The 51,570-nt window shown below is 44.8% G+C and overlaps 1 protein-coding gene and 1 long non-coding RNA gene across 2 annotated transcripts; one reads left to right on the top strand and one right to left on the bottom strand.

Moving 5' to 3' along the window:
- Positions 1-12,030: 12,030 nt before the first annotated feature.
- LOC309846302 (procathepsin L-like) lies at positions 12,031-15,499 on the bottom strand (the record flags this gene model as incomplete). The annotated part of the gene is made up of 7 exons (XM_082695178.1): positions 12,031-12,255; positions 12,722-12,904; positions 13,724-13,860; positions 14,305-14,529; positions 14,713-14,859; positions 14,959-15,081; positions 15,374-15,499. The coding sequence occupies 7 exons, from the start codon at positions 15,497-15,499 to the stop codon at positions 12,156-12,158; spliced, it is 1,041 nt and encodes a 346-aa protein (XP_082551304.1). The 3' UTR covers positions 12,031-12,155.
- Positions 15,500-43,461: 27,962 nt separating this feature from the next.
- LOC309846199 lies at positions 43,462-51,227 on the top strand. The gene is made up of 3 exons (XR_014301782.1): positions 43,462-43,886; positions 50,004-50,191; positions 50,822-51,227. It is a non-coding gene; the product is annotated as an uncharacterized lncRNA (long non-coding RNA).
- The last annotated feature ends 343 nt before the right edge of the window (positions 51,228-51,570 follow it).

Here is a 51,570-nt window from a genome sequence, read left to right as displayed (position 1 = left end):
CTAATGTCGCCGCTTTCCTGCGGATTACCTTGTTAGATTCCTTTATTTAGTTCCCGGGTTTCACGCCATTTAGCGTCCCTCGCCCCACAAGGACGACAAGAAGCCTGGCACCGTGTTAATGCTTCATCTCTCCTTTATTTCGCCAACTTCCTTAGCTTATATGCAACAGGGTGACCAGTAAGGGGCCAAGCAAAGGGGAGAGCCAATGAGAGTCCTGTTACTATACTGATTAAATTTGATACAGCCAATGACTATGTCCTACTTTAGGCGGGCTTCAACAGAAAGTTCGTTGTTTACGTGCAGCGGATTTTGCTGGCAGTGAGCCAAGCGCCATCTTGTAATGGCGGGGACTTTCCTGGCCAGAGGCGGTCCCCGACAAACACTCTCTCTGGATGACATTGAACAGAGAGGGTCTCCCTTATTCCCAACCCCTGGGCTCTGTGCTGTAGGGAACCAGGAGGGGAGGACAAAATAAAGGGAGACCCTGTTCTGTTTTTCACATCAGAATGATCTGTTTTCTTTCTTTTCATTTTTATTGTTGGTGCAAATGTCAATACTTATTTAAAGTAGAAAAAGAAATCACAACATACCAGTTTTTAAAAAGCTAATACTATGTTAAACATTATAAAATCCAGATAAAGAATATACAATTTTTAATAATTAACTGCCTGACATAGTTTTTCTCAATAATTTTTTTCATTGCATACTCTCTGTGTTTTCAAATGACAATGCATTTGTCATTTTCTATAAGCAGAATTGGAATGATCTATTTTCAACAACATGTGATCATTGCACATATTCACACAATACAAGGAAAGTGAACAACATTATAACATCAACTTCTAGAAATCACTGTCAATAAGATGACACATTCTTAGAAGACACTTTTTTTTAAAGATTGTATTTATTTATTTGCGAGACAGAGAGAGCATGAGCAGGGGGAAGGGCAGAGGGAGAAGGAGAAGCAGGTTTCCTACTGAGCGTAGAGCCTGACAAGGGGTTCAATCCCAGAACCCTGTGATCATGACTTAAGCCAATGGCAGACACTTAACAACTGAGCCAGCCAGGCACCCCTAGAAAACACTTTATGGATATGTACATACTATGTACATAGTATATGTGTGTATGTGTGTGCATATACACATATTTCATACATATGCATATACATATATATTATATATTTGTATGTATGTTTATATATGTATATATACATATTTGCATGCACACATGTGCATACATCTATACATATATATATATATATGAGAATACATTCAGTCCCGTAACCTGTTTCTTTCACTGCATATTTTGTGAACATGTTTTGTTATCAATATGTAAAGAATGATAACCTTTCTATGCATGAATAGATGTGCAACACAGTATATCTCTGGAATATCGCAGATACCCCAGAAGACATTAACTGGCCCTTATAGATGTACATTTCAGTTGTTCCTTTTGTTGTCATAACTAATTCTGCAGTGGCATATCTTTGTGCATTTATCTTTCTTTTATTTGAACTATTAGTTCCTTGGGATAAATTTCTGGGGAAATTTGAGATAACTTCTGAGTCAAAAGGTATGGATACCTAAAATTTGAAATCATACTGATAGATTGACCTCTGGAAAGCTTGTGACTGTTATGTTTTCATTCACAGTTCATGAGAATGCTTATTTTCCCATGCTACTGAGCACACTCATCTTTTAAATTTTTGCCAATGTCATGTGCATTTTAGTATTTAGTATTTTAATATTTAGTATACATTTAGTATTTTAGCATTTAGTATACATTGCTTTTTATTAACATTTATTATTTTATTAACATTTTCCCATTTGCTGCCAGATATTTGTGGTTCTTTTCTGACTTGTGTGATTATTCTCTTGACTGATTTTCCATTTGGGAACTCATCCTGTGGTAAGATCTTCAAGGGGTCCTCGTGTGGTCAGCCTGTTCACCTGCTATTGGTCATTCATGGGCTGATGCCTTTGTTCTCATTCGAAACCTCTACTCCAACAAGATTTATGGTATTTCTTTTTGTATAGGAGTTTTATTTTTTAGTCATAACATAAAAATCATCTTTCATGGATTCTAGAAGAGACACTCTTTAGCTTAGAGTGGAAGAGACTATGAAACATCTCCAAGACTGAGAGCGTGTAAATAATTTTGATTTTATCAACCTCACAATTCACAACCTGTGACTTTTGCCCTCAATGGGTTTATGTGTGCTGGCAAAATATGACCTTTCGAAGGAGAGGTACAGGAAACTGCACTTTTGAGAACTTCACTTTGAAATGAAAAAAAGAAGAAACTTATCTGAAGTTTCATTTTGGGGGAGCAAAGTTAGGTCCCAGCATCCTGTTGACTGACTGCCACTTGGTTCCATGGGATCGCCAACTATTTTTCACTGGGGTTCAAGAAGGCTTCCAACCCAGCAGACCACACCATTGTCTTTCCACCACAGAGTACATGGCCTCTCTTGCGATATCCCTCAGAATTTGGTGAGGGAATGTATCACTTGTAAATGATTTGTATCCCTCTTCCAATTTAGAACAGACTTTACGCACTTGGTCTGGAAATTTTTTGACTCTTCACCCACACCTGTCTTAGAAGTTCTCTTAGAATGGCAGACATACTGAATGAATTTTTGGGGCTTCATTAATAACCGCATGAAATCCAGAACAGCTCACTGAGAGACAAAGAGCATCCTAAAGCTTGGGGTAAGCATAAAGCCCTGATATTAGGGCATATGCATGGGACTTTCCAATGCAATCATTCCATTTAAAAGCAAATATAAGTGAGCAACCAGAATCTATATATATGTGGTAGCTAAGCAAACAAATGACTTGAGGGATTCTGGCCTAAACTCTGAATTTTTTTTAAAAGGTTTTATTTATTTATTTGTCAGAGAGAGAGAGGGAGAGAGCACACAAGCAGGCAGAGAGGCAGGCAGAGGCAGAGAGAGAAGCAGGCTCCATGCCAAGCAAGGAGCCCGATGCAGGACTTGATCCCAGGACTCTGAGATCACGACCTGAGCCAAAGGCAGCGGATTAACCTACTGAGCCACCCAGGCATCCCAAGAACTCTGAATTTTTTAAAGTTTTTACTTAGATTCCAGTTAGTTAACATACAATGTAATATTAGTGTCAGGCTCAGAGTGTACTCATTCAACACTTACATACAATACCTAGTGCTCATCATGACAAGAGCACTCCCTAATCCCATCACCTATTTAACCATCTCCCTTCTGGTAGCCATCAGTTTGTTCTCTATAGTTAAGAGTCTGTTTCTTGGTTTTCCTTTCTTTTTTTTTTTTTCTCCTTTATAATTTGTTTTGTTTCTTAAATTCCACATATGAGTGAAATTGTGTGGTATTTGTCTTTGCTTGACGATTTATTTGCTTAGTATAATACGCTCCAGCTCCATCCACATCATTGCAAGACACTAGAGAATCTCTTTCTGAAGAAATAACAGAACTAAAATTGAAACAAGTCAAAATCAGAAAGGTTATTAAGGAGATGCAATAAAAAATGAAGGCTCTAACTGCTAGGATAAATAAGGCTGAAGAGAGAATCAGTGATAGAGAAGACAAAACAATGGAGAATAAAGAAGCTGAGAGTAAGAGATAAACAACTACTGGATCATGAAGGGAGAATTCGAGAGATAAGTAATATCATAAAGCAAAACAATATCAGAGTAATTGGGATCCCAGAAGAAGAGGAAAGAGAGAGAGAGAGGCAGAAGGTATACTGGAGCAAATTATAGGAGAGACTTCCCTAATCTGGAGGAAGGAACAGGCGTCCGACTCCAGAAATGGAAGGAAAACTTGCAAACTCAGTGGATGAAGCCAGCATTACCTTGATCCCAAAACCAGACAAAGACCCCATCAAAGAGGAGAATTACAGACCAATATCCCTGATGAACATGAACATGTAAAAATTCTCACCAAAATTCTAGCCAATAGGATCCAACAGTAGATTAAAAGGATTATCCACCATGACCAAGTGGGATTTATTCCTGGGCTGCAAAGTTTGACCCAACATCCAAAAATCAATCAATGTGATACAACACATTAATAAAAGAGAACAAGAACCATATGATACTCTCAATAGATGCAGAAAAAGCATGTGACAAAGAGCAGATCCTTTCTTGACTAAAACACGTCACAGTGTAGGAATAAAGGGAACATACCTCAATCATAAAAGCCATACATGAAAAGCCCACAGTGAGTGTCATGCTCAATGTGGAAAAACTGATACATTTTCCCCTACCATCAGGAACATGGCAGGGCTGTCCACTATCACCCCCGCTATTCAACATAGCACTAGAAGTCCTCGCTTCAGCAATCAGACAACAAAAAAAAAATAAAAGGCATCCGAATTGGCAAAGTAGAAATCAAGCTCTTCGGCTTTGCAGATGACATGATACTCTACCCCCAATTGCTAGAACTCGTACAAGAATTCTGAAAATTGGCAGAATATAAAATCAATGTACGGAAATCAGTTGCATTTCTATACACCAACAATGAGACAGAAGAAAGAGAAATTAAGGAGTCAATCCCATTTGTAATTGCACCAAGAAACACATCCCAAAAGCCTATCCCAAACCTATCCCAAAAGGTTAAGGATCTGTACTCAGAAAACTATAGAACACTCAGAAAGAAATTGAGGAAGACTCAAAGAAATTGAAAAATGTTCCATACTCATGGATTGGAAAAACAAATACTGTTAAAATGTCTATGGTACCATGGACAATCTATACATCCAATGCAATCCTTGTCAAAATACCATTAACTTTTCATAGAGAGTGGAAAAAATAATCTTAAAATGTGTATGGAACCAGAAAAGACCCCGAATAGCCAAGAAATGTTGAAAAAGAAAACAACATCTAAAAAAGAAAAGAACAAAAACCCCCAAATCTGGTGGCAACACAATTCTGGACTTCAAGATCTGTTACAAAGCTGTAATCATCAAGACAGTATGGTACTGGCACAGAAACAGATACATAGATTAATGGAATAGAATAGGAACTCAGAAATGGAATGGTCAACTAATCTTTGACAAGAGCAGGGAAGACTATTCAGTGGGAAAAAGACGGTCTCTTCAAAAAATGGTGCTGGGAAAATTGGATAATCACATGCAGAAGAATGAAACTGGGCCATCTCTTTATACCACACACAAAATAGACTCAAAAACAGATGAAAGACCTAACTGTGAGACAGGAATCCCTCAGATCCTAGAGGACAACACAGGTGGCAATCTCTTTGACCGCAGCCATAAAAACTTCTTGTCAGACACATCTCTCCCTCTTTTATTTTTTTTTAAGATTTTATTTATTTGACAGACAGAGATTACAAGTAGGCAGAGAGAGAGAGAGAGAGAGAGAGAGAGAGAGAGAGAGAAGGAAGCAGGCTCCCTGCTGAGCAGAGAGCCTAATGCGAGGCTCTATCCCAGGACCCTGGGATCATGACCTGAGGCAAAGGCACAGGTTTTAACCCCCTGAGCCACCCAGGCGCCTCTGTCAGACACATTCCAAAGGCCAGGGAAACAGGCAAAAATGAACTATTGGGACGTCATCAAGATAAAAAGCATTTGCACAGCAAAGATATATAGATATATATCTATAGATAGATATATAGATACAGACAGATACAGATACATAGACACAGATATCTAGATATATATCTATATTTCTCTATATATGTCTCTATATATCTATATAATCTCTAAATATCAATGTATCTAGAAATATCTAGATATATATCTATGTCTATATATCTATATCTGTCTGTATCTCTTTATCTATATATATCAGCCATAAAAAAAAAAAGAAAGAAAGAAATCTTGTCATTTGCAACGAGCTGGATGGAACTACAGGGTATTATGCTAAGTAAAATAAGCCAATCAGAAAAAGACAGTTATATGATCTCACTGATATGTGGAATTTAAGATACAAAACAGAGGATCTCAGGGGAAAAGAGGAAAAAATAAATGAAAGTGAAGTCACAGAGGGAGAAAAACCATGAGAGTTTCGTAATCATAAGAAATAAACTGAAGGTTGCTGGGGGTGGTGGGAGGATGGGGTGACTGGGTGATGGCCATGAGGGAAGGCACGCGGTGCACTGAGCTTTGGGTGTTATACAGGACTGGTGAACCACTGACCTCTACCTCTGAAACCAAGAATACATTATATGTTATATGAAAAAATAAAAATAAAATAAAATCCTATGTGTACAAAAAAAACTTGAACAGATAAGGAGCTGCTTCTTAGATGAACAAAAAGATGGTTTCTGGAGATGGAAAAGCATTCTCTTCTCCTGGTGAAGATTCTATGATGATCATTGAACTGACCACAAAAGACTTAGAATATTACATAATCGGAGTTGATGAAGCTGTGATAGGGCATGGGACTCTGTTGGAAAGAAGTTTTACCGTGGGTAAAATGCTAACAAACAGCATTGCATGCCCCAGAGAAGGCGATTGCAGCGAACTTCACTGTTGTCTTATTTTAAGAAACTGCCAGGGCCACCCCGAATTTCAGCATCCACCACCGTGATCAGACAGCAGCCGTCAACATGGGCACAGACCTTCCACCAGCAGAACGATCATGTTTGCTGAAACATGGTTTTGGTTAGCACTTTTTAGCAATGAAGTGTTTTTGATTAATGCCTGTGCATTTTTTAGACATAAAGCCATTGCACACTAAATAGACTACAGTAGAGGGAAAACATGACTTGTGTATGCAATGGGAAACCAAAAAATTTCTTTAAATTTTAATAGCACTTCATTGTGCTATTGCTTTATTGCAGGATTCTGGAATCCTGAGTTGTAAGAAAAATGTCTAAAAATACAGATTATTTTTCCCAGTGCTAGACACATAGTAGATAGCATGCGATCACGAAATACATTTCAATGCACTTCTATGGCCCACTTCCTTCTTGTCTTACCATGACAGCAGTTAACGGGAGTTGGACATCCATTTCCTTACTGAATATGCATAGACTTGTTTTTGTAAGCCAGACCATTGCGAACTCATTGGTCACTTAACTGAATCACTGTTTTTAGTCAAACCAGTTAAGGTAGGGATACAAGTCTACACAATTGTCCAGATGTTTTTGTTCTGTTAAAAACAAGATCTAATCATCAAGAAAACATCAGAATAGAAGTCATCGGCTTGGCCAACAAAAGCAAAACCAACAGGATCACAGTGTGCCCAGGTGTTGTGGGCAAGACCAGCCAGGCCAAACCCCAGGGCTTTCGATGAACCAGCTTAAAGCCACAGCCCAACATCAGAGAACCCCCTAGGAGCCACACCTGCTGTCACACCTGCAGAGCTACAATCAGGTGAGGACCCCCTCCCCCCACTGGTGGGGCCAGTCCCGTCCTTGTGTATATATTGGGAGGCTTAAGTCAAAGTCAATGCTTTTAGTCCATTCTAGGGGCTCTAACAGCTCATAAGAAGAGGATGGCTTTTTACACAGATTGGTCTGTTCAGATGCTCATTTCTTTTCCCTTTCTAGGTTTTGAAATATGCGTCCTTTTCTCTTCCTGCCTCTGCTTTGCTTGGGAATAGTCTCAGCTACTACAAAATTTGGTCGAAGTTTAGATGCTCAATGGATCCAATGGAAGGCAACCTATGGGAAACTCTATGGCATGGTTGGGAACATCTAAGCTGTCGGGAGGGCCCCACAGAGAACATCCACGCTGGTGGGAGTTCACTACAGAGAGTAGCCTCTGGAAGCCGATCTTACCCAGAGAGGAAACGGGGCCCAGTGACTGTGAATGATGGGGACAGATGTCCTGCTGTGTGGTTGCTGGAGAGTAGCTCCTGGAGCATCAGCCCAGCCCTGGTCCAGACCCCTCCTCCTCTCTGTGAGCACATCCACTTCGAGTAGGTGAGTTGGCTTTAAATAGAAATAAAAATTGTAGGTTATATGTTTGTCTCTAGAGTGAAAGACAGAGGAGAGCAGTGTGGGGGAGGAATCGGAAAACGCTCGAATGGCAGTGAATGCGTCGGTGACCTGGTGAGGGCGGCTGGGGTTCCTGAACCTTTTCTTCTCTCTCTCTTTGGTACTTCGCCAAAGAATTCTCATCCTTGTCAACATTCTACTTTCTTTTCCTTGAAGACCAATGAAGAATTCAGACACATGATGAACGACATTAAAATCCAGAAGGACATAGAGGGGAAAGTGTTTGAAATACCCTTCTTTGCTGATTTCATTGTACCTGTGGACAGGAGACAGGCAGCCGGGGTAAGTCCTGTGAGTCTGAAGGATCCCTTCTCACCAAAAAAGGGAAGCCGAAAAGAAAACAGCAGGTCTTCGATGGGTCCCTGCTGGGGAACAACACACCCTCGCTGTGTTTTACAAGAGTTTTAAGATTCATGGGCTGTTGGCAAAGCCTTGCTGTTTGTTGTTTAAGCTGAGAGCTTTCTAATTTGGTTTCAGAGTCCATGTGCTTCTGGCTGGGCTTTTAGGGAAGCCGGTGCCCTCGAAGTACACAGGTTCTGGAAAACAGGCCAAATTGTGTCACTGAGTGTGCGGAACCCGCTGGACTATTCTTGGTCTCAAGGCAGTGAGGGCTGCCCTGTTGGCCTGGTGAATTATGCCTTCCAGTATATTCTGAACAACGGAGGCCTAGACTCAGAGGAATCCTATCCATATCGTCCAGGGGTCAGTGGAGCTTTTCACGTGTCTCCGTCCAGCTCTGCTCCTAGTCACATGCTTTTCAAGAACACAGATACCATGTTTAATATTTGCATTTTATTTTATCTTTTTAAAAAGATTTTATTCATTTATTTGACAGACAGAGATGACAAGTAGGCAGAGAGGCAGGCAGAGGGGAGCGGGGGAAGCAGGTTCCCACCAAGGAGGGAGCCCCATGAGGGGCTCAATCCCAGGTTGCTGACATCATGACCTGGGCCGAGGGAAGAGGCTTAACCCACTGAGCCACCCAGGTGCCCACAATACTCACATTTTAAATGGTGAACCCTTGGGCGCCTGGGTGGCTCAGTGGGTTAAGCCGCTACCTTCGGCTCAGGTCATGATCTCAGGGTCCTGGGATCGAGTCCCGCATGGGGCTCTCTGCTCAGCAGGGAGCCTGCTTCCTCCTCTCTCTCTCTCTGCCTGCCTCTCTCTGCCTACTTGTAATCTCTCTCTGTCAAATAAATAAATAAATCTTTAAAAAAAAAAAAAAATGGTGAACCCTTGACTTGCAAACTGTCAGGACTGTCATTAAACCAGACAAGCCAGGCACAGTGCATGCCTCAGTGGGGACCCCATGACTACTTTTATTTCTGTGTTACAGGGAGACATACATACCATTCTCTACAGGGTACAGATTTCTCTGGAATGAACCAGTTCTTAAGGACACGTAGACCCTGAATAATTCATTGAACACATACAAGGTAGTTTTTCAATTTCAAAACAACCAATAGCATTTCAGCTCCTGGGATGCTTTACGACAAATTTGGCTTGGAAATCACTCACCTGTAAGCTGTCTTGAGTTCATGCTCCCCAGGAGGTGGATGTAGTGATCAAGTCTCTTCCTCTTTCCCTCTGAAAGGACAGACTCTGCACATACAGACCCGGGCATCCTGCTGCCAACGCCACCGGCCCGGTGAGCATGCCTCCGCAGGAGGAGTCCCTTGTGCTGGTGGTGGCAGCTGTGGGGCCCGTCCCTGCTGCTCTCCGTGCAAGCCTGGAATCCTTCCGGTTCTATAAAGAGGGTACGCATCTGTCTATGGAGAAATAGAGGTAGAACAAACAGAAAACCACCCTAAGATACAGCGGGAGTGACACTACGGTATGCAGAATTCAATGTAGAAATTGGGAGGGGGGGCTGTGGATTTCACACAGTTCATCCTGCACCCATACCATTTATGCCTATTGTTTCCACCTGTCATGACCAGATCCAAATCCCCATGATATTAAATACATTATCAATATATTGAAATGGCTACATAATTTGATTGGTATAGCATGCTTTACTTTTTTCCAGTTGTTAGACCTTAAAAAATTTTAAAGAATGTTACTACTGAGATTAACACTGGAAAGGGTCCTTAGGCAAGTCATTTTGTGTTCTGTGTTTCTCCATAAGGAGAATCACAAGAGTTATTTTTTTATGCCTCTTGACTATTGTTTACAAAAAGATTGTGACACTTTGTGTTTCTGCTAATATCAGAGAGGGCCTAAACCCCTAGTTTACCTAAACAAAACTGCCTGACTTTTAATCTTAGCTGGATTTATAGTGCAACTGAATTTTGATACATCTCCCTTACTGTGGCTGATAGGCTGATAAGCTGTCACTACCCCAGGTCACATGGGAAACCTCAGCCCAACATTAGATTTTACTTTCAGGCATTTATAATGCTCTAAACCGCAGCAGTGAAGACCTGAATCACTGTGTTCTGCTGTTTGTTTATGGATCTGAAATAGAAGAATCTGAGAACCAAAACTATTGGATTATCAAGAACAGGTATAGAAAGCCAAGAATACTTATATTGGACATTGAAAAGGGAATCCTTTTTGGAATCGGTGCTTGGAGACAAGTCCCCCAACCCTTGAGCACACTTGTTTTGACAAGTGTGCTCAAGAAGCTTTTACCCCACGTGGCGGGAACACAAGCATATCATGGGACAACCACAGGAAGGTACTGTCTCAAGCTGGGGGGTCCTGCGATAGATTTCCACCACTGCATTTCTAAATAGGATTTTTAAAAACTCCTACACACATCTGGCCAAAGATTTTCCTTTTCCTGCTCATGTTTCAGTTTTGTGAAAGGTCTGGGAAAGAAGGACTGTGTGCTGGGTTAGAACTCGAGCACGAACAGGAATGGCCTCTTCGGGTTCTTCCTGAATCTGTCCTGGCCTCTCGTGCCCTGCTCAGGGTCGGGTGTGATTGTTCATGAAGGGAAATGTGTTTGTTCCTCTGGAATCATTGGCAAACCCTGGCTTCTTTCAACTGGGGCACGGACTGGGGCACACAGGGTTCCATGCTGAAGGCCAAGGCCCTGGACAACCAGTGTGGAATGACCACCATGGCCAGCTTTCCTGCTATGTGGGAGCTTTCAACCAGCAGGAATGCTAAGTGGAATTTGTGCTGAGGTTGTAGATGAGTAAAAAAGCTACAAGGTTTCTTTCTACAGCTTTCCCAGCTTTGAAGTACCAAGTGTACAGGAAAAGGCTGTCTCTGTACTTCGCAGTGCAGGGAGGGCACCTCTGCTATGGCAGACTCGTTTCCTGCTTCTTGGGGACAGAGGACCCCCTGGGCGCCCTCGCACCCGCTGTTTCCCGCTGTTTCCCAAGGAGCTTCGTATCCAGATAATCCATGTACCATTGTGGCGCATTTTGGGGTGTCCTCCCTGGCCCCCACAGTCTCTTCCTCTAAAACTCCCCGATATGTTTACAGACTACTAGCTGAGCTGAGGACTGTGGAGAGAGAAACCCAGTTAGTAAATGAGGGGAGGGAAATCTGCAAAGAGTAAAGAGGACATAGATTAGAATGAGGATGAATAACAGGGGTGAAGGGGAATGGGAGGTCCAGGCTTCCAGCTATGGAATGAGTAAGTCCCGGGAATAGAAGGCACAGCATAGCGAATATCGTCAATGGTGTGGTAATAGCACCGTCAAGGTACAGTGTGAGACTGACAGACACCAACTATCCTTGCGGTGAGCATAGCATACTGTACAGGGTTGGCAAATTATTGGGTTTTGCACCTGAAACTAATGTGACATTGTAACAATGTTACAGATGTAACAATCATTTATACTCAAAACAATGGGACCACCCAGTATTCTCCCAGGGACCACTGGCCTATCCAGGGATATCCTAGAGCCCAGTCACATTTGGACTCTATAAGAGTTAAAGTAGTAACATTTTACCTCCCTTCTACTTTGAAGTTTTTTATTAAAAATTAAACTTCATACATTTTTTTAAAAAATGAAAATCCAAAAGTTATTAGACAAGTCTGTCATACAAAGGCTTTTACATCAGTAACGAGTGAAGTGGTAAAATTCCTCATATAAAATCCACACAGTCAAATCCAAGCTTGGGTCTTCAATGGTTCATGTGTTTTATCCCGTATCATAAGATGTGGTCGGCGTTCAAACAAAATTCATCTTCTCGATATTCGGTTCCCAGTCAAGGCCTTCTGTACGCCCTCATCTCACACGACAGGAAAGCTGGCCATGGAGGCGATTCCACAGTGGTTGTCCCGGTCCTTGGCCAACAGCATGTAGCCCTCCATGCCCCAGTTTGTACCCCAGCTGAAAGAAGACAGGGTTTGCCATTTATTACAAACAATCAACCACATTTCCCGTCATGAACCATCACACCCGACCCTGAACAGGGCACCAGAGGCCAGGACAGATTCAGGAAGAATCCGGAGAGTCCGTTCCTGTTTCTGCTTGAGTTCTAACCCAGCACAGAATTCCGTCCCCAGACCTTTCGCAGACGACGAATGGAAACACAGAAAAAAGAAGCTCTTGGGGCCAGATGCATTTCAGAAATGAGAAAATTTTCAAGTTGAGAAACGCAATGGTAGCAAAACCATGGCAGGACCTAGCAAGCTACTGCCGTCATCACATGAGTATGTCCCTTCCCCCTTAATGGCATAAACACGTCAGGGATTTCAGAAGCGTGCTCAAGGGTTTGAGGATCTGCCTCCAAACACTGATTCTAGAAAGAATTCCCTTTTCAATTTCCAAGGTAGGTGTTCTTGGCTCTTTATACCTGTTCTTGACAATCCAGTATTTTTTGTCCTCCGATTCTTCTCCTTCAAAGCCATAGCCAACCACCAGAACGCCGTGATTCAGGCGTGTATTGCTGCAGCTTGGATCATAGTAAATGCCTGGAGAAGAGAGATTCAGTGCTGAGCGGGAACACACAAGTGACATGATAACATGTGACAACAACCTAGTGACCACAGCAAGGGCGGCATCTCAAAATCCGGTTGTGATAGCAATTGAGATAAGATTTAGATATCAGATCTTTTCGTTTAGCTAGGCTAGGGATTTAGGACATCATCTAGTACTACCAGAAATATAGGTTGTCACAGTCTCTTTTGTAAAGAACAGTGAAGAGGCGTAAAAGAGCACTTGTTGAAACTTGGTCATTCTACCATATGATATCAGCCGAAGAAGCAGCAGAGAACAGAAAATTACTTGAGTCAAGGGTTCTTTCCAGTGTCTATTTCAGTAGTAAAATTGCTTGGAAAATTTCAAGGTCCAAACATTGGAAAAAAGTGAAGTAAACTATACCAGTCAAGTTATGTAGCCCTTTAAATATATTTATAGGGGTGCTTGGGTGGCTCACTGGGTTAAAGCCTCTGCCTTTGGCTCAGGTTATGATCCCAGGGTCCTGAGATCGAGCCCCACGTCAGGATCTCTACTCAGCAGGGACCTGCTCCCCGCCCCCCCGCACGCCGGTCTTCCTGCCTCTCTGCCTGCTTGTGATCTGTCTGCCAAATAAATAAATAAATAAAATATTTTTAGAAATTAAATATATTTATGAAGTGCTTAAAAGCCTGGGGATATGGGTCAAGTCATGTCAAATGGTGACAACAAGCACAAGGACTACATATACAGAATGAGCCACCATGCTAAATCCATACCCTCCTGAGTCCCACATACAAAAAAGCCCATCTTGTTGTATGTCATGCTGGTTACCCGAATTTTCTGGCCAATTTTCTGGGTAGACAAATGCTCACCTGTTTTATAGAACTGGAAGGAATACGGGCTTGAGTCTACAGCAGCAGAGACGGGCCCCACAGTTGCCACTGTGGTCATAAGACTATCCTCCTCGTTATAGACGCGCCAGAAGGTAGTCACATTGGCGGCAGATTTCTCAGGCCTGTATCTGCAGTAGCCATTCTATCAAAGGTAAAGGGGAAGGGACTTGATTAATACCGTCCACCTCCTGGGGAACACGAACTCAAGACAGTTTGCAGCTGAATGATGGCCAAGTCGAGTGTATTATAAAACATCTCAAGAGGCAAAATATGATTGCTTGTTTTGAAATTGAGAAATTAGGCAATATCTATTGAATGAGACACTCTTTTGGTCTACTTGTGCATAGATTTTTCACTCTGGAGATCTGTACTGTATTTAGAACGATATTTGTATTGCTGTGTGGCTGAGAAGTGGGAACACCTGTATGGTAACCCTCTAGGTGGAGAACTGTACCAGGCTAACAGATTTTAATCTGTTCTGACCATGTGCAGATACAGAGTCTACAGTCTAAAATGAGAATTTGAAATATAGGCTTTGTTTTACTGAATATACTCAACTTGATAAAAGATAAGGAAGTCTGTTTACCCTTGCAAGATACGGGTAGGATTCCTCGGATTCCAGGCCTCCGTTGTCCATAACATATTGGAAGGCAAACTCCATCAGGCCACCGCGGCAGCCCGCATTGCCTTGAGACCAAGAGCAGTCCACGAGGTTCTGCTCGCTCAGTGACACAAGTTTGCCCGTTTTCCGAAACATCTGTCCTTCAAGGGCACCAGCTGCACTAAAAGCCCAACAAGATTGACACTGACCCTGAAAACAAAATGATACAGCTCTTAGTCTACAAAGTTAATAGCAAGACTTGACAACAGCCCTGACATCTGAAAACTCTTCCAAAACATAACAAACAGTATATGGTTTCTCAACTTCCATCACGAGGGCACTGGTTCCTCTTAACTTTGCTCTTGGAAAGGGAGCTACCGAGTACTGTCTCACCTGATCCTTCACGGGGGTCACGTAGCCTTTCTCTCTCCAGTCCACGGACGAGGGGATCTCAGCAAAGAGAGGTGCTTGGAACACATTCCGGTCCTCTTGCTTCTGGATTTTAAGGTCACTCAACACCTGTTGGAATTCTTCACTGGTCTTCAAGGAAAAGGAAATAGAATGTTGACAAGCATGAGATGTTTTGGAAAAAACCCTTAGAGGAAGCACAAAACATTCAGCAACTCCAGCTGCACTCACCAGGTCACCAAAGTCATTCATTGCCATCGTGAAGCTGTGTTTCCCTTGGCTGTACTCCTGGTTGTGCTGTTCAATCACTTTCAGATTCATCTCCCACACTGTTCTCCTCCGTCCTTCTTCATCCTGGAGACAAACATGGAACCCATCCTGTTGATTTCTATCTAAGCCCAGCTCACCTGCACCAAGTGGATGTGCTCACAGAGGGGAGGAGGGACCTGGACCAGGGCTGGGCTGATGCTCCAGGAGCTGCTCTCCAGCAACCACACAGCAGGACATCTGTCCCCATCATGCACAGTCACAGTGCCCTGCTACCTGCCTGGGTACTAGAGGCCTCCAAAAACTACTCTCCACTGTGGACTCCCACCAGCATGGAACATTCCCTGGGGTCTCAGTGGACAGCTCAGATGTTACCAACCTTGTTGTATAGTCTCTTGTGGGCCGCCTTCCACTGGGACCAGCGTGCATCTAAGCTCTGATTGGGTTGTGGAGCAGCTGAGGCTATTCCCAGGCAAAGGGCAGCCAAGAAGAGAGAAGGATGCATGTTCCAAAATCTAGGAAGGGAAATGAAATGAGTTTTGGATTAGACCAACCATCTAAAGAGCCATCCTTTATTCTGAGGTGTTAGAACCACTCTGGTACAGTAAAGACATTGCGTTAATCCTCCCAAGTGTTTCCACGGGGCTGTGGAGAGGTGGCACGTGCAGGGGGCCTGCTGGCCTGTTCCCTGCCCTGCAACCCGCAACCCACCTGCTGCTTTCAGATCATGTAGATGGCAATACAGGGAGTGACAAGCCCTGAGTCTGGGGTGTAGGGGTCAAGCTGCCATGCCTGGAGGGACCAGGCCCTGGAAGAGTGCCTCCCCGGAGCCCTAAAACCCTGGCCCCCAAGGGTGGTACCCCCCTCCCCATGTTTTAAGGGGTAGCCCTTCCCTTCGGGTCCAGGCTGGGATCCCACCTGAGGCAGGTGCAGTCAGAGGTGCAGGTCCGAGGTGTCCAGTACGCCTGCTGATGGGTAGGAGACTGTCCATTTAAGCCTGGGATTTGGCCCTTCTGGTCCTGCCCCTGGCACCTGCCTGCACAGCAATTGGCTGAGCCTGCCTGTGGGCGGGGGCTCTGTGCCCTGGAGCTGGGGGAGCCTTGGGGCATGTGATAGCTGGGTCCCTACTTGTCCCAGGGGAGATTGTGCCTGCCTCAGGGCACCCGGGAAAGTCAAGTGAGAGGACTCGGGAAAGCCCTGTAGAAGGGGATTCAGCACCTTCCTAGGGACCCCGATCAACTAAATAACAGGAATTTATGTGTTGGCAGGTGGTTCACAAAAGGAGGCTCACAGGGAGCCCCAAGTGGGTTTTCAGCATCACCCTGCCTATCCTCTAGTCTTTGCTTAAAATCTCCCTGAGGGCTGAGAACAGGATAATCTAGTCTTACTGTTCCTGTTAATGCCAAGCAAAGGGGCAGCTGGAGGAAGTAGAGCCCTCGGGGGATAGTTGTTATCACTGTTTCAGGAGGGGCTGCCTCTGGTTTTTGGAAGAATCTGGAGACAATGGGCTATTGTCCAAACAGGGGATGCCCTGGGCAAGGCTCAAGTGCTTTCCAGCAAAGGGACTGATGGGAAGAGTGTCCAGGGAAGGTGTGGTGTTTTGGAATGTTCCTGTCCTGACTGCCCCCACGGGGATTCTTCCTCCCTCCCAAGCCTTTCTCAAAACCAACAGAAATGATTTACTTCCAGAAAAATATGGTTTAACAAAGGGAAGAAAGACGGAAGGTAGAAACTGCTTTTTCCTCCCCACTCTCTGCCTCATGGATGATTGTGTTTCTCAGTGTCCAATGTGCTTTTCTCGAGATTTAAATTTAAATGTTTTAGAAAAACAGCTCTTCTAAACTGGGAAAAAAAAAAGCGTTCATCAGCAGAGCATGAATTTTCCCTCTGATGACCAGTTTGCTCTTCTTAGGAACACGATTCCACGCGTCTAGACAGTGGGTCACAGCCTCCTTCTCTGGACCTCCGTCCGTGAGGCTCCCTAGTGAGCCTCCACACATCTCCAGCCCTTCTCTGCTCTGCTCGGGGAGGGCAGGGGAGAAAGGGGTCCCATACAGGGGCCGGGAGTCAGGGCGGGGCCGGCATGAGAATTCTGCCCCTCTTGGCTAGCCCCCCACCGAGGCAGGCTTTGCAGCACCCCTAGACTCACTTTCCATGTGCAGAATGTGGGGCAGTGATTTGATTTTCCTCAGAGGACGCTTGTGAGACTGAATGAGCTAACACAGGTCATGCATTAGCATAGAGTAGGGCTCATTCCATATTGCTTTCTTGTGAGGTCCAAGGGAAAATCCTTCCAAAGGTCTCGCTTAATTTAGAAAATATTTATTCAAGGATTTGTTACATAGGCCATCCCTACTTACTTCTTTACTTCCGGGAAGCAGGTTACCACATAATGAAATGAACCCTAAAGTATAGGTAAATAAGCTTATATGTTAAAAAGCCAAGCTACATCTAGTTAATATTCTTTTTTTTTTAACATTTTATTTATTTATGACAGAGAGAGAGATCACAAGTAGGCAGAGAGGCAGGCAGAGAGAGAGGGGGAGGCAGGCTCCCCGCTTATCAGAGAGCCCGATGTGGGACTCAATCCCAGGACCCTGAGATCATGACCTGAGCCAAAGGCAGAGGCTTAATCCACTGAGCCACCCAGGTGCCCCGTCTAGTTAACATTCTTAAATCATGCTCCCAAACTGATATACAAGGGACACACATATCCTAGGACTATGTCCACAGTCCCTAAAATATTGTCTCACGTTTGACCCGTTAAGCTAGAGCTAATATCACATTTTCAACTACAGATAGCTTATTTTGCCTATTACAAATTAGGAGGTCATCGAGGGTGTTTCTCTAAGAGTGGTCAGAGTAACAGCCAGATGATGTTTCATATCCAGCAGCATGGACGAAAGTGACGAGGGGCAACACCTGTGTGCGTGAGCACGTGGAGTCGTGGGAACTCTCGGCCGCTCTCGGTGCGGGTGCAAACAGTAAGCCACTCTGGCAGGGGCTCTGCGGCTTCTTATAACAGGAACTGCACACCCGACACTAACTCAGCATTTCTAGGGTCCGGTTTCTACCCACATGAGCATGTTCTTTTACACATTGTAACTTCCAGCGTGAAAACACAGGAGAATGAACAAGCACCCTGTAGTACATTCACACTCGACAATTGAAAGGAATAAGCTTTCTCTGTGTGCACCAACACAGATGATCCTTTTAAGATTTATTTGAGAGAGACAGAGAGGGAGAGGAAGAAGCAGGCTCCCTGCTCAGCGGAGAGCCTGACTCAGGGCTCGGTCCCAGAACCCCGTGATCATGACCCGACCCGAAAGAAACACTTAACTGACTGAACCACCCAGGCAACCCAACAGAGATGATTCTGAAAAACACTACGTCAGGAGTTGCCTGGGTGGCTCAGTCAGTTAAGTGTTCAACTCATGATTTCGGCTCCTGTCACGATCTCAGGCTGTGAGATCAAGCCCCACGTCGGACTGCACACTGGGTGTGGAGCCCTCTCTCTCCCTCTCCCTCTGCTCCAACATCATTAAAAACACCATGTCAAGCAAAAGAAGGTACATGTTAAAAAGTACATATAATTAATTGTATTATATAAAGTTCAAAAGGCAGATCTAATCTGCGGTGACAGATATCAGAACAGTGGTCTTGCAGGGGAATTATGAGCTGGAAGGAGGCATAAGAAAATGTATTAGAAAGTTGGGAAATTCTGTATCTTGATCTGGGGGCTAGTTCCGCAGGTGCCTACATTCATCAAAACTTACCCACCTATATACATAAGACCTATCCATTTTACCCTATGCAAAATTCTACATCAACAGAAACTTTGTCAGGATAAAATTTGAGATCAAGGCAAAAAAGTTACATAATAAAAAAAAAAACACCCAGAAATCTGTATCAGGATATTGAGCAGATTCCTGCCTTTTCTCTCAAAAGACAAATCTGTAGCAAGTAGCCAAGAATCTTTCTACTGGCCCTAGAGCTGTGCCCCCAGGAAGACTATTAACATCTGCGCTCCTTGACTCAGTGGGAAAAAGGAGCGACCCTCTGACGTGCAGCTGGGAAAGGAAAACCTGGCCTCCGGCTTCTCCGTGTCCCGGCACCTGCAGACTGGGTTCATCCAAAGCCACAGGGACAGCAGTCCAGCAGACAGAGCAGCCCCAACTCAGGATGAGCTGCTGGGAAGCCTGTTCACCTGCCCGGAACTTGGTTTCTTCTTCTGTACATTATCCTAAAGCACTCAGCTGACACAGGATTTAATACCATTCTTCCATCTTTAAAGCCGAGGGAGAACCATTAGTCACTGATCTCACGTTTTATTTGTAAAACAATAAATTTTTTATTAGATCCTTAGAGATAATATCACATTCTACTTAGTCGGTGTTTCTAAAGAAGTATTAGAACATCTCCCAGGGAGGCTTCTGCTGGGAAGGAGCAAGAGAGGGGGAGACAAAAGAACTGACTTTCCTTTGGGGGAAAAGCAGGTTTTTTTCTTCTGTATTTGACTTTTGTGTTTGGAAAGCCTGTGTCTCCATGTGAGGGATCTCGCTTCTACTAAACTATGTCAGTCATTTCATACAACGTGCTTGCTTTTACGGATTTAAAATGTGTTTATGCATCTAGGGGAAATCTATCTTTAAAAATTCATTACTTCAGTGAGCCACTTATTGAGGGCAGCCATCTGGTTCAGTTTCCAAATTATGGGGACTACGAGTCATCTAAAATTCAGACTTTTGGGGCACCTTGGAGGCTCAATTGGTGAAGTGTCTGCCTTCAGCTCAGGTCATGATCTCTGGGTCCTGGGATCGAGTCCCGCAACAGGCTCTCTGCTCAGCACAAAGTCTGCTTCTCCCTCTGCTGCTCCCACTGCTTGTTCTCTCCCTCTCTGTCAAATAAATGAATACAATCTTTTAAAAAATTTTTTCATACTTTTAAATTTTCTATCACATTCATTATAATTTCCAAATATTTCACATCGTTTTTTTTGCATTTGAATAAAAGATTTATTATTTTCTTCTCAGGAAAAACAGGAAGTTAGGGAAACACACTACATTTTACAGCCCACATTAATTTATAGTTGGTCCTAACCCTTCCTGGCACAGCTGTCAACAGCATTAGCTGTTTTAACCAGAACCAAGGTGTTCACCCCCAACAGAGTGTACATGGATACTAGAGGATTGCATGTTTTTCCCTGAGAGAAGCATAAGACAAGTTGCTGAGAGCCAGCTTTCCAAGCAGCCCCTCCCTTTCCATTCTGGAGGATTTGCTTGAACTATGCAGCTCGTCAGCACTTAGAACACGTGCCTCCTCCTCTCCCTAGAAAACCACCCACCCTTCCCTAAATCACCAGAATGATCCATTAATAGAAGAAAAAAATCACTTCCAGGCCATTTAACAGGAAGTCTAAGAGATGTTCACAGTGACGTTACACGAGCAGGCAACGTCCTGCCACCCTCACGCAATATAGGCAGGAAGTGTTTTATTTTGTGTGGTGTGAAGCCCTAACAATTGTTTCCTGGTTAATTGTTCGTGAGTGTTTGCTACTTAGTCCTTCACAGGGTTAGCGCTGAGCTTGTTGTCCTTTTCTCCCACTCTTTTTTTTTGTTTGTTTTTTAAAGATTTTATTTATTTGGCAGAGGGAGAGAGAGAGAGAGCAAGAGAGGGAACACAGGCAGGGGAAGAGGGAGAAGCAGACTCCCCACTGAGCAGGGAGCCCGATGACGGGCTCGATCCCAGGATCCTGGGATCACAACCTGAGCTGCAGGTAGACGCTTAATGATTGAGCCACACTTACACTCCTTAGTGTCCCATTCTGAAGGAGCACCATCACTACCATCAGAATCTTTTTGTCCTAACATTCTCACTACAGGTCCTGAAGAGCATTTCCAGCCTTGCCTCTCACTCCCGGCCAGGAGCAGTGCACCCCAGACAAGCCATGACCTGCTGTTGCCCTGAGCAGCAATCCTGTGCCTCAGTGCCTTGACCAAGCAGTGCCTCCCACCTGCAATGTCCTTCCTTCCCATTCCACCTCTTGAAATGCCTGGTGAGATCGTGCTCTTGCCTCCAGTCCCCTATGAAAAGCCAGTAAATGGGTTTCCTCAGTTTCCTTGTTTCCACAGCTTCTGGACCTTCAAGCTATCAGGGTGCCTGTTTTATATTGTAATTTCTTGTGATTTATAATTTTTTGTTAACCTTGCCGGGCTGAGCTCCTCAAACTCATGTTCATGTCTACGACACCACAGAACCCATTATCTCAATGACGGGGTCACGGGTGTTTGATTAATGAATAAGGTCACGTTGATGAAGTCCCAGAACCTAAGTCAGGTTCGGTGGGGTGAGGAGGTTTTGAGCCGACGACTAAAGAAAGAATTCTTAAGAAGTCGTTGGTGCAAAAGGTGATTTATTAAAGCACAGGGACAGGGCCCGTGGGCAGGCAGAGATGCGGCTGCCCCGGGTTGTTAGGAGTGGTTGGTTATATACACAGGAGTTGGGTAGGTGAGGACAAAGGGGTGTTCAGAAGGGCTATTGGGGCAAAGAATACTATCAGGATATTGAAGGCTTAGTTGCTATCAAGTAAAGACAATTGGAAGTCTGGTGGAATGTTACATTCCTGCTATCAAGCATCCTTGTTAATGAGATTTAGGTTTAGAAGAAATTTAACTTTATTTACTTTTCCTTCTACCTCCACCTCCTTCGGTTTTTTATGGAGGGGAGGGTGACATTAGGCTTGAGGAACTGAGTTCTGTGTCTTTGGAAATTGGGCTATTGATAAGGTAACTTCTTTGTTGTAATCTCAAGGACATTTGCAAACCAAGGGAGACTCCTGTCTTGCAGGATTGTGATCTCAGCAAGTTAACTATTTATCATTTTATGGCAGTCAGGGGTGCCTGAGGAATGCTACACATATGGAGGGGAGCGGATGAAGGGGGGGTGCAAGGCGCCAGCTTTTGCTTTGTCCTCAGCCAGCCTCCTGCTCCCTCATCATTCCCCCCTGAACAATTTTGACCCTTAAATCTTTTTTTTTATTTTTTAATTTTTTTTATATTTATTTATTTATTTATTTATTTATTTATTTATTTATTTTTTGACCCTTAAATCTTTAAGGTGGTTGAAGGTGGAAGGCGTCATCTTCTGTAACTTCTTCGTGCTGAATAGGGGCGTAGAGCTGTCCCTACCTGCTCCGGTCAATATTGATCAGGGTAGGAACGTATAGGGGAGTTACGAAAGGTGGAGGCAGCTGAATCCAGCGCTGACAGTGAAGAGGGGTCGTCGCGTGCGACAAGGATCGTCTGTCGTGGTGTAGTCATTGTAGCAATGGAGTCTCAGCACCAAGTAGAGAAAAATGGAACAAAGCAACATATTAAGGTTAATAAGGCGATAAGAATGAGAAGCCCGAAAAGGAGATTAGGCCATAGTCCTCCTTCAAACCAGGAACTTAACCATTCACTGAGAGAGAGAGAAGGATCTTGTAGGGCCTTAATTTGGGTATTCATATCTTTTATTAGTCCTGTGACATTTTTGTGATAGTCTGGGATGTACACACAACATTCTGTTTTGATGATTGCACATGTGCCACCCTGGGCTGCTGTCAGGACATCTAAGGCCATCCTATTTTGTAGGACTGCCCTGCGTATCTGTGACACTTCAGTATTAAGCAGGGAGATGCTATTTAGTGAATCATTGAGTGCCTTTGTAGTATATTTATTAAGGGCTTCTACATGCCACATGACATCCTCTAGTCCCGCAGATGGAACAAAGATGGATGCTAAGTGATCATACCATTTAAAAACAGATCGCTTCCATCTTTGTTTCAAGTTGGGGAGATTAGCTGGAGTTGTAATGGTTTTAGTAATACGCTCATGGGGGCACCTGGGTGGCTCAGTGGGTTAAAGCCTCTGCCTTCGGCTCAGGTCATGATTCCAGGGTCATGGGATCGAGCCCCGCATCGGGCTCTCTGCTCAGCGGGTAGCCTGCTTCCTCCTCTCTCTCTGCCTGCTTCTCTGCCTACCTGTGATCTCTGTCTATCAAATAAATAAATAAAATCTTTAAAAAAAAAAAAAAAAAAAAAAAAAAAGAAAAGTAATACGCTCATGAATCCAGGAAAATCCTAAAGTACAGCGACCTATCCACCCTGGAGGAAGCCAGGGCCACAGGTTGGTTCCACATATCCAGTGGGTTCCATTTGGAGCTGGCCATCTGATGCCAGGTCGCCTTACCCAGTCAGTAGCAAACCAGTCAGTAGCCTGGAGTACTATTACTTGGGAACACATTTCTAGTGATAGCCATCCCAGATATCGTGCGTTCTTTGCTCAAGTATCACTCATATGATTTCTTTGTTCCCAGCATAAAACTGCCTTTTGACTGAGCCGTCCAATCGTGGGTGTGAGCCACAGATATGTATCCCAGATTTGATATATACCATCCTTAGTATAGCGATAAGGAGGGTTTTGTAACTTAGGCCCTAGCCAGTGAGTATTATCTTGTGGGCTTGTTAGGTCAGTTAGGATTTTAATAGTTTGAGAATATGAAAAAGTTCGATTATGTCCTGGTGTATCCCATGTTTTACTGATCATGGGCCAGGAAGAAACATTTTGGTTAGTAATAGATTTATCCCTGTACGTACTGTCTCCCTCTACCATATCTGAAATATACTTTTTCAGAGCATGCCAATCAGTGCCCTGTAAAGGGGAGACCCACCACGGTAACCCAGACGTACTTGAAGTAGGCAAAATTCCACATATCCAACAATTTGTCTGATTTTGTAGTTCAGCATAATGCTGTGCCCACTGTAGAAAGGAGTTGTCAGCTAAGACAGACGAAAGGAAGATAAAGAGAATACATATAACCTTCATTTTCGTTTGAAGAGAAGCTTGAGGTCTTCTATGGGCTCACAGGAGTAAGAAGACACGTTGGTTTGTTTGCTCGGTTCCTGTGGAGGAGGTACAGGTTTTATTCTAGATATATGGACCCATGAAGAGTGTCCTTCTAGTTTTACCGCAGTGGGAGTACATAGTATGACCCGATATGGACCTTTCCATTTTGGATGTAGGTTTTCGGCTGTATCTGACTTCCAATTTTTTAAATAAACCATATCTCCGGGATTTACATGGGGTGGGTTTTCAGTTATAGTTAAATCAGGTTTGGGGAGAATACGATCTGTATACTCATTGAGTAACTTATGGATTAACCCAGCTTCCAGCGAATAATTTAGTAATGCATTATAATCTCCATTTAATAGCAGATCTACAGAAAGAAATGGTCTTCCATATATTAACTCAAAAGGGCTGAGTCCTATAGGTTGTTTTGAAGCAGTTCTCATCCTAAGAAGTCCTATTGGTAGGAGAGTAACCCAATTTTCCTGGGTTTCTAGACTAAGTTTAGTAAGATGACGTTTTACAGTATGATTAGCTTTCTCCACCTTCCCGGAGGACTGTGGATGCCAGGCTGAATGTAAGAAATATTTAATTTTTAAGGCTTGAGCTATCTGCTGAGTTATCTGAGCAGTAAAAGAAGGACCATTATCACTTTGAAGAGATTGAGGAAGGCCAAATCTAGGGATAATTTCTCGCAACAAAACCTTAGTTACTTCTACGGCCCTTTTAGTTTTACATGGAAAGGCTTCAACCCATCCGGTGAAGGTATCAACAAATACTAATAGATATTTATAGCCTTTGCAAGGTGGCATTTGTGTGAAATCAAGTTGCCAGTCCTCTCCTGGATAGGATCCACGCCTCTGGACTGGTTTTAAGAGAGGTGGGGGGCGAGCTGCACCCTCCGGATTTACTTGGGCACAGATGCTACAGGATTGACACACTTGTTTTATTGTGGTTGTTAAATTCACTCCATCAAATATATTTTTGATTAAATGTTTTAAGGCGTCTTTGCCCAAATGAGTAGCCTGGTGCAAGCCCTGTATTATTTTCCATTGACTAATCTTAGGCATAAAGAATTTTCCCTCATCGTTAACAAGCCAGTCTTGTGCATTTTTAGTATACCCTCGCTACTGAGCAATATGAATTTCTTGCTCTGAATAGACTGAAGTCATGGACTCCATTGGAGTCAAGACTGCTATAAGGCTTAATATCTGTTTACCCTTTGCTGCCTCTTTGGCTGCATGGTCTGCTAGATTGTTTCCTTTAGATTCCAAGGCCATATCCTTCTGATATCCTTTGATGTGAATCACCGCTACCTCCTTAGGCAAGTGTACAGCCTCAAGAAGGGCTATGATCTCAGGCCCATATTTGACTGGGGACTAAAGAAAGAATTCTTAAGACGTCGTTGGTGCAAAAGGTGATTTATTAAAGCACAGGGACAGGGCCCGTGGGCAGGCAGAGATGCGGCTGCCCCGGGTTGTTAGGAGTGGTTGGTTATATACACAGGAGTTGGGTAGGTGAGGACAAAGGGGTGTTCAGAAGGGCTATTGGGGCAAAGAATACTATCAGGATATTGAAGGCTTAGTTGCTATCAAGTAAAGACAATTGGAAGTCTGGTGGAATGTTACATTCCTGCTATCAAGCATCCTTGTTAATGAGATTTAGGTTTAGAAGAAATGTAACTTTATTTACTTTTCCTTCTACCTCCACCTCCTTCGGTTTTTTATGGAGGGGAGGGTGACATTAGGCTTGAGGAACTGAGTTCTGTGTCTTTGGAAATTGGGCTATTGATAAGGTAACTTCTTTGTCGTAAATCTCAAGGACATTTGCAAACCAAGGGAGACTCCTGTCTTGCAGGATTGTGATCTCAACAAGTTAACCATTTATCATTTTATGGCAGTCAGGGGTGCCTGAGGAATGCTACACATATGGAGGGGAGCGGGTGAAGGGGGGGTGCAAGGCGCCAGCCTTTGCTTTGTCCTCAGCCAGCTCCTGCTCCCTCATCAACGTGATGCACGAAAAGTACAGGCAGCAGAGCCAGATGACTTCCAACTGCTTTCGATTTTGAAATTTCTCCTATTATGCAAAGTACATCCATGCATAAAGTGGCTCTGATTTTGGTCACATTAAAAGTGAGTAAATGGAGCTGAAATAGCCACATTAATGTTTACATCTCTTCCGGTGTCTTTTTCTAACTAATACACTGTGATGATCCATCCAAGGCAGATGAATTTTCCTTCCACGCTGTATTGAACAAAGAATTTCATAATAAATAAATGTTCAAGCAAGTGCAGTGAATGTTTTGAATTTTTTAGTAGAAAAAATGCTTATAACATGGTTAGTATCGTTGTCATCTGCATTCAAATGACCAGAAAATTACAAATATATCAGCTACTATTAACCATTCCACTTTCTCAGCAACAAGAGCAAGTTACTTGCAACATTTGATTCAGATATTCTAGAAGTCAGGAAACCATCATCACCATCATCATCGTCACCATGGTCGTCTTTGTCAACATCTTGCAGTACGTTAGGGACTGCTAAAAGCTTTCAATATATCACTGCATTTCCTTTCACAGTAACTTCTACCTGAGAGAATCTTGAACACTTGCTGCCCTTCCCAAAGATGAAATTTGGAGTTGTGGAATTCCAATTTAGTCGATGCAAAGATTAAGAAAACTGACTCGATGTAAAACCTGAGTAATTAACGGCTCAAGTAGTCGGTTGTAAGATCTCCTCGAAGAGCAAGTGATAGGTAGCCCAAAGCAATTGAAATCATTTTCTTAAAAATAGAATTTTGGCAAAGACATCGGGATGTAGACAGAGTTGATAGCAATGTTGAAGAAAGAAACAGAAATCAGGACCGAAACAACTGGAATCTTGGGCAAATCTGGGATCTCAGCAGCAGGAACTATTAGGCAATATTGTCAGGGCTCTGTTGCTGGAAGGAAGAATTCACACTGTTTCTTTCATCCTTGCATCATTCTGCTTCCAAAAACCTGGGAGACACTGTCTATCGATATCTCATCTCATGTCTAGGGGAGGGAAGGCATCTTAATTACAGCCCCATTAAGACTCCATGCAATGGGGAAGAAACAAGTTTCCCAAAAGAACCCACAGTGCTCCTACCAAGACCAGAGGAAGTAGATGCTGGTGGCTGAGAAAAGCTTTGGTTCAACACAGCAGCTCCCGTTTAGCTTCTCAACACACAGATAAATGCTTGCTTTTCATTAAACTTTTTCTATTGAGAAAATTATAGAATCACATGCAATTGTAAGAAATAATACAGAGAAATCCAATGTCCCTTTTACTGGTATAAAAACAGACACACAGGTCGATGCTACAGAATAGAAAGCCCAGAAATAAACTCACGTGTATATGGACACATCACTTACAACAAAAGGGGTAAGAATATACGAAAGGGGAAGAACGGACTCTTAAGTAAATGGTGCTGGGAAAACTGGGCAGCTACGTGAAAAGAATGAAACCGGACCACCGTCTCACACCGTACGCAAAAATTAACTCAAAATGAGTTAGAGATTCCACTGTTATTTCTGAAAGCATAAAGTGCCTTGAAAAAATAGAGGCAATAAGCTCCTTGACATAGGTCTTGGCAGTGGTGTTTTTTAATCTGACACCAAAAGGAAAAGCAAAAAAAGCAAAAACAAGCAAGTGGGGTTCCACCAAACTAAAAAGCTTCTGCAAAACAAAGAAACCCATTAACAAAATGAAAAAGCAGCCTACGAAATGGGAGAAAGTATTTGCAAATCATGCATCTGATAAGGGTTTAAAATCCAAAATATTAAAGACCTGAGAGAATTTAGTAACAAAAGATGCCTGGGTGGATCAGTCGGTTAAGCCTCTGCCTCTGCCTCTGGCTCAGGTCAGGATCCCAGGGTCCTAGGATCAAGTACTGCTTTGGGCTCCTTGCTCAGGGTGGAGCCTGCTTCTCCCTCTGCCTGTTGCTCCTCCACTTCCCCTGCTGTGTTTTCTCTCTCTCTTTCTGATGAATAAATAAATAAGTAAAATCTTTAATAAAAAATAAAATATTAATAAAGAATGCAATAGCAAAAAAAAAAAAAGATTAAAAAATGGTCAGAAGATCTGAATAGACATTTTTCCAAAGAAGACGCACAGGTGGCTGACAAGTACAAGAAAAGATGCTCATCATCATTAATCATCAGGAAAGGAAAGTAAAAATCGCCATGAGATGTGACCTTGCACCAAGTAGGATGTTACCATCAAAAGACAAGGAATGAACAGCTCGGTGAGGATGTGAGGGAAGGACAGCGCTGTGCACTGGTGGCGGGAAGGCAAACTGGTACAGCCCCAACGGAAAAGAGTACAGAGTTTCCAGCTCATTAAATGTAGAACAACCATAACATCCAGAAATCCTGCTTCTGGGTATTTACTCACAGAAAGTAGAAACAAAACTCAAAAGGATGATCTATGTGCCACATATTCATCGCAGCATTACTTAAACAAGCCGAGACACAGCAACAACCTAAGTGTCCATCAGTGAATGAATGCATAGCGACATAACATATACACACAATGGAATATTACTCAGCCATAAAAAAGAACGGAATTTTGCCATTTGTGACAACATGGATGGACCTTGAGGGCACCATCCCAAGTGAAATAAGTCAGACAGAGAAAGACAAATACCATACGATCTCTCCTCTGTGTGGAAGCAAAACAAAAACAAAAATCGAGCAAACAGACAAACACTAAACTAAGCACACAGACACAGAAAGCACAGGATGATTACCAGATACGAGGGCTGTGGGTGGGAGAAAAGGGTAGCAGGGCCAAAAGGTAAAGAATATTACGAAGAGAAAGAAAAGGGAGCCTGACAGAAAAAGCTGTTGATTCCTCCTGCGATCTCAACTTCTGTTCCATCCTTAGCTGCCATTCCAGCAGGGTAAGGGGATGAGCAGAAGCTGAGACACCTTCAATTACTGTGTGCAGAAAGGGTCTCTCTTAACAAGGCTTTATTGTCTTCCTACTGTTTCCAGGTGGGCTGGCACGCATGGAAGAGAAGCTTCTCCGAAAAGGAAGTGCAATTCGTCCTGGAGCTTAGCGCAGGCGGCAAGGAGTAACCACCACATCCCACGTTCTGAAGGTTTTCTGTCAAGTTTCCTGGAATCCAGCCTTGTTAGGCACTGTCTATATCCCTCGGTATGATGGGCTCCAGGTCAACGACCCCGCAGCACACACTGCCAGCTTCTTCACTTACTTGGGAGGGAGAGAGTCACCCTGGCTGCCTCTGCCCTCTGCCAGCTCAGCCGATGCCACGTTTCATAGACTGTTACTTCTAATGCCCCATGTCCACGTCCCGGTCTCTCCATTAGACGTGATGCTCCCAGCTTCAGGTGACAGAAGCCTAACTCAACACGCTTTCACACAAGTTCTTGTGTTTGCATGTGAAACAGGGCAGGTGATCTCGAAGCACAGCGGGAGTCCCTCAGAAGCTTGGTGGTTGTGGGACAAACCTCCCTGAGCCCTGTCACCGCGCCCCGTGCACAGTCCTTCCCCCCATCCTCTCTAGCTCCTGGCTCCGGGCTCCACTCTCGAACTTCTCAGACTCACTCTTGGCAATTACAGACTCATCCACTTCTCAGGACGGCATCCTCAGAAAAGGGGAAGGATCCTGCCGAATCGCGCAGATAGTGTTGGAACGGTTCCATTGGCTCTACTGGGCTGTGGCAGGTGCTCGTTTTAAATCATCTCTGTAGAGTGTAGGTGAAGGGGCAGGTCTCAGGTCGGTCCCAGGGACAGGTCTGGTGGGCAACACCAGAAACACTCCCGAGGAGGAGGGAGTGATGGAAAAGGGGAAAAGATGGCCATTGCTGGGTCACAGGGTCATTGAGGGTTTGATTTTATAAGAAACTGGTTATAAAGGAGGGGAATGCAGGGGCAGGAGGGCCAAAGGTACAAACTTGTTATCGATAAATAAGATCTGGGGACGTAACGTGCAGCATGGTGACCGGCTTAAACACGCCACGTTGTACATTTGAAGGTTGCTAAGAGAGTAACACTTGGTACTCTCTAGCGCAAGGAAAAATAATTGTAACTACATGAGGGGAGGGATGTTAAATAAATTATTGTGGTGATCACTTTGCCATTTATACACATATCAAGTCATTGTGTTATACTCTTTAATACAATGTTATAGCTCAGCGATATCTCAGTAAAACGGAGAAAAGAAACCACTAAATGACATTCCAGAATGGCTGCACCTTTCCGTCCCCCATCCAAGGCTGAGGGACCCAGCCCGTGCACATCCTTATCAGGTGCTGCCACAACTACCCGATCTAGTAGGTGTGGGACGATGTGTCATCCTGGCTGACCCTGCATTTCACTAACGGCTAGTCGTGATGAGCATTTGCTCCTGTGCTCATCGCCCTATGCATGTCTTCCTCGGTGAAGATAAGAAGTTTCTAGCACTCCCCTTTGTGCCCCGGATGGGTGTAAGCCAGGAGCTATTTCAGCGTCAAACGGGAGGGCGGCTGCCCTTGTCTGTGTTCTGTCCGGGGCTCACGCACAGACCCCGTGCTGACCACGGCTCGTGTACGCGGTCTGCCCATGAACACGGGACGGTCAGCAGTGCGTCTGATCGAGAAGGGTAGCGAGTCTCCTCCTCTCCGAATCGTCGTCAGGACCCTTGAGGCTACTTTGAGAAGCTCCTCAGAACCAGTGTGCACTGCGGTTGTCTCTGCTCAGAGAGACTGTCTCTGCATCTCTGCAGTCGTGGGCTCTCCTTTGCACTTAGTGACAGGAGGCACTGAGCTTGATATCCTAACCACATGCCTTTTTTTATCCTGAACACGAACACATAACTGGTTATTTGTTATTAACCCCCTAGTGATGTATCCAGGAATCAGACTGTCAGCAAGAACTCCAGATCTGCGGGCAGCAATGAAGGTCACGGGAAGACTGTGTCATCGCCAGGTGTCTGTCACACAGTCTCCATCCCCTTCCCAGATCCTGGAAATGGAGCCAGAAGAGGACGAGGGGGTCTGGGGGGCAGTCGGGTGGGTCATCAAGACACCAGGGAGCTGGAATGGAGGCAGCAGACGGCGCCGGTTTCTCCTGCCCGTTTGTCACATCATAAGCATCTGTCTGTCCCCGTTGAGCAAAACATTTGTGAGTTCATGTGACCCTGACCCTAAATGTGTGCCCTGGGGCAGGAGGGTTCCTGGGATATGAGGCAAGGGAGGAAACATGGAAAGCTGGTGAACGCTGTGCAGATGAACAAGGTCAGAGCCCAATAGCACTGGGTCCTGAAAATTTGAGACCAGGTTTGTCCTGTGTATCCTATGCTTTAGAGATGAATCCTGAACACTAAAAGCCTCTAGGGCAGGGCTTCTTAATCTGCAGTCCACTGAACGCTTGGGTTCATGGATACACTTCAGGCAGCCTTTATTAGTCAGGGTTCTCCAGAGAAGCAGAACCGATAGGACGTAAATAGACAGAATGAGATTTATGATAAAGAATTGGTTCCCATGATCATGAGGGCTTAGAAGTCCCAAGATCAGCAGTCAGCCAGTCAATAACCTGGAGACACAAAAAACCCAAGGTGAAGTCCCAGTGGGAGCACCTAAGGACCAGGTGTTAGACCTGCATCACCAATGGTCTAAGTTCCAGGCAGGCCCAAGGCCCAAGATGAGCCAAAGTTTCAGTTCCTGTCCAAGGTCAGGAAAAGACCATTGTCCCAACTGGAAGTCAGTCAGAGTCCTCCATTACTCAGAAGAGCGTCGTGGTTTGGTTTTATTTTGTTTCTATCTATATAGGCCTTCAGCCGGCTGGATGAGGGCTGCCCACATTAGGGAGGACAAGCTGCCTTACTTTGTTTACCAGTTCAAATGTTAATCTCACTCCAAATCATTCTCACAGACACGTGTGAATGTGTGAATATGTGTTTGAGTATTTCCTGACCTAGTCAGGTTGACACAGAAATTTAACCATCACAACTCAAGTCCTTGTCCACTTGGCATAGGTACACATCCTCTCAAACCATGATTTCCAATTAAAGACAGTAACAAGGTCAGAATTCTGCCTAACATGATCCAACTAAGCTGACACAACCAAGAATGCACAAAGGCCTTGACCCAAAGAAGAAATAAGGATCTTGAGTGGTCTTTATTCCTTTTCTTTATACCCCATAACTACAATACTATGTCGTAAATTCCATAATACCTAAATACTATGACACAAAGTTAGTACATCTTATGTTACACAGTAAAGAAATAAGAGAGGGAAAAAGACAAAGATATCTTGCACACAAACACATACGTATTCATGACAGAATAGGAAGGAAATGCTCATAATAATGGCAACCCTTATTTCTGGAACTGGTTATGTGGTCTGACATATCTGGTATTTACAACTGCTTCCTTCCACAGGTTCCATCCCCTTCCCTAGGACTGTAGATGGACGATTCTGCATCCTCATGGACCTCAGCAAACACCTCAGCTGGTCATGATTCTTTACCAGGTGTGGTGACCCAAAATTTCATCTCTTCAGGTTCTTGGGCCATTACCAGTCTGCTGGAGTGGGTCGCTGTAATTTTCCGTTGAGCTTAATCCCAGATACCCTAAGGTATCTCTTATATTCCAAACATACTCTCCTTTACCTTCATTGTGGAGTAGCAGCCCATTTCTTCTTGGTAGGAAGGATCAGTCACCACAGCCAGCTCCATAACTCCCTTCTTTTCCTGTTGACTCAAAAGTGTGAAGAATGTACATGGCTAGGCAGAAGTCTTAACTTCCAAGTCAATGGAATTGTTGTGTATATTCTGGTGGAAGCATTTCTCCTTGTGCAACTAGGACATCCAAGGCAGAAGAGAATAAGGTGATAAGAACAGGTAGCATAAATTTTATCAGTGGACCACTAGGGGTAGTAGTGAATAGTGACACTCCCGTGTCCACCACTGAATTCTGGAACCTTTGAATTTTGGTTTATTGGAGAAATCGCACCATACTGAATGCTAGTTCAGTCCACATACAGCCTCCTAGAGAGCCTTGCGTCAGTCCTGCAAGATACTGCCACCACGCTGGTGCTGTTACTCGGGTCTTCAAAGTCCATTCCACCATTCTATCAAGTCAGCTGTTTTGCATGTTAGGGAACGTAATAGGACCAGTGAATTCCATGAGCATGGGACAATTGTTGCCCTTCATTGGCTGTAAAGTGAAAGTCCTTGAACATAGCAAGGATTCCACAATAGACAAAGCATTCTGTAGTGCATGGATGGTAGTTTTGGCAAAAGCATTGTATGCAGGGAAGGCAGGTCTGTACCCAGACTGTCCATTTCAGGAAAAGCAAAAGGTTTCCCCTTCCACTATGGAAGTCGTCCAATGTAATCAACCTGCACCAGGTAGCCTGCTTATCTCTCTGGAGAACGGTGTTGGGGCGCATTGATGATCTTTGATGCCGGCAGATGGGGCACTAAACAGTGGCCAATACCAGGGTACCCTTGTGAATAGAAGTCTGTGTTTCTGAGCCCATGCATAACCTCCATCCTTGCCACCATGGCCACTTGGTCCACGAACCCATCAGGCCATGGGAGGGGTGGCTGGGCATAGAGGCTGATGGCTATGCACAAAATGGATCATTCTACCCACTTGATTACTAAAATCCTCCTCTGTTGAGCTCTCCCCTTGGCGAGCATTCACACAGTACACAAATATCTTCAAAACTTCTACCCATTCAGAAAGGTTTTTTTCACATATTTCCCCCCAGATTTCCCTGGGCCAGAAATCCAGTCACGGTCCACCTAAGTCTTTAGTCATCTTGCCAAACAATGGGACACAGCTCGTGAATCAGAATATAATACCATGTTCGGCCATATCTCCAGCAAAGTGAACCACCAGCTGTGCAACTAGAAGTTCTCCCCCTGGGGAGACTCTCCCTTCTCCACTGTCTCTTAGAGATGTCCCAGATAGGACTGAAGTAGTGTAGTTGTCCACTTTCAGGAGAGCCCTGTTCGTTGTGCAGAGCCATCTGTAAACCAGGCTTGTATCTTATCTTTCTTTGTCAATAGACTGTAGAGAACTCCCAGTGAGGCCATAGGAGCAGGCTGGGCGAGATAAGGCAAGGCTGGGAGCCATGACATTTGGGCTGCTCCTTACGGTAAATTACTCACACCTTCAGGGCCTGTGTAGGACTAATTGCACACATACCACTTCCATCTGATGGAGGAGTGCTGCTGTGCATGTCCAACTTTATGGCTTGGTGCATCAGATAACATCCATGCATGATGGGCTCCCCAAGTCACACTGTAACCTGATGGCCTGGGGTTAACTGTTCAGTCTCTACAAAGGCTCAGGAGCAGGCAGAGACCTCTTTCTCAAAGGAAGTATAGAGTTTTCCCCCGAAATCCTCAGTGTCTGTGCTGTGACTCCTCTACAGGGACCTGCCAAAGGCTCCAACCTGCCACTACCCTTCGAGCACCACTGAATGAGACCTGAGTGGCAGAGGAGTCACACAGCTATTGCACCTGCAGCAGAGCTCCTCATGTTTCTGAACCTCATCCAAAACCAGCCTTATTTTTTGTTCCTCGGGAAATAGGTGGGGCATGACATTCACAGGAGGACTATGTTGTTTCCAAAATCCAAAGATGCCAAAACCCAAAGGAGACCTTGTGCCTCTTTTTTGGTTTGGGGGGTGAAGTGGTGCAGATACGATACCATATCCTTCTCCTTAGAAATGATCTATTGACCAACCCCATACCTTTGGGTCCCTAGAAGTTTCTTAGAAATAAAAGGCCCTTGAATTTTTGTCTGATTTATTTCTCACCCTCTAACACAAAAATGTCTTGCCAACAAGTCTAGAGTCATTGTTAGTTCTTGCTCACTAGATCCAATCAGCATAAATTCATCAATATTGTAAACCACTGTAATATCTTCTGGGAGGGAGGGGCAGTCATGGTCCCTGTGAACTAAATTATGACATAGGGCTGACATACACCAAAGAAAGTGTGCTGCTGGCCTTGCCAGCTGAGGAATAGACTTTTGGCTTTATTGGCATTTTCTTTAATAAAACAGAAAACTGGGCCACATTCTTCAGGTTATGGAGAGTTTCTGACCATTCCATGGACCCTATCTTAGGTATGGATGTGATGGTCTTGCCAGCTGAAAGCTGCTTCTGGTTGGTCTCATGGCAGACATGGAGAAAGAGGCATTTGCAGAGACCAAAGGTATACACCCGTACCGGGGTGTGTTAATTTCTTTAAGCACGACAACCACATCTGGTTCAACACTGATTGAAGTGACCACCTGCTTAAGCATATAATGATCCACTGTTAGTCTACAGGGTCAGTCTGTCTTCTGCACAGCCCAAATGGGAGAAGTGAGTGGGGATGCGGAGACCGTCACCACTCCTGTGTCTTTCAAGGCCTTGATGGTGGCACCATCAATATCAGCACCTTCTCCAGGAATGTGACATCGCTTCTGGATTACAACTTTGCTGGGGAGAGACAGTGCTAGTGGCTTCTGCGTCACTTTCCCACTGTAATATCCCTCACTTCATAGGTCAGGGAAGCAATACGAGGATTCTGCCAAACACAGGGCTCAGTTTATCTATTCCAATTATGCATTCCAGAACAGGATGGGGTTGGGGACTCACTGGGTCCACTGGAATATGGATTTGTGCTAAAACTCCATCAATGACTTGGTTTCCGTAAGCCTACACTCTAGTGGACGACAGTGACATTTTGGGTCTCTTGGAATCAGTGTTGATTAGGAGCGAGTGTCTGATTATTTCCAATGTGGTTACCCTGATCAAAATCAAAGGTTCCTTTAGGAAAGGCTGAAGAAAGAATAACAGGAATAGTCTTTGCTGGTTACCAGGATCCTTCCTCAAGGGGAACTGGACTCTCCTTCATTCAAGGGTCCTGGGTCTATAAACTTACTGAAGTCTGGGAACTGATGAAAGGATGCGATTCTCTTTCATGGCTCAGGTTAGACTTTTCTTCATTCTACCTGAACTTCCGTGCTCAGTTAACATTTAGCAGGCTTCCTATTTATTTCACATCCGGGAACACCGTGACCAACCAGCCAGCGCCACAGGTCTTCATGAGTCAGACGCTTCTGACTGGTGCTTTGGCTCTGCTGACATTACAGTGAGCGTGCCCGCCCTGCCTAGGGCTGTTGAGTGCAGACTTGGCCCCTCACAAGCTCATTTCTCACAGAGTGGTCCAAAGTATGTCTTCTGCGTCCTCCCAGTGTGGGTGAGACAATGACAGGTTGCAATGACAAGTCCAATCTAACATTCCAGTTGCCCCTGCCTGTAAATCCCTTCCTCTACATTGAACCAGGGAATGCCTGGCATTTCCAGCTGGCTCTCTGTGGGCCACCATTTGGTCCATGTTTCATGACCAACCAACCACACCATTAGACCCTTTCTGAGTCCCCAGGATGCAGCATTAAATGCAGAACCTCTTCTTAGGAAGCGCATATCTACCAATCCATTCTTTTTTTTTTTTTAATATATTTTAAAATTTATTTTTATTTATTTGACAGACAGAGATCACAAGTAGGCAGAGAGGCAGGCAGAGAGAGGGGAGGGGAAGCAGGCTCCCTGACAAGCAGAGAGCCCGATGCGGGGCTCAATTCCAGGACCCCGGGATCATGACTTGAGCCGAAGGCAAAGGCTGTAACCCACTGAGCCACCCAGATGCCCCCTACCAATCCGTTCTAATCCAAGTTCATGTTCTCCTTCCCACTGTCTCATAGGTTAATATCCATTCTCATGCATGTTCCCCAGAGTTGTTTGTATAAGTTAGAAAACTCAAATAGTTGCTTTGGAATGTAGTGTACTTCCATGTGGGTCTCTCTTTGAACCTCACCTCTAGGGGTCTGTTGAAAATTGAGTTTAGCTTTAGCAAGCAGGGGAGGTTGGGGTCCTGTCTTTGTCCACGTGGACTGCCTTAACAAAATACCATAGACTGGGGGACTTAAAGAACGGAAATTTATCTCTCCCATTCTGGAGGCTGGGAGTTCAAGATCAATGTGATTGTTGATTAGGTTTCTGGTGAAACCCCTTTCTGGCTTGCACATGGCCACCTGCCTGTCGTATCTTAAAAGTGGACTTTCCTTGTGTGCATGGGGAGAGACAGAGATCAGTTTCTCTATATCTTCTTATAATGCCACTAGTCTTATTAGATTAGGCCCTCTCCTACCCCACGATGTTCTCATTTAACATTAATTACCTCTTAAATGCTCCATATCCAAACACAGTTACACTGACAATTAGAACTTTCATACTGAATTGTGGGTGGTACACTATTCACGGCACAGGCTAAGACTCTATAAAAGGGAAAAGAACATCTTTCTTTTTTTTTCTAAATTTTAATCAAAAATTTGCATTCCTTTCAAGTATGTCTGTCACTAACAGACAGGATATTAGCAGTACTCATGACTTTGCCATCATGAGAAATCAGTTGTTTCGTATCACATTACAGGTGGTCCATGTATCTTAGGAAATCGCTTACGCTTGTCACTATTTCAAAATTATAGCATTCGAAGATCCACCACTGCAGACACACATATTATCATGTCACCAATATATTTGTATTTCGGTAAGTGTATTTCAATATCCAATCACCTTGTAATTTCATGTATTGCAAACATTTAACAGCATTATCAAGAGACGGGGTCTGTGGGCATCATCAGATTGCCAGAGGTGTCAGGGCTGAATGTCTCCCATAGAGGGAAACCTGTATATTTAGGTTTTTGGACTTCGGACTGTGCTCCACTGGTTACGAGGTCTTCAGGATCACCCCAAATTGTCTCAGAACTGAGAAGTGGACAGCTGAGCTGACATGTCAACCAGGAGGTCCCTTTGACAAGAAAGGAGTTTAGTGACCAGGCTGTTAAATAGAAACATGTAGGGCATTATGCAATCATGGCCAAGAATTCTGCAACTACGCTGAGGATTATTGAAGCCTTGAAAAGAAGGCTAAGTTGGACTAATCTTTAGCTAGAATTATTAGCAACCAACTTTTCTGAAAGAACCATGCTCTCTGGCATAGTTTTAAATTCCCCTCACTTAACAGAAACCTGTCCTAAAATTAACAGGCGATTATTTTCTGAATTGTGAATCAAAGGTTAAAATGTGTCCTCTTTTGAACAGATATTTCTCAAAAATGGCCACTAAACACAGGACAAGTTACCCAGTACCATTAGTCATTAAAGAAATACTGACTAAAATCACACTGAGAGCCCTCATTCTACCTACTAAGATACCTAACATTGAAAGGACTGACAAGATCAGATGGTGAGGATACAGAGATACTGGAAATCTTATGTTGCTGAGGGGGAGTTAAAAACGGTACATCCGCTTTGGAACACTGGCTGTTTCTTAGAAAATTAAATCATAGGTGTCCCTCATGACTGAGCAATTCACTCCTGGGTATTTCCTCAAGAGAAATAAAAGCCAGTTTCCACAGGACAGATTACTCTAGAATATTAATAGCAGCTTTTTTGTAAGCACCGAAAGGAGGAAAGAATCCCAATGACCATCAACAGGAGAATGTCTGGATGAGTGTGGACACCGTGCCCTGCAGAACCATCCAGCCACGAGGAGAGGGAACTGCTGGCAAGGGCAACACTGTGGGTGAATGTCATTGACGTTATGTTGAGTGTGAGAGCAAGACACACACAGGAGTGCCTTCAGTGTGATTCCACTGATGGGAATGACTAAACATGCTCCAGAGATCTGTGGTGAAAGAATACAGCAGTGCTTGCCTCAGAAGGTGTGGAGGGTGGACATGGACTGGAAGAGCAGCTCAATGGATAGTGCTGGTTGGCTTGGACGTTCTGCCATCTGAGTTTGATTTTGTTCATACAAGTAAATGTGTTTATTAAGACTCATCCATGTGTAACATAGACCATTAAACGTGTACCACAACTAAAACAAAATGGCACATGGACTCTCCCATATAGTAAACATATGGGAACATTTCTCATGCCAAAATTGTTTTTCTCTCTGTAAAATTATAATTAATATACATGCATACATAAAAGACGTGTCTATCTGGTCATTATGGCCAGAGTGTCAGCTCCGAAAATGTGTCGATGGACAGGGGAAAGAGAAGTGCTAGGTGGGGGATCGGAGGAAGGCAGGAGGAAGGGGCGTTCTCCAGGAAACCTGCCCCAACTTAGAAGAAAGGATCAAATCAAAGAGGACACAGGCTGATGTATGGAGGGTTGTTGAGATGGGTCAGAAAGAAATCGCGTTATGTTACTAAAAATAAAAACTGATATTAATTTTCTGCAGGAGAAATAGTCCTAGCCATATTTTTCAGACATATTTTGCCCAAGAAATTTCCTTTATGAGGTGAGAGTTATTTTCTCCTAAGGAAAAATGTTTTGTTTGTGTTTTCTTCTTCATTTAGTTTTCCCAGGGGTGCCTGGGTGGCTCAGTGGGTTAAAGCTTCTGCCTTCGGCTCAGGTCATAATCCCAGGGTCCTGGGATCAAGCCCCGCTTCGGCCTCTCTCTCTGCCTGCCTCTCCACCTACTTGTGATTTCGGTCTGTCAAATAAATAAAGTATTTTTTTTTTTTAATTTAGTCTTCCCAGCTTTAGAACATCTAAGGCTGACTGATTTAGCATGTAAAATATTAAAAAAAATAATAATAATGGAATCTTATAAAAGTCTCAGCATGAAGTGTTTCTGGAATGCAAGGAGGAATTCACACTTCTCCTCCAGGGAACCACAGAGTTGACTGGAGCCAGAGGCAATTCTGATATTTCCATAAACTACAAAACAAAACAATGACATTCCACCATTCTGCCCTGTTCCTTATGTGTGGATGGGAGGTAGCATTCATTCATTCAACAAATATTTATGTAAGACTTGTTATATGCTACATGATTGGTGGATGCAATGGTTCCAGGCAAAGGTAGACAATAATCAAATGAATAAATATGTAGTAATTCAGGCCACTGATGGAGGAATTAAACAATTCTGGGTTCAAATCTTGATTCTGCTTCTTAACAGCCGTATGCCCGTGGGCAAGACCCTTCACCTCCCAGAGACTCCATTTATTTCCTCTGTCAAAGGAGATTAAAAATGCCTACTTCTGAGGGGATGGTGAGGGTCGTAGAGGATTACCTTATACCTTGGTGAGCACACAGTCCCTTGCATGTGGCTACTACGGTTATTCCTAAAGATGTTCTGGAATTTATGAGGGCCCTTAAACCATCAGGACACCCTAGCTGGGGTCATACTTTAGATCAATGACTGAAGATTATAGAATTATCAGACAACACAGAAAAATAATGGAACATGTGACAAGGCCTTGAGGTCTGGGGACAGCTAAGCACGTGAGGTCACAGGACCAGCAGAGATGGACAGCGGATTAAGAACACGAGACCACAGCTCTCAGGTGGAGCCTCATGGGTGCTCTGTGCTCAAAGTCCGATGGAGAGTCAAGAACTAAGGTGACCTTGGAGTCTTTCAACCAAACAAGCTTCCATCAGCATGGCTTCGCCCCTGGCTTTCCCTGCCCGCTGAGCTCCCAAATGCACATGATGCACTGAAATGGGTCGTGTGGGGGCAGACTGTTGGCAGAAGGCAATGCTGTGTCCAGGTCCTGCCTCAGTGAACTCTGCTAATCCGTGCTCCGTCTGGGAAGCTCTTCTCTTGCACGTTCTCAGAAAACCAAGCCAAAAGCCACTTTGGAGACTTCCAGTGGCTTTACTCTCCAAATGGTCCTGGCATATCGGACTTGCCAGAAAACATGACTTAAATGATTATCTTAAAACTTCAGTCTCTATGTCCTGGGCCTATCCAGAATCTAAAGGGAATGCAGTGGTTTGTTGTAAAGGTGAAGAGTGTGAATGTTTCACTACCAGAGGAACAAGGAACCAAACCAGTTACCTGGCTCATGAGCAGCAGGGTCACACTTTCCCGTGTTGTGCTCCTGGGGATGGGACAATCAATCATGCACCATTGCCCTGACTTGCCTCCTCCCCTTGGAGTTTTCCTGAACGACTTAGTAGTAGCTGCGGTCAAGGATCTCAGAGGATGATGGTCACTGGCCTTCCAGCAGCTTCTTCTGTTCCTTTTCTTATTTTTTTTTTAAAACAAAACAAGTGATCATTATGAAAACTTTAGGAAGTATAGATAAGTAAAATGGAAAAAACATGCAGCCAACCTCCCTTCCACCTCCTTGTGGGCTCTGGAAGCCAGTGGACAGCTGGGACATAGTCACAAACACTCTGCTTTGGGTGGTGGCCTTTGTGCACCATAACCGCCCTTCTCCCATGTTCCAGATGAATGAACCGAAGCTTCGAGGGGCCTGGCAGCTTCCCCAGCTGGGGAGCAGGGGGCCAGGGTTTGATCTCAGGAGTCGTTACTCCAGACAAGGCAGCACATAGGGCAGGAGCAGACCTGGGATGGAAGCCTGGCCATAGCAAAGATCGTTAAAAAGAACTGCAGAGGACAACAGCTAATGTTTCATGCTTCCGTCCTGGGGACAGCAACCAAGGGAACACACTCCTTCCTGGGTCCCAGGTCATTACCCCAGGCACCATTGCCAATCCTCTGCCACTGTGTCCACTTTAACATTTCTGGAAAGTTCTTCCTGTGTTCTGTGACTGTGCACTGATTTCTGGGGAGACTGGGGATTCCTTATCTCTTCTCCGTGCAGGAACCACTACCCCAGGCAGAAGATGCCCCACTCCTGAGTTATTTCCTCTAGAGCAGGTTGGTGCGCAGTTGGCAGGGCTGTGGGGAGACTGTATTTAGATGGCTAAGGGGGCCCTATAGCCGCCTGCAGACCTATGCCGTGTGTGAGGCAAGGGGAGTGATACTTTCTGAATATGTCTGAGTTCCTCTCCTGTTAGTGCTCCATTTCTAGGGACTTGTCCCCTCCTTAGCCAGGGACATCTTTGTCTCATGGACCATCAGGATTTCAACAGTAGGAATGCAAAGAGAAGTAAGAGTCACTGCTCAGCACTTGACAACCCGGTTAGAATTCCTGAGTCCTCAAAGACCCTGAAAGCCAAACTGTGAAGGAAAAAAAAAAAAGATTTCCTAATCTCAGGAAGAGAGAATTCCTCCCACTAGTCCATTGCCTGGAGGAGTGGGAGGAAGAGGGGAGAAGGGTCTCCCCGACACTGGGAGAGGAGCAGGGGTTCCTCAAAGGCTGAGGGCCATAGCCTGCTCTCACTCAAGCTTTGTGAGGCTGGTCTGGGGGCGGGGGGAAGGCTCTTGAGGCTCTGGAGGCTCCACAAGCACAACCATTGACAAGGAGGGGGGAGATCCCACACCCTGGGGTGACTAAGGGGCTGCAAAAACACAAATTGTTATAAAACCCCAGGACCCCTGCACAGCCCTGGAGTGAAGGAGAAGCTCATGAATGAAAGAGACTAGAGCTTGCTTTGGGGGGGCTCCTAGTCACAATTATTTTAAGAAGCATAAAGGAATGACAGTCCTCAGGAATGTGGAGAGTAATTGTGCCCAAAGTCTGGGTTATAGTCATGGTTGAGTATGAAAAAGGCTGATTAGCTCACAGAAAATGGACGGAAGTGGCGGAGGGTTGATGCACTCTGGGGAACTGAGGTTTATACGTTCTCCTTAGGCTTGTCCTATGATCCAGGGGCATCACCTTAACTTCCAGTCCTTCTCAGATGCTAGCAAGGATTAGGGTTAAGAAACATTCAAGTCAGAGTCTCTCTAATAGGTTAGGACATTTGTCTGCATCAGCCATGTGCCCTCAGATGTTAGTTTCTCAGTCCTGGCTGGGGAACTCCTTCCCGGCACCCCACTCTCCTCCACCTGAGGTGCGTGCACTCCTGCAGCAAAAGGCAGGAAGGTTGTAGGTTGAGGCCCCATGATTTGCTTAGTACAGAGTTCACTGATCTCAAAATCCAAGCCGTCTGGGCACGAGTCCAACCCAGGCCGTGCCAAACGGTGTTACTAGAATGGTCAGGCTTGGTGTCAAGGATCACTGGTGCAGGAGGAGAGCCCGGCTCCAGGAGCACAGGGCTTGGGATGGACGCAGGTGAGACGTGACCCCACGGCCTCTCCTCCAGGCACCTGGGGCGTCTACACAGCGCTCAAGCTGGTGCAGGTAAGATACTCAGCCCGCTCCACCCCTGCTTGCCGGAGCGCAGGCGGAGGACAGGGGGTGCCGGCAGAAGGTCCTGGCTGGCTGGTCACACTCACAGACCGAGACATGGACACGGGAATATCCCAGGGGAAGGAGAGCGGGAACGCTTATTCTCGAATGTACTTGTTTCTCGGATTATGAAAGTGGGACACTTGCAAACAGGAATGTAAGACAGAACAGCGTAGTCCGCTTTTCGGTGTATTTCCTTGCAGACTGTTGGTCCAGCCTGACAGAGGCTGCGAGGCGCAGAAGCACGAGCTTGTCCGCTTTGCCGTGAAGCCTGTCAGAGCGACCATGGTCAGGAAGAGACTTCCCTAGTGACCGTGGGCTCCTGCTCGCCGAGAGCGGACCAGACTGCGCATGACAGGTCTTCCCACACCGCCCGAGTTGTCACCGTGAGACGGAGGATGAGAAGAGACTCGCGTGTGGCACCCTGAAAACAACCATCTCGCGGGGAAGCCAAGTCTTAGAGGGAAACCGTTCATCGTTGCTAACTGCTGACCCCTAGTGGTGGGGAGCGGCAGGCCGGCTGGAGCAGCCCCCTGGGCATGCTGAGCAGAGACAGAGCGCCCTGGGGCTCCTCTCTGGGGACCGCAGGTCGCCTCCCCTGCAGGCTCCTCCTGGACACCTGCTCCCTCTCTGCTCTGGGTATGTCCTTCCTGCTGCAGCCCCACAAGGATACAGCCAGACCCTCCGCTGGCCGCAGAGCGAGTCTGGGTTGGCTGTCAGACGAGCCGCGTGGGGAAGACCCAGGGGCCCCAAGCGGCTGCACACGGAGCAGCCGGGATCCACACGTGCCCCCGCTCCTGCGTCCTGCCCGGTGGCTCGGCCCTTCTCCCCCTGCACCTTCAGGAGCCAACAGCACCAAGGGCTAGGCGTCTAAGGCAAATCCACTGCTTGCTGTCTGAGTGATCTCTGTGTGCCCACGGGGACCTCTCTCCCGGGGAAAGGAAACAGGCCTGGCCCTTATGGCGGGGCTTGGGGGGGGGACCAGGGCTGTGGCCTTGGGGGGGAGCAGAGCACGGCCCCCCAGGCACAGCAAATCCTCTGTACACTGACAGAGCTGCTGTGTCCATAACCACACCTCCTTCCTCAGAGCCCACAGTCAATCCAAGGAGCTTGTCCCCTCCTTCAACCCTGTCTCCCCCAGGAGGCCCTCCTAGCCTGCCCATCTTTCGCTCTGGCTCTTGCTCTTCCTTAGGGCGCCCAGATGTCTCCAGGGGGCAGGGTAGGGCTTCTAGTTTGCTTTGGGGTGAATTAGGGATCTTGTCAGTCACCATACCCCAACCAAGGATTCGTGCCAAACAGCCTAGATCCTTGCTGACATGATGAGAAAAGGCCTCAGGGTAGTGGTTCCCAAACCTCCCTGCACATAGGAACCCTGGGGTGTTTAAGAACTCTGATGGGGAGCACATGCCCACCCCTTTCTGGACCCACACCCCTCTGCTTCCCTCAGTCTGGGTGCGACCTAGACACTGAGGTTGTAAGCTCTCCCCGTGATTCCGACGTGTAGCCACATTTGGGGACCACCGTCTTGTTGGAAGAAATCTGAACCTTGACTAAAGTGGTCTGACTTCCGGCCACAACTTCTTTCGGAGACCCGGGATCCACTTGGTACATAGACAGAGAACCTTCAGTGACAAATGTTCCTGTTCATCACGGAGCCTCTGCAGTGACAAGAAAACCACCAGCAACCAAATGCCCCCCATTTGCCCAGCACTTTACAGTTTGCCAAATACAACTCAAGGAGACACTCTTCAGGCTCCCAAAAGAAAGGCCTGCCAGCGTCGTGGAAAGTTCAACCTTTGGCGTCAAGGACGAGGTTTACGTCCTGAATCTGCCCGCCACCAGCTGTGTGGTCAGTCACTGGGCCTCCTGGAACCTGGGCTTCTTCATCTGCAAGGCAGACACGGGGGCCCTCACTGCACAGGCACTTGAGCGGATCAGAGAAAACCAAATGGAAAGAAGCAGCAAAGTGGCAGGCACAGAAAAAGCAAGCAGCGGTTATTATGAATAGAGCGCTGAGAATTTCCTGGAACTAGCTGGCTCTCTGTCCAAGATGGAACGGGCTGGGAGCTGGATGTTTGCATTCTGACCTTGCCCGACCCTATGCCCCTGAGCCAGGTGCTAACTCCCCAGTAACTTGTCACAAGGAGCAGGAAGGACCTGCAGAGAAGGCCAAGACAATGGATTTGTGGGGAATTGTAACTCATGTCGTCTGGAGGAAACCACCAGCGTGAAATTCATACTTTGGGGCGGGTGAGACTTCCCATCCTTGTGAAACATGAGACCCCAAGCAGCTCATGTCATCGCCTCCGCTACCCCCCATTCATTGTGAAATTTAAAAAACCACCTCTACCCATTTCCTGACACTCCGGGGGGGGGGGGAGCCACACTCTATTAGACCCCCTCATGTGGATCCTGAACACATTTCTGGGAAGAAGTCTGTGCCTGCACAGCAGGGGCGGGGGGCCTTAAATTGCCTTGCCATTCCATAGTTTTGGACAGGGGCCAGGCTGACAACAGAAACGCTGCCTTGTTCTCACTTCCACTCAGTTGACAGGTCTAGGAACATTTTTTTTTTTTTAAAGATTCTATTTATTTATTTGACAGGGAGAAAGATCACAAGGAGGTAGAGAGGCAGGCAGGGAGAGAGGGGGAAGCAGGATCCCAGCTAAGCAGAGAGTCAGATTTGGGGTTTGATCCCTGTTCCCTGAGATCATGACTGGAGCCGAAGGCAGAGGCTTAACCCAGTGAGCTAGCCAGGCGCCCTCTAAGAACATATTTTTAAAGAAGGTTTGCTATGGTGAGTACTGTGAACTGTGTAAGCCTGATGATTCACGGACCTGTACCCCTGGGGAAAATAATACATTATATGTTAAATAAATAAATAGATAGATAGATAAATAAATAAAGAAGATTTGTTAGAGAAGCCATGGAACCTGCTGTTCCAGAAATACAACCGCAGTCATACTGTTGACCTGCAGGGGGCAGCAGAGCACTGGCTGGAGCAGAGGGAAAGGCTCTCTGTGCCCTTAGCACAGGGGTCTGACCCTGGGGAGAGGAGACCTTGAGGCCAGCGCCTCTGGGCAGAGTGGGGGGGGTGACGGTGGCCAAGGCCAGAGCTTGTGGAGGCAGGATGAACCCAGGGAAGGTCTTAGCTGGGCGAGGTCTGCCCTGACCCTGTTCCCCACAAAGTGACTGGGAGCAGTGGTCTGCTGGAGCGTCAGAGCGTTTGGTCCTGTCCCGCAGAGCCCGCCACAGGGGTCTCTTTCCAAGTGCGTGCTAGGCGCCCTCACACTGGGGGGCTTGAACTCAGCCCTGGGGCAGTATTTACACCACAGGAATCAGCAGACACTGCAAACCAGAGTTGGTGGCTTTGTGTTGTTTTGTTGCCCCCCCCCCCCCGCGGGCTCAGTAACCAGCACACACTGCTTTGGGGTGTGGAGAAGCCCCACAAGCCCAGCTTGGATTGTAGGGGCCACCTTCTTACAACAAGGAGCCACCCCTCCGACTGTACCTGGGCCTGCCCCACCGAACAGGCCCAGCGCAGCTGTCCACACCCGCCCAAGAACTGTGCTGTTACTCATCCAGCCAAATTCTACATCCCTGGGAAAAAGAGGGATGTTTGTTAGAATGCAGGGAGGGGGTGCAGGTAGATTTCGCCTCTGCACCTATGTTTACTATCAAGGTGGGTCCCCTCTGATCTGACCTCAGTATCATAGCTGGCGTGGGGGCGGGGGTCGTTAGTTTATTTTTATTTTGTTTGATTGTCCTTCTCATTATATGTTTCCGAAGCTGATCTTAAGGCAGTTATTTTTCTAAGCCTGAGACAACACAGTGAAGAAAGATGCCCAGAAACAGATTGGAAAAATAGGACAAAGCTGGGCGTTTGCCCAGAGTTTAAACTTCACCACAAATAAACTGTATTTGCATGATTAAGAGTTGCAAGTTCTTTGCTGCTGGGTCAGACAGCATCCCGCTTCTGCAGAAAGTCTCGCCACCCCCCACCCCCGTGCTAACCGGGTTCTCTCAGGGTCCCATGGTCCTCTCTGCCAACCTCCTAAAGTTCAGTTCTTTTTGCAATGAGACAGTGAAGCTGAATTACCAGGGGGAAAATGGACTGCGCAAAGGGAATGTAGAAACCATGATTCACCAGGGCGTCAAAGAGTGATGCAGTTACCTTATAATGCTCACTTAAAAGAAAGTCACAGTGTCTACAATATGCCAAGAGTTGTTCTAGGCACGGGTGAGACTACAGTAAACAAAAAGCAAGATTCAGGCTGTAAACTAATAAGAAAAATGCCAGATGGGGTAAGTCAGGGGTTGGCAGACAATGGCCTGGGTGCCAAAATCAGCCCACCACCTTTCATTGAAGCACAATCACCCCTTTCATTTCCTACTGTCTATGATTGGCTTAGGGATACATGGCAGATGCAAGAGAGCCCTGCTGCCCCTGGTGTAGTGCAAGGATTCACACAGGGTCATATGAGAACGGAGGGGGTTAGGGACATGGCTATTTTCCACTGAATGCTCAGGGAATACCTCTCCAGTGGTGATACTTAAACCAACACGTGAGAGACTGGAGAGGGGAGGCAGCCAGAGGCCCGGTGCTGGGGGAAAGCAAAGGGAATAGTGAGTGCAAAGGGCCTGGGGCAGTAGAGGGTTGGGTGTGTCTCAGGAACCAGAGGATAAGGAGTGGGATTTGTCTGCCACTGGGACTTGAGCAAGGTGGTCTGAGGAAGAATGATGCCTGATCAGAGAGATAGGCAGCTTTATAAACCAAAGTCAGGTGACCCGTTTTGGTCCAGGTGTGCTCAGCAGGTGGGAGCAAGATCTGATTCTGGTTTTGGGACTTTCCTCCTTCCAACTGCCCAGAGACATAAAGTACTTATTTGTTTACTTTATTTATTTAGAGGGCTTTTAAAAATGCAAACTGCTAGGAGGATCCTGTGCCCAGACTCTAACACCTCTGATAACAGATATGCTCCAAGTTTCTGCCTTGGAGAACACGTGAGATAGACTCCCTGCACCCTTGTGATATAAATTTTCTACCCCATCTTCTCCAAGACCTAAAAGCCATTCTTTGGAATGCAAACTGTAGGGAAAAGTGTGTCATCAGGAAAAAAAAAAAAAATAGAGGGAGATATTTGAAAAATGTGCCTTTAAGGTCCTCTCCACAAATATTAGTAAGTCTTTACTATATTGTCTGTATGCAGATGGCTATGTATGTCGGAAACGTGAGAGGTTTTCCCCCCTTCCCCCAATGTATCACTAGCATTAAGTTGTGAAAGATGATATTCAGTTGAAGGCAAGTACTTGTAAAAACTGGGCATTCTAAAATCAGAAAGGTAAAGACTAACCAAAGTGTTTTGCAAGTTCATGTGCTCTGTGAAAATATTTGTTACTAAAGGTAATTTAAGTTTGTTGGTTTAATTAAAATAGGTCTTTAGAATTATCAGCATTAAATATGAGAATTTTCTGATGTTGTGTTTCCTAAAAGTCAAATAAGTTCAAGCTATTTTTGTTGCAAAATTTGTCAGAAAAAAAAGGTATGATGAATGGAGATAGATTATTTTACTTAGAAAAAAGAAAATAAAAAAAAAAAGAAAAAGAAAATAGAAAATGGTTTTTGTCCTAATGTGAGGCTGATTGTTTGTGGGGGAGAAAAAACAAACTTAGGACAAATTCTGAATATAAGAAGAAGAGTTGTCAAAAGTTTATGGAAAAGAAAGGGTGTGGTCAGTACTAGCTGAAGTTAAGATAAATTTAAGTAAGAAATGAATGTTAATATTAAAAGTAGTCTGGTGCAAATTTATTTTCTCTTTGTTAAAAGAACAAAGGTTTTTTGAACCATTAATTAACTGTTAATTAAAATTACAAATGTTTTTCTTTACTTTTAAGTTTATCTGCCAAAAAAAAAAAAAGGTTCTATATTTTGTGAAAATAATTTTCTATGTCTATCAGGTCTTTAATTACTTAAGAAAACTGAGTCTTACTATTAAAAGAACTAAGTTTTGCTCATAACTATGTAACTTTTGGCGTAAATGCCTTTGACATCATTTACAATTACTTTGGTAAATGGAAGACTATTGTTATGTATTGATCTGTGATCCTACTTGATCAAATGGTCAAAGTTGTACAAACTTCCCAAAATAAAATTCCGAAATCAAATCTTTTGACTGCAATCTAACTGACATCTCCCAAAGAGCCCTGGAACATTTCAAGGATTTTGTGAGAAATTAAACTAATTGGACTTTCTTGGTATGTTAAAAATGACATAAATTAAAGCATTGTCAAGTAAATGATGCTATATCCCATTACATAATATTTGGGTAAAGATGTTATTAAAATGAGTGTTCCAAAAATTGTACAAAGCCCATAGAGATCTGATGTCCTGGTATATTATTGTCTTGAAGTGTTGTGTATCACAGAAATAACCAGGTCTTTACTCATGGCCTTTTTAAGCATTGTATCATTTACAGACATTTATACTTTACTCAGGTACTTTTAAAAATAAAAGATCCCCACCAATGTGCTTTGCCTTCTTTGAGGCTCACGAAACACATAAGAACAAAACCAGAAACAAATCGCTGAGTACAGGTTTCTAATAACCTTAAGACCAACCTATGTAAAATTATCCAGAGCCAGTGGAAAAGCTGGATTCAAGCAGAATAAGATGTAAATACATGGAACTAATGAACCAAGGAGGACTGGTATCATTTTTAGGACTCTATCCTCACTTTAAAAAAAAGTTTTCTTTTTCCAGATTTAAGGAAACTATTTGAGTTAACCGACTTAGAGCAGTTTGATACATTAGACTGTTGTAAGCAGGACTGAAACCTCTCTCTTTTCTCCCACCTGAACCCTCCAAAATTCAGAAGCTCAGTGAGTGCTCTTATATTTTTATGGCAATATATTTATTTGTATAAGTTCAATAAGAACTTATAAGAATAAGAATAAGAACTTATAAGAATAAGAATCTGTTTTCCTTGCAACAGGACACATTGGAAACATTGCTTATATTACCAGAACTTTGACTGAACTGTTGTGTCTGAGAAAGACACGCACAGACGCAGATATGACCACATAGCTTTAAGCAACTAAGATTGACTTTATGGGGCCTGTAACAGCTCTTGAAGATACCAACCTGATAACTTGCCTACACAGTTCCCAGCAGCCTTACCAGGTGAGTAAAGAAGGTGACTTCTTTTTAAATTTAATTTATTTTTTTTAATTAACATATAATATATTATTTGTCCCAGGGGTACAGGTCTGTGAATCATTAGGCTTACACATTTCACTGCACTCACCATAGCACATACCCTCCAGAAGGTCACTTCTTGATAGGTACAGGAACCTCGGGATATTTGGGGAACCTTGAGAAGAGAGGAATTCGCCAAAGTTATAGGTACTGCAGGCAAACTCTGATAAAAAGTATTTAGCTTGGCTCCTGGCCTTGAGGGCCTATTAAAAGTTCAATCTAGAAATTTCTTATGAAAAGTTCCATCAAAGCAGGTTTTAAAGGGCCCAGATGCTCCATCTCTATTCTTGTTGCACTCATGTAAATAATCAGGCCAAGTATTTTTTTTTTAATAGACTTATTTTGCAAATAAATTAATGGTCATTTGAAAATCTTTGGTAAACATGACGGTGTTGATAGAGAGAAAACACGTTTCAGTAACACGCCTTTGGAGATGGTAGATTCTAGTACGGTTCATCATAAACTGAACTAGACTCTGATTTCTAGAAGTGTCCTCCCAGGGCTGGCAACAATTCTCTGAACTAATATGTTTAAACTTTTTTTTTCACGTTCCAGACTTGGAAAATCATTTGAGAACAAAAGCTGCCCTTTTCCCTGAGGCCCTGCAAATTGAATATAAATGACCTGATGGACCCTTCAGAGAAGTCACTGCAGCAGCCCACGTACAGGCCATCTTCAAGCCTGCCACTCTGCGGGCCACTGAAAAGGATCACCAGACATATTTGAACAGTAAACCAGGAAAATCTGCCAGACTGTCCCGTCCTGCTCCCCCTCTATCTGAGGAAGCCTGCAGATTGACATCCAGAAATCTCGACTGGCTACCCTCAGCCCTCAAACATGGTTTATAACTTGATTCGATCATTATTTTCCTTTTGTTTCCATAAAAAAATGCCTCTTATTTAGTACCCGCTTCTTTGAACCACAGGCCCAGCTTCGAGAGCACACCTGTATCATCACCTCCTGAAATGAGTTTAATAGAAGGATTGAATCTATTGTCGAGACTAAGAGGCTGGTCCAGCAAGATGGAAAAATCAACCAGCTCAACTTGAGGGAAGTTTCAGAGGAGGGAAATGCAGGGCCGATAGCAGGCTACTCCGAGAGGGGCCACTCTGACATAAAAACTATTTTGAGTTAAAACGCAATCAAAACCCAGCCAATTCAGGAAAACCCCCTTACTTCTCCCTCAACCCCTTAAAGAGAATTTAGACAGAGGGCCTGCTCCAGGAAGAGAGCTGATACTGAAAAGAACTACCTTACGATGTGAACTAGGTGTGATGGACAGAAAGAAACTTGCAAGGACGCTT

Source organism: Mustela nivalis, assembly GCF_964662115.1.
Source record: "Mustela nivalis genome assembly, chromosome: 13".
NCBI classification, from domain to species: Eukaryota; Metazoa; Chordata; class Mammalia; order Carnivora; family Mustelidae; genus Mustela; species Mustela nivalis.
The sequence above is the reverse complement of the archived record's forward strand: the minus strand, read 5'-3'. Positions and strand labels throughout refer to the sequence as shown.